General features: G+C 37.7%; 3 protein-coding genes and 1 non-coding gene across 5 annotated transcripts; 2 read left to right on the top strand and 2 right to left on the bottom strand.

Annotated features, from left to right (window-relative positions):
- The first annotated feature begins 12,537 nt into the window (after positions 1-12,537).
- LOC107801290 (uncharacterized) lies at positions 12,538-16,080 on the top strand. Its single transcript, XM_016624596.2, has 3 exons — positions 12,538-14,609; positions 14,840-14,930; positions 15,701-16,080. The coding sequence occupies exons 1-3, from the start codon at positions 12,657-12,659 to the stop codon at positions 15,889-15,891; spliced, it is 2,235 nt and encodes a 744-aa protein (XP_016480082.1). The 5' UTR covers positions 12,538-12,656; the 3' UTR covers positions 15,892-16,080.
- A 1,822-nt stretch (positions 16,081-17,902) lies between these two features.
- LOC107801291 (CBS domain-containing protein CBSX5) lies at positions 17,903-20,006 on the bottom strand. The gene is made up of 2 exons (XM_016624598.2): positions 19,532-20,006; positions 17,903-18,888 (listed from the first exon to the last, which is right to left on the bottom strand). Exons 1-2 carry the CDS (start codon positions 19,882-19,884, stop codon positions 18,027-18,029), a joined length of 1,215 nt encoding a protein of 404 aa, XP_016480084.2. The 5' UTR covers positions 19,885-20,006; the 3' UTR covers positions 17,903-18,026.
- Positions 20,007-35,919: 15,913 nt separating this feature from the next.
- TRNAQ-UUG (transfer RNA glutamine (anticodon UUG)) lies at positions 35,920-35,991 on the bottom strand. Its single transcript has one exon. It is a non-coding gene; the product is annotated as a tRNA-Gln (tRNA).
- A 16,538-nt stretch (positions 35,992-52,529) lies between these two features.
- LOC107764823 (splicing factor U2af large subunit B) lies at positions 52,530-67,036 on the top strand. 2 transcript variants are annotated; one of them, XM_075234862.1, is made up of 18 exons: positions 52,530-52,719; positions 53,887-54,044; positions 55,047-55,163; positions 55,529-55,590; positions 56,234-56,313; positions 56,434-56,487; positions 56,566-56,625; positions 57,313-57,373; positions 57,457-57,569; positions 60,325-60,440; positions 62,093-62,191; positions 62,279-62,354; positions 63,610-63,698; positions 64,513-64,576; positions 65,058-65,156; positions 65,269-65,350; positions 66,021-66,088; positions 66,721-67,036. In XM_075234862.1, the coding sequence occupies exons 1-18, from the start codon at positions 52,636-52,638 to the stop codon at positions 66,856-66,858; spliced, it is 1,620 nt and encodes a 539-aa protein (XP_075090963.1). In that variant the 5' UTR covers positions 52,530-52,635; the 3' UTR covers positions 66,859-67,036. The 2 variants fall into 2 exon arrangements, with proteins under 2 accessions (XP_075090963.1, XP_075090962.1); XM_075234861.1 differs by having other exon boundaries at positions 64,510-64,576.
- The last annotated feature ends 5,053 nt before the right edge of the window (positions 67,037-72,089 follow it).

The raw sequence follows: 72,089 nt of genomic DNA, 5'->3' as shown, positions 1-72,089 counted from the left end.
ATCCTTCTACGCGAATGCGACCTTAGCCACGCGTTTGTGAAACACATCTTCGCACACCTACGCGATCGTGTTCCTAACTCTATGATCGCATAGAACAAACTCACCTCTGCCCCAAATAAGCTTACGCGATCGCGAATGAATCCCTGCGATTGCGTACAAGGAAACCGGAACCTGCTGAAACCAGAACTTCAGCTATCAAGCCAAGTCCAAAAATGACCCGTTAACCACCTGAAACTCACCCGAGGCCCCCGGGACCTCAACCAAACATACCAACACATCCCAAAATATCATACGAACTTAGTCGAGCCTTCGAATCACTCAAAACAATATCAAAATACCAATTACACCCGGATTCAAGCCTAAAGAACTTCTAAACTTTCAAATTCCACAAACGACACTGAAACCTACCAAACCACGTCCAATTAACCTTAAATTTTGCACACAAGTCATATTCAACATTACAGACATATTCTAACTTCCGAAATAGGAATCCGACACCGATATCAAAAGGTCAACCCCCCGGTCAAACTTTCCAAAATTAGACTTTCGCCATTTCAAGCCTAAATTAGCTACAGACCTCAAATTCACAGTCCGGACATGCTCCTAAGTCCAAAATCACCCAACGGAGCTAATGGAGCCAACATAACTCCATTCTGGAGTCGTCTTCACACACTTTTGACTACGATCAAAATTCTAAGACTTAGGCTTCTGAACCTGCCTATCTAAGCTTCCGACCTGCCTATCTAAGATCGCCACCGGCTCCTCAACATAAGATAAATCCTTGTCCAACTGGACTGAGCTAAAATCCAATACGTGAGATGGGTCGCCGTGATACTTTAGGAGCATAGAAATATGAAATACTGGATGAAATCCTGCTAGACTGGGAGGCAAGGCAAGCTCATAAGCAACCTCCCCAACACGTCGTAATACCTCAAATGGACCGATAAACCTCGGGCTTAGCTTTTCCTTCTTTCCGAACCTCATAACACCCTTCATGGGTGACACCCGGAGCAATACCCGCTCCCCAACCATAAATGCAACATCGCAAACCTTTCGATCTGCATAACTCTCCTGCCTGGACTGGGCTGTGCGTAGTCTATTCTGAATTACCCTAACCTTCTCCAGAGCATCCTGAACCAAGTATGTGCCCAATAATCTAGCCTCGCCCGGCTCGAACCAACCCACTGGAGACCTACACCGCCTACCATACAGAGCCTCATACGGTGCCATCTGGATGCTCGACTGGTAACTGTTGTTGTAAGCAAATTCCGCTAGAGGCAAGAACTGATCCTACGAACCCCCAAACTCCATCACACACGCATGGAGCATATCCTCTAATATCTGAATAGTGCGCTCGGACTGTCTGTCCGTCCGTCTGAGGGTGAAATGTTTTGCTCAACTCCACTCGAGTACCCAACTCATGTTGTACGGCTTTCCAGAACCGTGATATAAATTGTGTACCCCGGTCAGAGATGATAGATACCGGTACGCCATAAAGCCTGACGATCTCGCGGATATACACTCGAGCCAGCTGCTCGGAAGAATAGGTAGTCATCACAGAAATGAAATGAGCTGACTTGGTCAGTCGGTCCACAATCACCCAAACTGCATCAAACTTTCGCTGAGTCCGTGGAAGCCCAGAAACGAAATCCATAGTGATCCACTCCCATTTCCACTCCGGAATCTCTAACTTCTAAAGTAACCCACCTGGTTACCGATGCTCATACTTCACCTGCTGGCAATTTAGGCACCGAGCTACATACTCCACTATGTCCTTCTTCATTATCCTCCACCAGTAATGTTGTCTCAAGTCCTGATACATCTTCGCGGCACCCAGATGAATAGAATACCGCAAACTGTGAGCCTCCTAGAGAATCAAATCACGCAAACCATCTACATTGGGCATACATAGCCTGCCCTGCATCCTCAATGCACCATCATCCCCAATAGTGACCTCCTTAGCATCACCGTGTTGGACCGTGTCCTTAAGGACAAGCAAATGGGGGTCCTCATACTGACGCTCCCTGATATGATCATAAAGAGAAGACCGAGAGACCACACAAGCCAATACTCGACTCGGCTCAGAAACATCCAATCTAACAAATTGACTAGCTAAGGCCTGAACATCCAATGCCAATGGCCTCTCTACTACTGGAAGATATGCTAAGCTCCCCAAACTCTCCGCCCGGCGACTCAAGGCATCGGCTACCACATTGGCCTTCCCGGGATGGTACAAAATGGTGATATCATAGTCCTTAAGAAGCTCCAACAACCTCCGTTGACGCAAGTTAAGATCCTTCTATTTAAACAGATGATGCAAACTCCGATGATCCGTGTAAATCTCATAATGGACACCATACAAATAGTGCCGCTAATTTTTCAAGGCATGAACAATAGCTGCTAACTCAAGATCGTGGACATGATAGTTCTTCTCATGCGGCTTCAACTGGCGTGAAGCATAAGCAATCACTCTACCCTCCTGCATCAGAACACACCCAATTTCGATCCGTGAGGCATCACAATACGCTGTGTAAAAACCAAAAGCTGATGGTAGAACTAGAACTAGAGTCGTGGTCAAAGCAGCCTTGAGCTTATGAAATCTCTCCTCGCACTCCTCCGACCACCTGAAAGAAGCACCCTTCTGGGTCAATCTGGTCAAGGGCGATGCAATAGATGAAAAAACCTCCACAAAACAACGGTAATAGCCCGCCAAACCAAGAAAGCTCCTAATCTCCGTGGCAGAGGACGGTCTTGGCCAACTCTGCACCGCCTCTATCTTCTTTGGATCCACCTGAATAACCTCGCTGGACACTACGTGTACCAAGAACGCCACTAAACTGAGCCAAAACTCACACTTGGAGAACTTTGCATAAAGCTTCTCCCCTTTCAATCGTTGTAATACAATCCTCAGATGATGGGCATGCTCCTCCTGGCTACGAGAGTACACCAGGATATCATCAATGAATGCAATGACGAACGAGTCCAAATACGGCTGAAACACATTGTTCATCAGATACATGAACGCTGCTAGGGCGTTGGTCAGCCCAAAAGACATCACAAGGAACTCATAATGGACATATCGGGTCCTGAAAGTTGTCTTAAGAATATCTTGGAGAACACCATCGCTCCCTGAAGCTGGTCAAACAAATCATCAATACGCGGTAAAGGATACTTGTTCTTGACTGTGACTTTGTTCAACTGTCTGTAATCAATGCATATTCTTATAGTACCATCCTTCTTTTTCACAAATAGAACTAGTGCACCCCAAGGTGATACGCTAGGCTGAATAAACCCCTTATCAAGGAGTTCCTGAAGCTGCTCCTTCAACTCAGCCGGTGCCATACGGTATGGTGGAATAGAAATAGGCCGAGTGCCCGGCACCAAATCAATACCGAAATCAATATCCCTATCAGGTGGCATGCCCGGCAGGTCTACAGGAAACACATCTGGAAAATCTCGCACCACCGGAACAGAATCAATAACAAGGGCCTCTACACTAACATCCCTCACAAAGGCCAGATAAGATAGACAACCTTTCTCAACCATTCGTTGAGCTTTCAAGTATGAAATCACTCTACTGGGAACATAGTCTATAGAGCCGCTCCACTCAACCCTCGGCAATCCCGGCATCGCCAACGTCACGGTCTTAGCGTGACAATCTAGAACAGCATGACATGGATACAACCAATCCATACCCAAAATCACGTTAAAATCGACCATACTGAGCAGCAAAAGATCCACTCTGGTCTCCAGACCCCCAATGGTCACCACACATGACTGATATACGTGGTCCACAATAATAGTATCACCCACAGGAGTGGATACATGAACAGATGAAACTAGAGACTCACGGGGCATATCTAGATAATGAGCGAAATACGAGGACACATATGAATAAGTGGAACCAGGGTCAAATAATACAGAGGCATCTCTATGGCAAACTGAGACAATACTTGTAATCACAGAATCCGAAGCAATGGTATCTGGTCTGGCAGGAAGAGCATAGAAACGGGCCTGGCCGCCTCCTGATCGGCCTCCTCCTCTCGAGCGACCCCTAGCTGACTGGGCTCTACCCCGGGCTGGCTAAGCAGGTGGTGGAGGGGCTGGTGCTGATGACATAGACTGGCTCCTCTACGGAGCTGGACCTCCCACTATACGGGGGCACTCTCTCCTCATGTGACCAAACTCCCTACACTCATAACAACTCCCTAGTGCTGGTGCAGGGGGCTGAAGGGAGCCCCGAGCACCAGGATAACTGGTAGAAGGACCTGGCATAGGCGAACCCTGACCCGATGAAGCACGGGACGAGCTCTACATTGGGAGGGCACCGAGAGATGAACGACCATGTTGATAACTGTGAGAACCATGGCCAGATGATGCATCATAGTGATCTGGATGAGCCGTCTGAGCATGTCTGAAAAGACGACCTCTACCATGCTGGAACTGACCCCCAGAAGGAGCACCGCTAAATCCTCCCTGTCCACGAGGCCTCTTGGTCTCCCTCTCAACCCTCTCCTGACTATGAACCATCTCAATCTGACGAGCAATGTTGACAACCTCATCAAAAGTAGCACCAGACACTCTCTCTCTGGTCATAAGCAATCACAACTGATAAGTGAGGCCATCTATAAACCTCCTGATCCTCTACCTATCTATGGGAACCAACCAGATAGCATGACGGGCCAACTCCGAGAATCGTATCTCATACTGTGTCATAGACATATCACCTTGACGAAGCTGCTCAAACTGTCTGCGCAGCTCCTCTCTGCGAGACTGAGGCACGAACTTCTCCAGAAAGATAACAGAGAATTGCTGCCAGGTAAGGGGCACTGCGCCGACCGGCCTACGCCTTTCGTAAGCCTCCCACCAACTGAATGCAGCCCCGGAAAAATGAAAGGTAGTGAACGAGACCCCACTGGTCTCCAGAATACCTGTCGTACGGAGTATCCTCTAATACATGTCCAAGAAACCCTGTGCATCCTCTCCCTCTGCACCACTGAAAGATGGAGGCTAGAGTCTCCCAAACCTCTCAAAGCTACGTTGCTCATCCTCAGGCATAACAGGAACCACAAAGTCCTGAGAAGCTGCAACCGACTGGGTTGGGGGTGCCCCCGGTGTCTGGAATCCCTGTACCACCCGCTCTGGTATGCTGGCAGCGGGAGTCTAGCACCTCCCCCGGCCTGAGAAGTGGATGTTGCGGCCGGAACAGAGACCGCCTGAGCAAGATTGGTACAGGCGGTGAGAATCTGAGCTAAGGCCTCCTGAAGGCCTGGAATCACAATAGGCACAGGTGGTGCCTGAGCTGGTGCATCAACAACTGGAATCTGGTCCTGATCTGGAGCAACTGGTGGATCTGCAGGTACTGCCCCAGCTGATGTACGGGCTACACCTCTGCCCCTACCGCGGCCCTGGCTGGTGGTACTGGTGGTTGTCCATCATGCCCGGTAGTATGAGTCCTCACCATCTGTGAGAGAATGAAACAACAAGTGTTTAGTTACTAGAATAAACAGATTCGCACGACAAGAATTCAAGAATGTGGAGTTTCCTAAGGGTTCTGCAGCCTCTCGAAGATAAGTACAGACGTCTCTGTACCGATCCGCAAGACTCTACTAAACCTGCTCATGACTCGTGAGACCTATGTAACCTAGGCTCTGATACCAACTTGTCACGACCCAAAACCTAACCCGTCGTGATGGCGCCTATCGTAATACTAGTCAAGCCGACCTTTCCAAAATACTTTCAAAATTTAACAGAAATGAATTAAGACATTTAAAATAACCGGAGTCTTTCATAGAAACGGGGTTAAACCCCAAATAAAATATAAGTACGGAAAAATAGCCCGACATCGGGGTGTCACTGAGTCATGAGCATCTAACAACCAATCTAGAAACAGAGTCTACTACAGTCTGTGCCAAATGCCAATACAAGAGAGAAAAGATAATACGAAAGGAGAAACAAGGACTGCGGACGCCGACATCTACCTCATAAGTCTCTGATAATCAGCTCTCGCACGAACTCAGCGACCGTCAGAATCGCATACACCTGGATCTGCACATGAAGTGCAGGGTGTAGCATGAATACAACCAACTCAGCAAGTAACAGAATTAAATAAGGAACTGAGAAGCAGTGACGAACTATAGTAATATATATCATTTCAAAAGTTTTCAGTAAAGAGAGAACATGCTTTCAAATACGGTGGTATAAGTCAAATTAGTTCGAGCTCAAGTAAAACAGATATGAATCTTTCAGAAATTTCACAACAACATCAGATAGCAACTGAGTGCAACAATAAATAAAAGCAAGTACAGCCTCTCAAGGCAGCAGTCACTCAACTCATCTCAACAGCTCATACCCTCGGCTCTCAGCCCTCAATACACACTCTCGATAGGTACTTGCGCTCACTGGGGGTGTACAGACTCCAGAGGGGCTCCTTCAACCCAAGCTCTATATTATTGCGACGCGAAACCCGATCCAATATTGTTGCTGTGTGCAACCCGATCCAATATTATTGCGACATGCAACCCGATCCAATATTATTGCGGCATGCAACCCGATCCAAATATATATATAGCCCGAAGGCTTGTTGCGGCGTGCAACCCGATCCATACACCTCGCAGCTCGGCACTCAGGCCCTATGTCAGTCACTAACCTCTCCAGCCCCTCGGGCTCACCGAATATCATAATAACCAACCCAAAGAGAAAATACAACAAGTATCAACAAGAAATGAGAGGACCGGCCGGACGGGTCGTTACAATAGAAGTAAGAAAGAGTATGAAAAAGTACTAACCGTTGTTCTTCGGATTGCGCCCCACTGGCTCCATAGAGAAGATAAGAGAGGATCGAGCCCTGCAAAAAGATTTGTGAGAGCGGGAACTAATTGTACCATTTGAAACAAGGGGAAAAAGAGAGGGAATTTTGCATGGTTCTATAATTTTCAATCTAATATCGAAATTACCCCTAATGTGGAGTTGAAAACCTTGGAAGATGGTGGCCAATATTGTCTTTTTAATATTTTTCTTTTCTCTATTTTATCTTTTCTATTTCCTTTTAATTGTTTAAATAAAAGAAATTTTGGGAAATAGAACTAATTTAATAATAAAACATACTTAAACATAATTGAACAAATTCAAATAAAGTTATTAAAATAATCCATTTGATATTCAAATTGCTAAATATCCTTGATTAGATAAAATGTAACACATTTGTATAATTACTAACATTATTTGTTGAAATTCAAAACCCTAATATTATGAAATAAAAAAATTTTATGTCCATATATTTTGCAATTTACTTTTTCCTTTCACACATATAGACCGGTACATTTGTAAGTTGACACAGGTTATTACCAAGCCATCTCAACTGACCTCTCATTTTATTCTCAATATGTGTTACTTACATCTCTAGCGAATATGATAATTTTTTATCTTATTTAATCTTCTATAACCGCACATCCATATTAGCATTTGTATATCTACAACACTCGTCTTGTGGATATGTTAAACGTTAGCGGTCCAACGCTCTCGACCATATAACACTCTTTACCATATAACATTGTCATTCTTATAATTGTTATGTAAACTTACCGTTCACTTTGATAGCCATCCTTCCATCACATAACATTCAATAGCATTTATTCTATTTTAACATCTAATTATAATTATGAGTAACATCATCGTTTACATTCATTCTCTTGAAATAACGAGCCTAGATATCTAAATTATTTGAATTTTGGTACCGCAACTCTTTCTGGTCTTACCTCAAATTCGCTCTACTCATACCGACTAAACTTGAAGTGTATACATTTATTCTTACTTCTGCGTATCCTAAAACCCTTGCTATCTAAAATACTAGTGTTAGGACCCGCGCGATGCGCAAATAATTTGACAGAATATTAATCATATAAAATTATGATTTAATATATCATATTATTTTAATAGATATTAGTTATTATTTTATTATTTAATATAATGTATAGAAATATAACAAAATCTATACAAAATCAAAGGATACACATCATATAGTAATCAAATAAATTATTTGTTCCTTATTTATTCTTTATTAAATTAGCAAGTACTTAGTACTATACATTTACTGATGTGACTTTTTATTAACTTATCAATTGGCTTAATATTTTGATACTACTTTTTTTTAATAGAACATAGATATATATTTTCTTACTCTAAAAATATTTTTATTTTTAAAAACTTATATACTGTTCAAAATTCTTAAATTATCTAAATTTATCAATAATTTTTTGGAGTGTTATTTATTTATTTTTTATTTTTTAATTAATTCAAAATATAAATATCATAAAATTATCTTTATCCTGCTCTTTTCATAAATTCTTTTCTACTGCAATATTTGATTAGTTTTCTCATTTTGTAGTTTCCTAAAAATTTAAATAATGTAATATTCTTTTCTACTGCAATATTTGATTAGTTTTCTTATTTTGTAGTTTTCTAAAAATTTAAATAATGTAATATTCTTTTTTTACTAAACTATAATTTTGAATTCATCAAAAGTATAAAGGGAAAAGCCTTTTATTATTTATATATATTTATCTTATGCATAATATCATAATAATATCTTTATATTTTTGTATTTTTCATTATGAAATTATGAGTTATATTCATTAACTAAAATTTTCCACATGAGAATTTCAATTAGTATATACATTTTTACGCTATCACTTGAAATTCCTTTTTTTAGTATTCTTCCTTTATAACGTTTTATTTATTATAATTTTAGTTATGTGTATATGTATGAGTTTTGTCATTATAATTCTAATTATAAGTCTTATATATTTTTTATTTTCCCACATTTATATTTTGTTTCCTTTCCCCCCTTGCTTATCTAATTGTATTATCTATTGCTTAATATTATTAAATTGCCATATATTTTTAATAAATTACTAATTTAATACAATACAATAAATATAATTTTATATTACTCTTGAAATTTAACTTGACTTTATCTTGTATGACTTTTTCATTATTATTTTGATAATTAAGTTTATCAATGATATTTTCGAGTATTATTTATTTACTTAATTTTGTCAAATAACGTGGATAGACACATTATATATATTCTCCTTTTTATACATTAATTTTTGCTCTACAATATTTCATTTAGTGTTTATCTATAACACGAATATTATTGTATTATTTTTTTAAATAGATGGTATTGAATTAGTTCAAATGTTAAATAGAGAAGTTCTTTTAATATATGTCATAAATCTACTAATAATTGTAATAATTATATTTATATTATTTTCAATAAGAAATTAAATTGGATTCTTCTTCCTGATTGATTAAATATGAAAGTTTAATTTTTATATTAAGATTACTATATAAGAAGTTAAATTATATCTTTGTCTATTTTATTTATTTATTGAAATTATTGTTTATGTTTTTGTCTTTAGTTTTATCTTATCCATATAGCATATAGCATGACCATATGAATTATTATTCAAAAAACCTTCTCGATCTCCAAAAAACAAATTAGCCTTATCATTTAATATATCTACATTGAAGCTATAGATTTATATATTTTTTTCCTTTTTTAATAGTTTTTCAAAAAATATATAGATATTTATTTATTTTAAATTTAAATTCAAAAAGAGTAATTAATTGTTAACCAACTTAACTAATTTTGTCCTAAAATTTGACAATTGTTAAATTTTTATTGTGATACTTGGCATCATCACAGTGATTTGCTTCTCCTATTCTATATAGATAGTCTTTTTCAAAGTTCAGATTTTTGGTTGAGACCTTAAATTGTGGAGGTTATAACTGCCACAAATTTTATTAAATTGCATTATTTTACGAACCTTCACAATATGCTGCAATTTGTGAAGGTTATAAAAAACCTCTACAATAAGACCGCCACAAAAAAAATTATACAGCGGCAATTAAAAGAAATGCCATAGAATGATCTTATGGTAGGGTTTCTTATGATCCCCACAAATAAACCTCCACAATTAGGCTTATTTCTTGTAGTGTATGCTCATTTTCATTTCTAATTATCTCTTTCCATAAGCCCATATGTATATTCCACATTTGTGAATATGAAGATGATGTGTGCAACTGTGACTTTGCTTCATTCTCTTGTCTTTTAGCCTCTTTCCTTATTTTTCATAATTTCTTCTTCCTACAAGATTTGTTAGAAAATATGCGAGGATGGGATATCATTATTCATATTTTATTTTAAAAAATTTATTTTTTACATATGAAATTACATGAATGATTTATATCCATCACTCGGATAGGTTTTAAAGTGGCGATGCAGAGCACAGATAGGTTCCAAGTGGACATGCAAAGCACAATTAAGTTTCAAATGGCCGTATAGAACACGGTTCGAAGCAGCCATGTAGAGAATGGATAGTAGCCATTCTCAAGTTGCCATGTAGAGCACAAGTAGGTTTTAATAGACCGTGCAGAGCACGGGTAGGTTTCAAGAGGCCGTGTTTTATACGGGTATGTTCCAAGTGGCCATTCAGAACACGGCTAGATTCTAGGTGGCTGTGCAAAGCACGAGTAGATACCAAGTGATCGCGTAGAACACAACTAAGTTCCAAGTATCGTGCAGAACACAGATAGATTTCAAGTGACCGTGCAGAGCATGGTAGGTTCCAAGTCGCCATGCAGAGCCAGGGTAGGTTCCTTTTTTACCAGATGCTTTTGTGAAATCAATCTGGCTCATACAATTGTTGCGCTCGAAAGTTATTCATGCATAATTTCCCACCTTGTTGAGTCATTCATATTTCGATCCATCCTATTCTTTTCTTTTTTTTTCTTTCTTAAAGAGGGATTATTGTGTTATTGAAATCCATGCAGTTGACGAGGGTACTTTGGCAACATAGAATGATCTAAATGAAGGTTCCTCAAGTACGATATGCACTAAAAGATTTCACACTTTGACCTTGACTGACTTGTCACCATTTTATATTTTTGAAAAAAAAGAATTCAATAGGCTAACTTACTCTCGAAAAACGTCCTCTGTATCACGTTAAGAGAAGAGACATAACATAAATGAATTACAGCTTAAAGTTACATTATCAGATTTTGCATTGGTTATTGCTTCAAAGACGATTATATTAGGACCCAAACTGCTCAAAGTTATGATCTATTAGCCCTATATCGTATCGTAAAAATAACACGGCTAGTCAGTTTTCGGAGTGGTAATTCAAAAATAGCCAGCGTTTGCTAAGTCATTAAAAAATAGCCAATATTTTGCTGCAATATGGACCGGTCCAACATAATATACTGGAGATTGGTGCACATGTGTATGAACTTCCAACATATTATGCTGGAACTCCAACACACGAAAAGTTCCAGCATAATATACTGGAGATTGGAGCACATGTGTATGAACTTCCAGTATATTATGTTGGACCGGTATATTATACTGGAACTCAAGTATATTATGCTGGAATATTTTTCGGATTTTGAATAGTATTTTCGTTCAGATTTATCTTTACATGAAAAGTGGCTAAATTTCGATTACTTTTGAAAATATGATTATTTTTCAATTACTACTTGTAAATCTGGCTATTTTTTAAATTTCTGCCTATCGTATCTTATACGAGAGTCAACAACTATTGGACATGGGCTTGACTAGTTGGGCCTTACGAAACTTCACCACTTACACAAAGCATGTGTATCTTGGGCTCTCTCATTGGCCCGCCAGTAGGTATTATTGTAGTGTTTTTTTTTTTGGATGTTACGTTTTTCGAGCCATATGTGAAAACGAACCGATTTGAAACTAACTGGTTTGAAATTCTAGTCTATTTAAGTTACCGATTCTAAATTAATAATTTTTTATATATTTATCGCTTTCTTATGACAAATAATCAAAGGTATTGTGTTTGGCAAAACTCGTATTCTACCTCCTCCCCTAACACCAGCAACAACATGAATACTCGTTACATGTGAAAAGATTCTAGAGTGGAATTTGAAGTTATTATTGGAGACATTATTCGTTTTAAGGATTTGGTTATTGAAGTAGACACAACGAAGAAAAAATTATCTATTCTCGATGTTTAAGCTGAATATAGAGAGATTTGAGCTATCTTTCGACTGTTCTTTTATCAATATGGTGCTGGACTACTAGTCATAACTCATACCTACCTAGGAAGCAAATTTAGAGTAAACCAAGAATGTAATTAAGATGTAAAAGAACATAAAGAAAGTGTGTTGTAAAAAGTTTGAGTCGAACATTGCATGATTTTTATTTTAAGTTAATAAATGGAGAAACTATTGGATATTTTAAATTTTATAAAAATAGATTAAACTTAATTCAAATAATATATTTCTAATGTTAATAATCACATAGTACATATATCACGAATCAGAGGAATAAATTAGTACTATTGATTAGGGATAACATTACTATTTAAAAGAGCATTGTTTAAGAATTAAGAGATCGGGTTTTGATAGATAAAACCAATGATGATAATAAATAAATTCTGGAAAACAAAAGATTATTTTGTAGACAACAATACCCTTATCCGCCATTTTATTCCCCAAAATGCCTGTCTGTCCCAGAAACAGGCTGATGCTACCAAACTCTCAGTTCAGGACCTTCAGCTTTCAGCTGAGGAAACCACAGAGATCGGATTCTTTTCATCCAAATCTCCAATAATATCAATGCTAAAATGAATACCCTTTTTTCAAAAAGATTCAATCTTCAAAATTTCCCTCAAATTTCACCTCAAAATTTTCTCTATCACTTTCCACCACTTCCCAAGAAAACCCCACATCACATTCATCCATTTCCAAGAAAATTTACTGCCAAGACTCTAACTTTGTGCTCTGTTACAGCTTCTGAGTCATTATCTTGTGGTGGTTGGGATGACCCAAGATTAATTAGTGACCCAATTAACCCTGGTGAGTCTAATCAGCTTCACAATTTTCTTAATTCCCTGGGAATTAATGATAAAAAATATGTCTTTGTTTACCTTTTGGGGTTTGTTTGTGCTCTAGCAATTTCAAGGGTGAAAGTTTCCTCAATTATAGTAATTCCAGGTTGTGTTATTGTATTTGCACTTGGGTTTTCAATGGGGTTTGTTAATGGGGGTAAAATGAGCTTAGATAATAATAAGAAATTGCCTCAAGATCAGATTCTTAGAGGTTTTGCTGAGAAATTCAGGAATTTGGTGAATTTTCTTAATGGTTTTGATGTGGAAATTGGTAATTTGAAGAAGGGTGTTAGGAAAGGTATTGAGTTTAATCAAATTACTGTGGATGATTTGCAAGGTTTTGAGAAGATTCTGGAATCTATGAAATTTTCTGCTCTTAATGTTAGAAAGGTTACAGAAGGTTGTATTGAAAGTTTGTCTATTGAGAGTCAAGAGATGGAAAGAAATTTTAGTCAAAAGTCAAGTAAGAAGAAGAAGGAGCCAGGTAAAAATGGCTTTGACTTCTCTCGGATTGCAGCGGGTTTGTTTCAAATGAAGCCGGATTTGAAGTCCAGTAAAATGAAAGATTATGGTGAGATTGAATTGATGGACACAAAGATGAATGACTCCAAGCAAGGGAATATCTTGACTTCTGCTACTAAAGAAAGACATTCAAGTTCACCGTTTGATATGAATCTAGACGGCATTAGTGGCACTTCACGGCACAGTTCTGATAATGACGCGATTAGGCAAGACAAAGTGGGTGGGACATTTGGGAAGGCTGGTAAAACAAATGTAATTTCTGATGAGGATGTTAATTTTTCCGAGATGGATAGTAACACAGTTAATTCAGTTTTCAATAGAGAAGAATATAGTTATCAGACAAGCAGAGTACAATTTATGAGGAACCATCGGGTATCTCATAGAACGAGTCATCCTAGTGAATTTGAATCTTGGGCATCTGATGATGGTTTAGTTGATTCTATGGATTTTAACGTCAATATGGAGCAAACTAAAACTGAAGTGTCATCTTTGCATGAACAGAACGTGGAGAATTTAGAAGGAATAAGTAGCCATTGTGGTGGAAAAGAAAATGATGAAGACACTTACAGACAATTTCTTAGTGAGGAGATGAGAAATCATGAAAAGGAACCATTTATGGATAGCGATGAGGCCTCAAATGAATGTGAATTTGGTTCCTCTCCATCTTCAGTAGGTTCCATTGATTTGCAATTTAATAAGTACCTTACTGAGGCTAATTTTCTAGTAAAAGAAGTGAAGGAATGTTTGAGGAGGCAAGCCAGTGACAGGCATGCGGAGGATGCGCTTTACAAGTCTGCCATATTACTCTCAAAAGCTATAGACATCCGACCCATGAGTTTATTGGCTGTGGGACAGTTGGGAAATACTTACCTTCTTCATGGAGAACTAAAGTTAAGGATCAGTAAAGATTTGAGAGCTTTACTAACTGATACTGTATCAGTATATAAACAGACTAAAATACGTGATGGGCTAGATGATATGGTTCCTAGGAAAGACAAACTTACATCTTATCTTGTAAATGTCTGTGAAGAGTGTGAAGAATTACTTATTAAGGCAGGAAGACAGTATAGGTTGGCCTTGTCGATTGATGGGAATGACGTGAGAGCCTTGTATAATTGGGGCATTGCTCTCTCTTTGCGTGCACAGTTGATTGCAGACATTGGACCTGTAAGCATCTTCCTTGAGATTACTAGGTTTACTTTAAGAAAATTTCGTTGTTCTGGTGGTTTGAACCCAAATATTGTGAAAAAAGGTTAAATCTCATATTTTGGACTAAGTTTAAATTAATAGCATTGCTTAGAGGCTTAGTGCTCTTTTTCCAAAGCAATCACATTGTTTGGGAACTTTTGCTACTGCTTTCATAGTCACAGACTCACAGTTCTTCTGGAAAATTTCAGGGTGCTGCACGTGATGCTGACAAGGTTTTCTTGGCTGCAATTGATAAGTTTGACGCTATGATGTCTAGAGGCACTGTATATGCACCCGATGGTATGAGAAACAGCTATTCTGTTATACTATATTTTGATGGCTTTTATGTGTACTTTTTTGATAAGTTGATCGTTTTTTGAGTGTACTAATCCATGGTCTTCTTTCTTTCTGTCTGTCTTTTTTCTTTTAAATTTAATAAGAAAAGTAGGAAAAAATATTCACCGTCACTGTTGAGAATTCTGGACTTATAATCGTTCCAACTTCCAACCATGACCATTTTTTAACTCTTCTCTTCTTCTTCCTCTCTTTCGCTGTGGAACTTAACATGCTTACAAGTAATGAAATCTATCAAAAATAAAGGAGCTTTCACTCCCCCTTCTTTCTTCTGAAGTTCCAAAATGTGTTGACTATTAACTAAAATAAGAAAGCAGGTGTATCTCAGGGCCAGCTGATTACACCATTTGACGGATATCCTGGATAAACTTATGCACACTCTTTTTTAATCTTTTCTTACAGTCTCTTTCTACTTTCTTCTTTGCTAAGCTTGAAATGGTAAAACATATGTGATATATTTGGTGAACTTGGAGTTGTAGATAACAAATGAACTAGAAAGAGCGCGTGGCAAAACAAATACCATCCCCCTCCCCACATTTGAGCTGTTAATAGTTGTTTTCATGAAGTATTGAGCTGGTCATTATATAGCTAGGCTTTAATGTACGAGTAGCATCAGCATCATTAGTGTTGTGTTATTTCCCAAGAGAAGGAGAATAGAAGAGTTCAGTTTTGGATTACTTGACATGCGGGCTTAAAACAATTTTTTCTTTGTACAGCTCTTTTCAGATGGGCCACAGCATTGCAGCACAGATCTCGCCTACGGCCTAGAACTAGTAGAGAGAAGGTGAAGTTATTGCAGCAGGCTCAAAGGTTATATCAAGACGCCCTTCATATGGACTCCGATAACCTTCAAGCACGAGAGGCCTTGTCATCCTGCATATCTGAGCTCAAGTACTGGTATAGATAGTCATATCATGAATGTTAGTTATCCTTCTTTTTCACCATTTTGATAATATTAATTCCTTGCATAAGACAAGCTTACAGATTTGGCATTACCGTGTGGTCGAGATAATGAGGAGTGAGCTATTTCTTTTCCTCAAGCCTTGCTAAATAACAAAGTTCTTACTCATCTATCAAAAGATTGACAATATCAGAAGGAAACTCTTCTTGATTAGCAAACCAGTCAATTCCTACCTGCTATACTTGGTCAATTCTATTTTAAGTCCTTTTAATTTACTCCAATTATATATCTAAAATTGGAAAAGGCAACTCTATCAATTAGGCTTGTAAAGTCTGCTAAAGCTTTTAATTTTTCATATATCTGCCCATGATAACTACTAGCTTCATTTTAAGGTGTATTCTACATATTTAGTAGTGCTATTAGCAGTTTTATTTAAACGTTTTTATGGCTATTTTTTCGAATTGTGCATAATTCTTTTCGCTTTTCCTTTATCTCATTGATCATCACTAACATCACTAGTGATATCACTAGAGGTTGATAACTAAATGCAACTACTTGCTAAATTGGAAAACCAAAACTAACTTATGTTTACATATCGTCAAGGATTCGAATCAAACTGGGAAACTTGTAGTAGTATTTTGTTTTGGATTGTCTGAGAGAAAAGGAATTTCCTTTGAGTAAAGCCAGCACACACCCACACACAAAGACAGAGCCCTGAAAACATGTTTTTTGGTCTTGGCTTCACTTCTTGATGTTAGTTATAAAAGCTGGCATTTCATCATCAAGCTGGCTTAAGCACTTGGATGTCTTATTGTCCAAAACAAAATGTAACTGAAATTGGAATTATTTGGTGACTTGACATCATTCAGAATGTGCTGAAGGTGGTGATTGTTCGTCCTTGTCTATTGTTGGAAAGGAGTTTGCTTTTGTATTTCGTTTTGCTTATATTGTTAATTTTGCCCGATTCATTCATAACTTGAGAAAGTAAGATTTTTATTGAAATACAATTAAACCACTTTATATAGTAGTTAGCAAATGCTTTGAAATTTGCTTTGCAGGTTGAGACTTTTCACTTAGATTTTCTCTTACAATCGAATGATCGTAATGTGTTCAATTTGAATTTTTATCTGTTAACATCTGTATTCATTTCTTCGTGAGAAACTTAATAAATTGTTATCAATTATGTAAACAACCTGCTGTCTTTTTGTTCCTCCTAAATCATCTTACTCGGATATAACGAATAATAAAACAATTCATATATTTACATTTCGTGTTAATCTCCAAATTTCTTCTTTATTATTCTCACGCACGTTATTGATTTAGACTTCTGGTAGGAGCCGACGATCATTTAGTGAATTGTGTATTACTAAGTTTAACCTTATTAAACTAACCACCTATCCAAACTATGCTTGCTCACATTCAGTATAGCTTAAGAAAATAATTCTACATTTGATGGTTTTAGCATTACAAAATTGTAGTGCAGAACATTCTTCTTGACATCCATTTATTTTGAAAATTTTGGCTGTTTAGCACTAAGGAATTGTTGTGACATAAAATTTAGTAAAAACTTACCGTTTACACTAAGCCGACAAAAATATGGATTCTTTTCTTAATCATGATTAACTAATACATGTTTTCACTTTATTTAATCAGTTAACTATGGTATGTTCAATTAGTACGATGTAAATACCGGGTGCGGGGTAAGTATTTACCCATAAAATTCCTCTTGCTGGACTTGATTATGATCAAATTAGCTGTGTAATTCAACAGCACTATATTCCAGAAAAATACCTTGTTTCCCTTGCCAGAAAGTAGGTATTCAGACAAAGGCAATTCTTTAGTCTCTCGATTCTTGAAATATGATTATTTCTGTCAAAAATATGTACGACTTTCTGGATAATTGATTGAAAAACTTCAGTCCACACAAAACTCAGATATTTTTTCTTTTATATGAGCAAAATATCATAGACTGACACTGATAGATTTTTCCCAAAAAGGAAAAAAGAGACAAATGATAGCAGTTCAAACAAAATATTTTCAATCACCACCAATAAGCCTTCTGTTCATTAAAGCAAAATTTATGCAAAACATAGTCCCATTTAAAAGAAATTTAACACAACTGATATGGCAATATGTTGTTGTTATTGCTTTGATGTATTCTCCCTTCCTGGTTTACGCCTCGCATTAGCAATACTCCTGAAAACTTCCAGAATTCCTTTAAATGTTACAACTCCAATCAAATTATTATCCGCATCCATGACCCAAATGGAATTAGCACGATGTGCAAGAGCTTGAATCATTACAGCCACCAACGAACTCCATGGATAACAAGTAATCGCCTCGGACCTTCTAGCTGAAGAAAATCGTCCCAGCACAGTATTTCTGCTCGAGCCTGATTCATCGTCTGATGAACAACTCGAAGCAGAAGATGATGATGAAGACAGTGAAAACTCTTCATCTATTAGTTCCACCATTGCCTCGAGTTTCTTATCTTGAAGCCTCGTCTTGACCAACTCGACCAAATCCTCTGCAGGACCACCATAGTCAATGTATGCCATAAGATCACCAGCTGAAAGAGTCGCGATTGCAGCTGCAACAGTTTCATCACAATAGGCCAGAGTGAAAGGGGAGATTTCACCAATCAACCGGTTGCCTTCATCAACAACTGCAACTGAACTTTGCTCAATATGCGCGAGAGTAATGGCATCCAAGGAAGAGATTGCAGGATCGTGGTAGCGAACAGTCATGATGTCGTGATTTATGATGTTGAGTGAATCGATCGAGAATGTGGGCATAGGAGAGAAGACTCCAATGGAGTTGAGAAGGAACCGGACAATGTCTTCCTGTGTTAGCCAGCAGTATTCAACTCCGTTATGATTTGTGGGAAGCAGTGAGGACGCTTTACTCAAAAGCCTTTTCCTCGAAGGCGTGCTCCTGTAGTTTTGAATCGGTATAACCAGGTTCTGGGCGCCTTCAAGAATGTAATCTATTGCTTCCAGCAAGCTGAAACCAAATAAGAAAGACACATGAGAAGTCTGCCAATAATATCAATCAATCAATTAACTATGTCTCCATCTCAAACCAGTCAGGACCCTATGTTGCTCGGATCCTAAAAATGTATGAGCTCCACACATATATCAAAAATACGTAGAATAAATATCTAGCAAAGCATCAATTGTATCTAGCAACTAGGATCCGAGCAACATAGTTGGGGACTTGGGGCCAAAAATACGTAGAATAAATATCTAGCAAAGCATCAATTGTATGAGCTCCACACATATATCAAAAGCCTCAAAAGATGGTTAGTAATGTGCCAAAGGTTATTCACATAAACAGAAAACTAAATCAGAAAAGGGCAAAAAGAGAATTAAACAAATCATCACCATTTGATGCTGAAAAAGTAGAGATACATTATGCCCGAAAAGACAAGTCAACTGATTAAAAAATTGGATCTTGACTCTCGAGTTACAAAAAGGTTCCTTTTTGTTTCAGCATATTCTTTAGCAGTACCCACACATATATTATCTTTTAATAATAATTCATTCTACATTTCCGCTTTCCTCAAATGTCATTAATTATACGTTTCAAGAATCTAAGAATTCATATCAATTAGCCAATTAATTAAAAAAATAAAAAAATCACAAACCTTGAATTGGGATCCAAATGCCTAACAATGGAATCCCCTTTAGGCAAAATCTGAGCCACAGGAGTCTCAAGAGCCTTAGAAGGATTAACCAAATTGTCTTCTTTAGAAAGAAAGCAAATCACATCTACCATAGAGATCTTCCCTACACAGCGGCACACAGAATCAGCCCCAGCGTCACCTTCTTCTAGAACCTTCTTGGGATGGTCACAGCTCCAAACGCTTACATGGGTCTCGCCGGATTTTTTCAACGCCGTTAACGCCTCCGATACGGTGGCTTTTGCCGGAATAGGCTTTAATGCCGGCTTACCAAGGCACAGGTCTGATACCTCCCGATTCAGAAAACTTACTGCCATACAAATGCGGGATTTTTCAGGAGTGCTGAAAATAGAGAAGGAGACGTTGGCCGGAGAGTTTTCCGGAAAATAGCAATGGAAGACTTGGTGGTGGTGGGTGAATGAATATTAGACTGAAGATAGAAGGGAGGATTGAGGTATTTATAGGTGGTGAATACTGGCAATAGCCGGTCAGAGGTTACCTATTCTCCACTCGTTTATTTTATATTATTTTTATTTTTATTTTTATTTTCTTTTTACTTTTTAGCAGCCAGGAGGTCAGTATATCACGAGAAGAAGGTTCTAGGGATATTGAAACTGAATAGTAGTAACATATTTGATTTTGTATAATTTATCACACAAGTATATGACTCGTCTATAAAAAATCAATAAAAAATAACATAAGATATTATATAATATCAAGAAATCTTTGAAGCGTTATATTTTCTCTTTCTTTTTCTCGAAAAACTAAAATATGGATCGCATTTGCACATCAAACTGACCTTGAAAATAGATTTGTGGTTTGATCTGGAACTAGTTGGTATTAAAGTTAAAACTATAAAATAATTAATTTGTTTGGTAGTAAATATAATAAAGTTCGACCCAAATCGAACTAACAACATGTTTGGCCAAACCGTAAAAATCAGTTTATTTTGAGAAGTATTTTTTTTTATATGTGTTTTTCTCAAAAATACTTTTGGTGAGAAACGGTTTGTGTTGGGCTAATTAATTTGAAAAACACTTCTGAGCAGCAATTAGTGTTTGGCCAAACTTTTAAAAACTATTTCTAAGTATATTTTTCTCAAAAGTACTTTTCAAAATAGTGCTTTTTGAGAGAAGCCATTTTTTCTACTTCTTCAAAACTGTTTATGCTTCTAATTAAAAGTACTTTTTTTAAAAAAAAACTTGGTCAAACACTTCAATTTTGAACAAAAAATATTTATTTTTTAAAAAAAAATAACTTTGAAAAAACTTGACCAAACAGGCTATAGACCAATCACATGTGTACTACATATTATACGTTTCATATAGGGAAATTGTCCAAAAAGTTGATGAAATAGTCATAGAATGATATATAATTTCGTCATTTGGAAATATATTTTTTATGTAAGGATTATTTATAAAATTGTCACCATCTTTTATAGTATGGAGTAATTACTCTAGAAAAATAGTTTGAGGTAGATATCTTTCATATCAAGATAATGGGCCCGGGTGGATCCAAGTGATTTATGGGTCTGATTTAATGTTTAGCTTTTTTTCATGGACAGCTCTGTCTTTGAATTGAAATCACATTAATTTAGATGTTAATTTTGGTATATAGCATAACGTAAGATGCATCTAATGGGTAGGCCGAACACTGAACTGTGACCAAATTGGTCAAAAAGCAATTAAAGGGCAGAAACTGAAACTTAATTCAATTAATTGGAGGATATTTATTGTCCGTGCCAATCTCCCTACCACTGACACTTGTCAAACCAGCAATGCAATTACTATTAGAAAAGAAAAGGCCAAAGTATTATCGTAATGGTAGGTACGAGTGATAAATTGTAATGAACCCAATTTCTCAATACAACCACAGTTTGTATATTATAATCACTAAACTAATTATAGTTGAAATAAGAAATAATAACGGAATTAAAGAAACAATAGAAGAGTAAGCAGAAGGGAATGAGAAGAGATACAGAAATAGAAAAGGGTGTGCGTACGCATGGTTTTTTTCATAAGCAGTGTCACAATTTGAAGAAATGAACAAATAAATAACTTATTGTAGTTGTAAGCGATGTCATTTACTAAATTTATTCCTAATATTTTTATTTTTTTATATATAACTAGTAAAAAAAATCGGCTAAGTGATGTCTCGTGACACCGCATAGGACAAAGGATATAAGCCCCTAGGGGTAAGAAGACAGACTCAAGAGGAAGGGGAAGGAACTTCACAATACAATGTCATACCTTCCTTTACTAACCTAATGCTATTTAAGCATTTTCTAACCCGGGTCCCACACATAACTTGCCAAATTTCTCAATAGGTCCTCCAAGATGTTATTTTCATTCATAACATAAATGCTGCTCGTTAATGTTGTAATTAGGTTTGTTTGAGTTAAATAAGACTTTCTTCACAAGTTTACGTTGTTGTTAGTTCAACTCAGGGCGACCGATCCGAAAGACTCTACGAAACTCGCTCATGACTCATGAGACCTATGTAACCTAGGCCCTGATACCAACTTGTCATGACCCAAAATCTAACCATCGTCGTGATGGCGCCTATCGTGATACAAGGCAAGCTTGTTTCCCAAAATATTACTACCAATTTTAATTTTAAGAATTTAACAAAAATATTTCCAATATTTGAATTTTTCATAAACTAAACCAACTCTAAATATAATATAGAAAATACGGAAACGAGCCCCAAACATCGGGGTGTCACTAAGTCATGAGCGTCTAAATCTATGAACTAAGAAATAAAAATGTCTAACTGTACAGTCCAAAAGAAGAAATGATAAAAGGAGTAACAAGGTCCTGCGGACGCTAGCAGCTACCTTGCAGTCTCCAACGATAGCCGGCCTGAACTCAACGATCGCCTCGCTCTAACTCACCTGGATCTGCACATAAAGTGCAGGGTGTAGTGTGAGTACAATCAACTCAGTAGTAACAGAAATAACTAAGGAACTGAGTAGTAGTAACGAGCTAAGTAAAGCAATTCAATTATTTCTTTATCACAATTTAAAATAAACAGGTAAATTCCATCAACTCAATAAATGCTACAAAGAAATTAACAGGTAAAGTGCAGCAACAGCAAAAGCAATGAAACCTCACAGCAATGTCACTCCATCACTCAGCACTCGGCTCTCGGCACTCGCACTCGGCACTCAACACTCAATAGATAACTGCGCTCACTAGGGATGTGTACAGACTCCGGAGGGGCTCCCAAAGCCCAAGCACTAAGCACGGACAACTCACGTGCTGCACGGACAACTCACGTGCCATAATATATCAAATCCCTAGATCCGCACGGTCAACTCACGTGCTACACGGATAACTCACGCGCTATGGTGTCAATACCTGGATCCGCACGGACAACTCACGTGTTGCACGGACAACTCACGTGCCTCAATCAAATACCTCACAACAGGCCATCGGCCTCACTCAGTCATGTACCTCTCTACCCTCACCATCATCAACAAATAAGGGAAATACAGCACACATCAAGTATCACAGCATATCAGCAAAATAACAGGGACTGAGGTAAACATGTACAATAATATCTACGACTGAGTGCAAATAATGTGAGCATGAATAAAGCCTAAGCATGATCTCTAACATGAAGGCAAACAAGTTCAACAACAAATAAACACATAACCACATATAATAGCCATTAGGCCTCACAGCCTCACGGGATGGACCAAGTCGCAATCCCTCGCGGTGCACACCCACACGCCTATCACCTAGCATGGGTATCACTTCTAAACAATCACGTGATGTTAAATCTCCGGGTTTATACCCTCAAAGCCAGAGTTAAACTGTTACTTACCTTAACAGCGTAAAATCCTACTCTGGGATGCCCTCGTCTCTGGACTCGGTCTCTAAAACCTCTGAATCTAACCAAAATCAGAATACTACTATCAACATAGGCTAAAGAATCGAATTCCACAATAAAAACTACATAAATAGGCCAAAAAACCGAAATCGGCCAAAACCCGACCCCCGGACCCACGTCTCGAAACCAATCAAAAATGGAAGAATAACAAACCTCGTCCTCACCTGAGTCTAACCATATAAAATTCGTCAAAATCGGACTCCGTTTGGTCCCTCAAATCCTCACTTAAAATTCTCCAAAACTCAAACCCTAACTCCTTCAATTTCACCCTAAACCCCTACTAATTTCATGGCTAATCGGTGGAAAAATATCATAAATGCGTATAAATAAACCCAAGCATCTTACCTCGCTGATGTCTCGTGATTCTCTCTTGAAAAACATTGCCCTAGATCAAAACCTCGTTCAACAATGGAGGGAAAAGGGCAAAATTTCGCGAAGTGAGATATATATAGGTTCTGCCCAGGGGTTCCGCACCTGCGACCCCATATGCGCATCTACGCTTCCGCATCTGCGGATAATTTCTGCTTCTGCAAATTTTCATTAACTCTCCAGGCTTCGCTTCTGTGGTCACCTTACCGCACTTGCGGTCATCGCAGATGCGGAGACCAAGCCGCACCTGCGGTTCCTCTGCGCACCTGCGCCTCAAGCCCGCACCTGCGAAGCTCGCACCTGTGCATCCTGTGTAGCCCAGCACTGCGCACTCCTGTGGAGTCCCCTTGCGTACCAGCGACCTTGCACCTGCGACTACTCCTTCAGCAGGTGCGGAAATAGCAGTAGCAGCAGCTTCAGCTGCATTTTCCAACTTTGACAAATCCGTTAACGACCCGGAATCACCCCGAGGCCCTCGAAACCTCAACCAAAAATACCAACAAGTCATATACCACTACCCGAACTTATTCAAACCTTCGGATCGCCCAAAACAACACCAAAACACCAATTCAACCTCTGATTCAAGCCTAAGAACTTCTAAACTTCCAAAATTCGCCAACGACGCCGAAACCTAACAAACCACGTCCGAATGACCTCAAATTTTGCACACACGTCACAAATGACACTAAGAACCTATTCCAACTTCCAGAATTCCATTCCGACCCCGATACCTAATTTTCCACTGCCGACCAAAATCGCCAAATTTCTAACTTTAACCAATTCAAGCCTAATTCTACCACGGACCTCCAAATTACATTCCGGACATACTCCTAAATCTAAAATCACTCAACGAAGCTAACCGAATCATAAAAATCCAAGTACGAACTCGTTTACTCATAAGTCAACTTTCAGTTGACTTTTCTAACTTAGCTTTCTAACTAAGAGACTAAGTGTCTCAGTTTACTCAAAAATTACTCTGAACCCAAACCTACCAACTCGATACAACTCAACACAGCTGAAAAACACATAAATAAGCATAAATGGGGAAAACAGGGCTACAACTCTCGGAACGACAGGCCAGGTCGTTACATCCTAAATCTACAAACATTCGTCCTCGAACGAGTCTAATAGAAGAACATACCTGAAATCACATCATCTGAAGCAATAGCGTCTGGCCTGGCTGGGAGGGAATAGAAACGGGCATAACCACCCCGTGATCTGCCTCCCCCTCTCGACCGCCCCTAGCTGGCTAAACTCCACCCCTAGCTGGATGGGCGGGTGGTGGAGGAACTGGTACTAGTGTCGTCGGCCCAGTACTCTGTTGTGGAGTCCCACCCAACAGCCTAGGGGAATATCTCGCAATGTGACCAAAATCCCCGCACTCGAAACAACCCCTCCTCTGACGAAACTGCTGCTCCTGATGCCCAAAAGAATTATCCGATGATACCTGAGCGTGCGGGGCATAATGAGAACCCTGCGCTGGAAATGCAATGAATGATGACTGACTCTGCTGAAACTGACCTCCCTAAGGAGCACAACTGAAACCACCCTGACCACGAGGTCTCTTAGCCTCCCTCTCAGCCCTCTCCTGACCTCGAACCATCTTAATCTGTTGAGAAATGTAGACAACCTCATCAAAGGTAGCCCCAGATACTCTCTCCCTGGTCATAAGCAATCGAAGCTGAAAACTGAGGCCATCTATAAACCTCCTGATCCTCTCTCGGTCTGTGGGAACCAACCAGACCGCATGACGAGCTAACTCGGAGAACCGCATCTCATACTGTGTAACAGACATCTCACCCTGGCAAAGCTGCTCATACTGCCTGCGCAGCTCCTCTCTGCGGGACTCAGGTACAAACTTCTCCAGAAAGAGAACGGAGAACTGCTACCGAGTAAAGGGCGCTGCGCCAACAGGCCTACGCCTCCCGTAAGTCTCCCACCATCTGAGTGCAGCCCTAGAAAACTGAAAGGTAGTGAATGAGACCCCACAAGTCTCTAGAATACCAGCAGTATGGAGTATCCTCTTACACCTGTCCAAGAAGTCCTGAGTGTCCTCTCTCTCTGTGCCACTGAAAGGTGGCGGCTGGAGTCTCCCAAACCTCTCCAACCTACGCTGATCATCCTCAGGCATAGCAGGAACCACATAATCCTGTGCAACTGTAACCGGCTAAGCTGGTGGTGCCTCCGGTGTCTGAAGTCCACGAACAACCTGCTCGGGTGTGCGAGCGACGGGAGTCTGAGTGCTTGAGAAGTGGTTGCGGCCGTCGACATAGAGACCGCCTGAGCAAGGCCAGTACACGCTGTCATAATCTGAGCTAGGGCCTCCTGAAGGCTTGGAATCACAATAGGCACAGGTGGTGCCTGAGCTGGTCCCGCCGGAACCTCTACCTCCGGGACCTAGTTCTAAGCGGGGACAACTGGGGGATCTGTAGGTGCTGCCCCAGCTGCTGCACTGGCAGTGACTCTGCCCCTACCATGGCCTCTACCGCGGCCTCTCGCGGCCCGAACCGGTGGTTGTCCCTCTTGACCGGTAGCACGAGTCCTCACCATCTGTGAGAGAATGAATAACAGATGTTTAGTTACTAGAATACACAGGACGCACAACAAGAATCCAAGAATGTGAAATTTTCCTAAAGGTTCCGCAGCCTCTAGAAGATAAGTACAGACGTCTCTGTACCGATCCGAAAGACTCTACGAAACTCGCTCATGACTCATGAGACCTATGTAACCTAGGCCCTGATACCAACTTGTCATGACCCAAAATCTAACCATCGTCGTGATGGCGCCTATCGTGATACAAGGCAAGCTTGTTTCCCAAAATATTACTACCAATTTTAATTTTAAGAATTTAACAAAAATATTTCCAATATTTGAATTTTTCATAAACTAAACCAACTCTAAATATAATATAAAAAATACGGAAACGAGCCCCAAATATCGGGGTGTCACTAAGTCATGAGCATCTAAATCTATGAACTAAGAAATAAAACTGTCTAACTGTCAATACAGTCCAAAAGAAGAAATGATAAAAGGAGTAACAAGGTCCTGCGGACGCTAGCAGCTACCTTGCAGTCTCCAACGATAGCCGGCCTGAACTTAACGATCGCCGTGCTCTAACTCACCTGGATCTGCACATAAAGTGCAGGGTGTAGTGTGAGTACAACCGACTTAGTAGTAACAGAAATAACTAAGGAACTGAGTAGTAGTAACGAGCTAAGTAAAACAATTCAATTATTTCTTTATCACAATTTAAAATAAACAGAAATAAACAGGTAAATTCCATCAACTCAATAAATGCTACAAAGAAATTAACAGGTAAAGTGCAGCAACAACAAAAGCAATGAAACCTCACAGCAATGCCACTCCATCACTTAGCACTCGTCTCTCGGCACTCGCATTCAGCACTCAATACTCAATAGGTACATGCGCTCACTAGGGGTGTGTACAAACTCCGGAGAGGCTCCCAAAGCCCAAGCGCTAAGCACGGACAACTCACGTGCTGCACAGATAACTTATGTGCCATAATATCACATCCCTGGATCCGCAGAGTCAACTCACGTGCTACGCGGACAACTTACGTCTTATGGTATAGATACATGGATTCGCACGGACAACTCACGTGCAGTACGGACAACTCACGTGCCTCAATCAAATACCTCACAACAGGCCATCGGCCTCACTTAGTCATGTACCTCTCTAACCTCACCATCATCAACAAATAAGGGAAACACAGCCCACATCAAGTATCACAGCATATCAGTAAAATAATAGGGATTGAGATAAACATGTACAATAATATCTATGACAGAGTGCAAATAATGTGAGCATGAATAAAGCCTAAGCATGATCTCTAACATGAAGGCAAACAAGTTCAACAACAAATAAACACATAACCACAAATAATAGCCATTAGGCCTCACAGCCTCACGGGACGGACCAAGTCTCAATACCTCGCGGTGCACACCCACACGCCTGTCACCTAGCATGGGTATCACTTCTAAACAATCACATGATGTCAAATCTCCGGGTTTATACCCTCAAAGCTAAAGTTAAAATTGTTACTTACCTTAACAGCATAAAATCCTACTTTGGATGCCCTCGTCTCTGGACTCGGTCTCCAAAAGCTCTGAATCTAACTAAAATCAGAATACTACTATCAACATAGGCTAAAGAATCGAATTCCACAATAAAAACTACATAAATAGGCCAAAAATTCGAAATCGGCCAAAACTTGACCCCCGGGCCCACATCTCAAAACTAGTCAAAAATGGCAGAATAACAAACCTCGTCCTCACCCGAGTCTAACCATATAAAATTCGTCATAATCGGACTCTGTTTGGTCCCTCAAATCCTCACTTAAAACTCTCTAAAACTTAAACCCTAACTCCCTCAATTTCACCCTAAATCCCTACTAATTTCATGACTAATCGGTGAAAAAATATCATAAACGCGTGTACATAAACCCAAGCGACTTACCTCACTGATGTCTCGTGATTCTCCCTTGAAAAACACTGCCCTAACTCAAAAACCCGTTCAACAATGGAGGAAAAAGGGCAAAAATTCGCGAAGTGTGATATATATAGGTTCTGCCCTGGGGTTCCGCACCTGCGACCCCATATGCGCATATGCGCTTCCGCATCTGCGGATAATTTCCGCTTCTGCGAATTTTTATTAACTCGCCAGGCTTCGCTTCTGCAGTCACCTTACCGCACATGCGGTCATCGCAGATGCGGAGACCAAGTCGCACTTGCGGTTCCTCTATGCACCTGTGCCTCAAGCCCGCACCTGCGAAGCTCGCACCTGCGCATCCTGCGTAGCCCAGCACTGCCCGCTCTTGCGGACTCCCCTTGCTCACCACTGACCTCGCACCTGCGACTCCTCCTTCCGCAGGTGCGGAATTAGCAGTAGCAGCAGCTTCAGTTGCATTTTCCAACTTTGACAAATCTGTTAACCACCCGGAATCACCCTGAGGCCCTTGGGACCTCAAACAAAAATACCAACAAGTCATATACCACTACCCGAACTTAGTCGAACCTTCAGAATGTCCAAAACAACACCAAAACACCAATTCAATCTCGGATTCAAGCCTAAGAACTTCTAAACTTCCAAAATTCGCCAACGACGTCGAAATCTATCAAACCACGTCCGAATGACCTCAAATTTTGCACACACGTCACAAATGATACTACAAACCTACTCCAATTTCCGAAATTCCATTCCGACCCCGATACCTAATTTTCCACTGCCGACCAAAATCGCCAAATTTATAACTTTCGTCAATTCAAGCCTAATTCTACCACGGACCTCCAAATTACATTCCGGACACACTCCTAAATCTAAAATCACTCAACGAAGCTAACCGAATCATAAAAATCCAAGTCATGATTAAAGTCTTACGACAAGCATACTAGAGCAAAAAATTTAATTTGATATCAAGTTATCCGTTCTTGGATCAGGTTCTATCATTTTATATTTTTATTATTGTCTCATCTAAAATTTAATATTTGCTATTTAGTGTATTTTTAGATTATTTATTAGAAGATAAGCATGTCAAATAGAAAGTGTGAATCTGGTTATGAAAAACTCAAGAAAAGAAGAAGAATTCAAAATCTAATACAATCTCAAAAAGGTGCTCTTGATAAAATTTTATTGAATAATAAAAATCTTGAATCAGAAAATTTGGGAGAGTGTTCTCTAGATGAGCAAGTTAGTAATTCGGTTGAGTTAGATAATTCTAAAATTAATAATATTCAAGTAGAAAAAGAACAAGTAAGTGACAAGTCGAAAATAGATCCTCAAAAAAATCAAGAGCTTATGAATGAAATAGATAATTCAACTCCTATAAATATATATGATCCTAGTCAATGGACTAATATAGATACAAAGTTGAGAGATCTATTAGTAGAAAAGGGACCGATTAGAATAATTGACACAAATTTTTCGAATGATAATTTTTCAAGATATTTTTCTACAACACATTATATTCAAAAATTGGCGAATGGTGAAAGACATGATAGAAGATGGTTAGTTTATTCTAAAGACTTAGATAAAGTATTTTATTTTTGTTGTAAGTTATTTAGTTCGAGTTCCGGAACTTGTAGTAGTAAACTAGCTAGTGAAGGTAGTAATGAATGGAGAAATATTAGTACTAAGCTCAAAACTCATGAAACAACAAATGAACATACTATTAACATGGCTGCATGGATTGATTTAGAAATAAGACTGCAAAAAGATAAAACAATCGATAAAGATATTCAAGAACAAATCAATAGAGATAGAGAGCATTAGAAAAATGTATTGTCAAGAATTATTGCCGTGATCAAAACTCTTGGAAAAAATAATTTAGCATTTAGAGGAAAGAATGAAAATATATATCAAGAGAATAATGGAAATTTTTTAAGTTTAATTGAAATGATTGCAGAATTTGACCCCGTCATGCAGGAACATATTTGACGAATTAAGCATGATGAAATTCATAGTCATTACCTTGGGCATAGAATACAAAATGAATTGATAAACTTTTTGACAAGTGAAATTAAGAATAAAATTATAGAAAAAATTATATAAGCAAAATATTTCTCGATCATACTTGATTGTACTCCAGATACAAGTCATCAAGAACAAATGTCTTTTATACTGCGGAGTGTGGATATTTCAGCAACTCCAATAAAGATTAATGAATATTTTTTAAAAATTTTAAGAGTAGATGATACAAGCGGAAAAGGTTTTTTTGAAGTTATTATAGATGAAATAAAAAATATTGGACTTGATATTGATAATTTAAGAAGGCAAGGATATGATAATGGGTCCAATATGAAGGGAAAACATCAAGGAGTGCAAAAAAGACTTCTTGATGTAAATCCTAGATCATTTTACACACCATGTGGTTGTCATAATCTAAATTTGTTACTTTGTGATATGGCTAATTCTTGTACAAAAATTATATTATTTTTTGGAGCGGTACAACGTATATATTAACTATTTTCATCTTCTACTAAGCGATGGAAAGTATTAAAGGATAGTGTACCAAGTCTAACTCTTAAATCATTGTCACAAATTCGTTGAGAAAGTCGTATTGAAAGTATTAAAGCAATAAGATTTCAAACTCCACAAATAAAAGATGCTTTATTAAAATTAGTAGAAATTAGTGATGATCCAAAAATTAAAAGTGAAGCTAATTGCTTAGTAAAATATGAACTCGAAAATTTTGAATTTTTATTGGGTATGACTATTTGGTATGATATATTATTTGTTGTTAATTCAGTTAGCAAAAGTATGCAGTCAAAAGACATGCATATTGATGTTGCCATGGATCAATTAAAAGGTTTGATTTCTTTTTTAAAAAATATAGAGAATAAGGATTTGTAACTGCTATGATTTCTGTCAAGAAAATTGCATTTGAAATGAATATCGAACCCGAATTTCGTAAGAAACGTGTAATATCTAGGAAAAAAAAATTTGATGAGAATGTTGATAATAAAATCTCAAAGTCTCTTGAAGAGTCCTTTAGAGTTGATTACTTTTTATACATAGTAGACAAGGCTATTTTTTTACTTCAAAATAGATTTGAATAATTTGAAGCATATGAAAATATTTTTTATTTTCTATCTAGTGGTAAAAAAGATGTTGTGAGTTCGAGTCACCTCAAGAGCAAAGTGTGGAGTTCTTGGAGAGAGGGAGCCGAGGGTCTATCGAAAACAGCCTCTCTACCCAGGGTAGAGGTAAGGTCTGCGTACAAACTAGCCTCCCCTAGACCCCACTAGTGGGATTATACTAGATTGTTATTGTTGTTGTTGTTGTTGTTGTTGTATCTAGTGGTAAAAAACTAAGATCACTAAATGATGGAAATTTAAAAACACATTGCCTTAATCTTGATTTTTTCTTAAAACATAATAATCAATCCGATATCGATGGTTTAGATTTATTTTCTGAGTTGAAAGTATTAAGGAAAATAGTACAAGTAGAAGATAATAGTTTAATCGTTATACTCAATCAAATAAGGAGACTTGATTCTTTTCCAAATGTCTATATTGCTTTTAAAATAATATTAACAATTCCTGTTACCGTTACTTCAACTAAAAGAAGCTTTTCAAAATTAAAATTGATAAAATCTTACCTAAGATCAACAATGTCTCAAGAGAGATTAAATGGGTTAGCTATATTGTCAATTGAGAAAGGCTTATTAGGAGAAATTGATTATAAGAAAATGATTAGTAATTTTGCATCTAAAAAAACTAGAAAAATTGACTTCAAATAATTAAAAAAAATTAAAATATTAAGGCCCCTCATTAAAGTTTGGCTTTAGGCCCCAAAATACGTCGGACCGCCACTGGTTCAACTATGTGATAATTCGACTCGTATTGTTAATTTGTTATTATTATTCATAAAATAGTGAGCTAATAAGTATTAGAAAAGGAGGTTTAGGTGAATCGTTTAGTTGTAATACACCGTGTAAATAATATACTAAATATAAACCTTTTGTATATATGGGTTTTTAAAATCCCTTGATGTAAAAAGGGTCCGCTGGCTAAATATGCCACTCTCCGAAGAAAACAAATTCGTTGAATGAGGGAAACTTTAAACGTAATGCTAAAGAAGGTTCAAAAATTATTTTAAATTATACGATCAAAATTTAATTTCTTCTATTTTTTATATTCCTTGTTCAAATTTATGGTTTCGACAATTGCGGCACCTTACCTACTAATGCTTTAGTTGGGTCATATATATTTTCGGTTATCATGCATTATAAAGAAAAAGAAAAGGGAAAATAAAAGTGGCATCTAGACTTTAAGAAAATTGGAGAAATGTTTTAGAAGTATTAGAAGTATTTTCCAAAAATTGTTTGGAAGTAACTTCTTTAGAAATTTGATTTAACACTTAAAGATTTCGTAAAATCCCAATCTGTTCGGAGTTTTTAGTGTTGCTTGAGTTATCGTAATTACAAAAACATAGAAAACTTCAATTATTAGAATTTTCTTCAAATATTGAAGCAAATGGGTCTAAATAGACCAAAACAGATACTCGTAAAATTTATATAATCGACCCAACTAATTTAAGATTGAGACGATTTTTATTGTTCTTGTCATTCTATTTCTCAATAATATTATCTCAGAAATGAATTACGTGGAATAAGAAGAGGTAGAAGCAAAGATTTGGCTTTAATTTGTTACCACAAATCCACTTTCATATAAATTCTTACCTGTGTAAAGCCTTTCAAAATTATGGAGCGGTATTTATTACAAATATTTGTAAAGCCTTTCCTAAGTTTTCTATTGTCAAACACTTGTTTCTAATCGTACGTGCTACGGTCAAGTACTAACAATGTCATCAAGCTGTACCAAAAGACATTATAATAATTTGTCAAACACTTTGCCTCATTCTATAAAATTGATTATATTTTTAATTAGGGATGATTCAGAAGTACCTTTTCATGTATTCAACCAACAATTATTGACTTCCTGAAACATTGTAGAAAAATTTTACCCTGGATTGCCAATCAATGCCTTTTCTTAAATTAATAGCAGGACGACAAGAAGACCACTAAAGTCTACAGTAATATCAGCCCGAACATGACTTTTTAATTTTAACCTTTAGAAGGTCAATGCCAGACGCTCATGTTTCTCTACTACTATACTACAAAGTTCAGAAGGGTATTCTAAAAGAAATATTTTATTTTCAAATATTTTGATAGATTTTGATTTGCGTGTTTTTGGCAGGATTTGAACTTTATGAGTTCGAGATTATAATCCTTTTAAGTTACTGAGTTCTAAATTAATAATTTGTATATATTCATTGGATTTCTTAATACAAATACAATATTTGAACAAAAACTGTTGGGTTCTACCGAACCCCCAAACAATACCGTGGGGCTGCGCCCCTGACTCGCTTCCTTTATCTTAACTAAAGTTTAATTTATTTTTTCTATCCAAAACTCCTAGGCGAGCTAATGATAAGATTGATTTTTTGTTAGACGTTCAAGGAGAAGGAGAAGATTGCCCAATGGTGCTTTTACTAAAGCATGATCACCTATGGCCAATACCTTCTCGCATTTTGTGCAAAAAACCTGTTACGATTTATTATCGGTACACAAGTTGCAACTATTAAAAGGACAAAAGCAAAAAAGCTCTACTCAACCGATAAAATAGATACACTTCATTTCCTATCAAGAGGTTGTGAGTTCGAGTCATCCAAGATGAGGAGTTCTTGGAGAGAGGGTACCGAGGGTCTATCAGAAACAGTCTCTCTACCTCAAGATAAGGACAAGGTCTGCGTACACACTACCCTCCCCAAACCCCACTAGTAGAATTATACTGGGTTATTGTTGTTGTTTTATTTGGGTGGGGGATTATTTCTTACATTGGTCGGGAACTTCTAATTGTATTAGATATTACACAAGTTTTGCATAATGTAAAAGTGTCACTGACTATTCCTTTGATAATGATATGATCCAAAAACCCTATTTTGTCGCAATTTAAACCTGTGACCTGTACCTAACTTTGCTGAGATAAAAGAGGGAAGCATAAGACAAATTGATAAAAGAGCTCATTCCAGCCACATAATTGGACAGACGACTAACTTTCACTAGATTCTTTTATAGCTACTAAGAATATAGCATTAAAGGACAAATTGCAGCAATACTAGTAAACGTTTGAATTATTCTTTTCTCCTTTCTTACCTGGTATTCGTTATTCACTTTGAGGTCGACCTGACTAATTCGAATTTGTGTTGCGAATAGCTCATTAAAAGGAAACCGTTCTTTATCAGAAACCTTTTCATTCTCTAGCTCAAACTCGAAATCTCTGATTAAAGATGAAAGAATCTTATTTATCCCACCATAACCTTTGGTGATTAAGTCAAATTATCATACTTATATTTCAAAAGGAGAACACTAGTACTTTATATTCCAAATGTGTGGAGCAAAGAATTTTACGAAGAGAACTCCCAAGGAATGGGAACTTTGTCCATTTCGATAGCAATACAAAGTAGCAAGCTGGCCTTTCAATGACATGCTACTGTGGAATCTTAAATTTCATTTTTAGTGGGTGAAAATAAATTCGTTGGGGATTCAACTTGTGGAACTATCTCAAGGACAAGTCAATCCATATGCTGATAGAAATTGAACCAAGGATAATTGAGAATATGCTGCACACGATGATATTTTTCCTTAGGGCTTGGTGGACTTTAGACTAAGTAACAATACAGCCAGCATTTTATTGAAAGCAACTTCATATATATATATATATATATATATATATATATATATATATATATATATATATATATATATATATATATATATATATATATATATATATATGTAGCCCATGGCCGACAAGGGCGGGTCGAGTAGGACCGGTAAGCTGACAAGTTTCTGAAAAGGGGTTACACATGTTACCTTAGGCGAATCCCACGTATGAACGGGATAGAAAAGTGAAAAACTTTATAAGGCACAATACAAATTCACATGATACGCGCTTTTGGGCTCGATAATGAAATAACCCAAGGGAAAAAATCTGTGAGGTTTGTTGAGCCAAAAATTCATGTCATAGACTTGGATCGTGACAAAGATGGCTATCTGACTATTGGGCATTAGAGCGAGTTTTTCATTTATAAAGTAAGGTCATTTATTACTTTTTTTTTGTTGGCTTTGTCATTCGTGTGCCCTGTTAGAATTTAAGCCAGTCAAAAACTATAAAGGAACTAATTGGAAGAATGAGCCTTGACAAACAAATTCTTCCCTCCACCTAAAGTAAACACAAACAAGGCTCTTTTCAAACTTTCACCTCTAGCATTTTTTTTATTCGATTTTTTGAAGAAAATAAGGAGATGATTGAGAGTACAACCATGGTTGCTAATTGCAGTTTCTCGATTAAGAAGATTATCTGATCTAATATTCTCTTTGTTTTAAATTTAAAATTAATTAGAAAGCTATCAACGAAGTTAAGATGCTCTAGAAACGTCCATGGAATCAAAGGATTACAAAGTTCATTGTAATTAGATCAAAATAAAAATATAACAGAAAATAGAAAAAGGTGCCATAAATTTTAGGTAGGTAGAAGTATTTACCTTAAAATAGGGTTAAAAACTATAGGTCCTACCGGGAGTCGAACCCAGGTCGCTGGATTCAAAGTCCAGAGTGCTAACCACTACACCATAGAACCAAGACGCTTTGGATGACATCGCTCTTTTAAAATAAAAATTATAATGAAAGTGTGTCATGATAATATCGTAAAGGCATTTGGTACCATTCCGTTATTGTTTTATATGACTACAAATTTCATGAATTTGAATTTCATTTTAAAATTAAACAGTGATTAATGTTTTTGTATGTCCAATTAGTTTTTACTTTAATATTTTCTTCCACAACTACAAAATATAATATAAAGGTTAAATTTTAAAAAAAAAGTTAAACTCTACATCCAATCAAATGTTGACTTCATTTTCTGTCTCTTAAACGATTCTCAATGGATGATGGACATGTTAACTAAGGTGTACAAAATTTTGTACCTTACCACTATAACAATAATCATCATTATTTTCTCTTAAACAACGATAGAAGACTATTTTATTCCGCAAATATAATTTGCATTTTCCAAACGCACTTATAAGAGTATGCACTAGTGGTGTATAAAGTGAATATAGAATCATGAAGTCTAACTTTTAAATCCCAACAAAAATAAAATTGCTAGTAGGTGATTTCTATTCATAGCATTGATAGACAAAACTACTGGATACAACGATGAAAAATAATAATATCATTTGGATTTTTGGTTCTTTACAAATTTATTTTTAGTTTTATGATCCTGTCTTTTTTTTTACATATAAAAGATTTACTTTTACATGTAAGAAAACTGTCTTTTACACATAAGAAATCTAAAAAGGTCATTTTCTTAAATTTAAAATTATAAAGGGGCATGATACACAAATAGCCCCTATGAAATTAACGGTAGTCTGCAAGTTAGCCGCGGTTCTAAAACTCAGTAGTTTCAAAACAAGGCGGTGCCTGCTGCTTACTAGCGGGGCTACTTGATGTTTAAAATTTTAAGAACTAAAACCTGTTAAAGAAGTGATTATTCAAATAAGTGGACGTGATTACTCAAACATATCTTAATGCTAATCATCTAGTCTCCACGGCCACATCATTGCCTAAATCTATGGTTGGAGTTAAATTATCTTATCACTTGTCCTACTTCGAAAAGACAAATTTACCTCACCAATAACAAAAAGACAAAAGATAAAAACACAAATACAAAAAAAAGTAGAGGACTTTGAATTTGACTTGAATATAATGTTTGACAAATTTATTATATTTTACTTTAAATTATCACGAGGGATTTTTTTTCTTTTGGGAATTCTAAAATCGTTGGTTATGTTTCTTAAACTAGTTGGTACATATAACCTAATTTATAATGTTTATCATATAAAAGGAACACAAATGTCACGGAATAATCAAAACACAATTAAGGATCTTATAGTACACATATTATGATCACTGATTAAACATTATTTTTAATAATCATTGATGGACACCTAGGTGGGAATATTGTATTGACTATTGATGAGCAAGGGATGATTTACAGTAGAGATGTAAGGCGTGAACCTAACAATAATAATTATTATTATTAGAAAAATATATACTTTTTATCGCTCTAAAAAATAATAGCCAATCAAATGTATATATTTTGTATATATGTATATTATATACATATAATATAAATATTTTATACGTTTTTTGGCTAGCAAATACAATTAATTTTGGCATGCCGACCAATTTTGTATATTACCGTTACAATTATAATTATAATAAAAACATAGAAGATTTAATAGAATTTAAAAATCTTATAAACAAATGCACTAAGTTAAGAGATTTTTTGCTCAAATTCCATTAAACTATAAGGATACCGTTTGTGTTTATTTTATAATCGCATTATCTTAACTTATTAAAGCAAATAAATGCAAGCACTTCTATCTCCAGCCTAAAAAAGGGATTACTTCTTTGAATGATAGCTACGTGCGTATTATCCTATTTCATGAAAATTACGTATTTGATCCAAAATTCTTCAAAAGATAAAAAGTGCTCATCGGAAAATAAAAAAGAAAGAAAGAGACAATAAAGTGCTTCAAGCAGCATAATTATTTTATTGTATTGTTTTCTTCTATAAAAGTTGGAACTCGATGAGTTGTTGGGCTGGAATAGTGGCCCACGCTGACGGAGATGGATCTAAGAAATGAAACCCATGTGCACAAATGCCCAAAACCGAAGAATTATCGGGTTATCCACGTAATGGATGACGTATGCCATATGGGTAATAGAATATGTCCGTATCTTTCTCGAAGGGACATAGTAAAAACTACTCCCTCAAGTCCACTATAATTAAATTTTTTTTAGCTATTTTTACATATATAAGGTCCAGAAAATGAGAGTAACATAAATGAAAATATTCAGATGGATGTGCGTACACACTAGGATGGATAAGATTAGGAATTAGGATATTCGGGAGAGTGTGAGCGTGGCTTCCTTGGACGACAAGATGCGGGAAGCGAGGCTTAAATGGTTTGGGCACGTGCGAAGGAGGAGCCTAGATGCCCCGATTAGGAGGTGTGAGCGGTTGGCTCTGCCAGGTACGAGAAGAGGTAGAGGGCGGCCTAAAAAGTATTGGGGTAAGGTGATCAGGTAGGACATGTTGGGTCTTCAGATTTCCCAGGACATGAATCTTGATAGGATGGTGTGGAGGTCGAGCATTATGGTTGTAGGTTAGGGGATAGCCGAGCGTTTTTCCTCGTTGTGCCGGCTAGACTGATAGTGTTTTGTCTAGGACTGCTAGCGATTTTTGTTGGTGTTTCACATTTTTTTTGCCTTTCCATTTGCTTGTTATCTTTTACGAAGCTGATACTGTTTTTCTAGTTTCTGTTGTTGTTACAAATTTATTGTCTCTGAGTCGAGGGTCTCCCGGAAACAGCCTCTCTATCCCTCAGGAATAGGGGTAAGGTCTATGTACACTCTACCCTCTGAGACCCCACTAGTGGGATTCTACAGGGTTGTTACTGTTGTTGTTGTCACATATATTAAGGAATCGATCTTTTAACATTAATTAATAATAAAATTGATCATATTAACCTTAATTTATTCATTGAAAATACAAGTACACTAAATACTTGTAGGCTCTTTACCGTAAGAGTAATTTTGGAAAGAAAAAAAAAATTAATATCTTAAAAATCAAATATTATGGAACACAAAAAAAAAATTAATTAAAATGAATCGAAAAAAATAATTATGTTCCTCGTGCTCCGTTATAGTAAGAACCCCAAATCTAGAGCCGGTATCAAAACAACTATGGAAGTCACAATTGGCAACATTAACCCGTCCCAATTTTTTGTTGATCATTTGATATTCGAAATTCGCCAATGCAATTAATTCGGGAGATTCATGCCTCTGGTAAAATATAAAAAGCCCATGACCCCGTGTGACTTCCGCGTTCGGTCTATCGGATTTGACACAAAAGGATTTTGGGAATCTGGAAGGAGTATGGTGGTTGGAGGCGCTGCCGGATAAGACCAAAAAATAATGTTGAAAATTTTGTCAATAATTGCTAGGAGCATAAGTAGATAAAAATAATTGCTTTATAGGTAACACGTCATCGTTCATAGATTCGTACATTTCGATTGTACGACAAGGATGGTTGTTACAACAGAAGCCATGCACGTATAACTCATGTCATTTATGGCGGTGTGTTATAAATTATATCAATAGTCAATACCAATTATTTTATTATTATTCTATTTGGGGTTTGATAGCTCTCTGCTTCTACTTGGATCTTCTCCAATAAAATTCTTTAAATTTAAAGCTAAATGTCTTTAAATATTATGAAGTAAAACAGGAAATTATCCAAAAAATGATTAAGTTTAGTAAATGGATGGAATGAGACAATAAGAGTTACGTGTTTACCCGTAAAACGGTACAATTGAATTTATTTATGATTTATAGATAAGTGAATTAATTTGATCCAAGAGATAATGAAATAAAAATACTTAGCCTTAGAATGTAGATGGAACGACAGAGCTGATGAGTCCAGGAACAGGGTTTCTGGACGCAATAATGATGAGATCAAAAACGAGAAATAAAATTGTATTAAAATGTTGTATATAATGTAGTGTAAGTTAGCCAGAAAATTCGTGTCCTTTACAATGATAAACCGAGCTCTCTATTTATAGTTATGTCTAGGGAAGGAAGTCCTAGGATCATGCCCTTCTTTAATGTCAATTGTGAGGGTCATTGATGAAGATATAACGTTAGACATAAATGCCAAATTTCTTGTAACGGGTCATCATCCTTAATGCTGCAAAACATTATGTATTAAATGTTACCGGGCGCAAAACATTTAATACTCCTTTTATGATCGTTATTCCTTCCGGTGACAAGCAGAATAGCTATGTTCGGTGGACATCCCCATCTTGTGTTCCACGTGTCCTTCTTTTAAGCGGCCACGTGTCACGCTCGTATTTTTCCCTATACAGATAGTCCCCCTGCTTTCCGGTGACACAATCTTGAGTTATCGGGAAGTTGGTAGAAAATACCTTTTTTGGCGGGAATTACTGTAATTCCCTTTGAAGTTTTCTGATAGTTGATTATACGCACGTCTCTCCGCATTTAATTCTCTGAACACGCGTCATCTCACGATTCAGCACAACTTTTGCCGATTAACGAGGTAATCATGGCCATGAATTTAGCCGCCAAAATTTTACTTATACGCATCATCATCCTCTTATGTACTTCATAATTTCTCAAACTTCAAACTCGCATCTCTATTCCCTAACCTTTCTCTGATCTTCTTCGAACCAGACATTTTTCTTCCTTTTATTCCAATGGCTTCCTCTTCAGAACGTGCTAGCTCTTTAAATGGCAAGAACAAAATCGAGGATTTCGTTCCTCCAACAGTGGGTTCCATCATCCCAAGAAGGCTTAGTACTTCGAAGGATTTTAAAGATAAATTTCCTACTGCTAACCCTCGCACATGGGCTATTAGTAGGTACCTTTCTTCTATTCGTCCTTCCAGTATTTCTGCTGTGAATTAGGAGGACTGCCGATGCCCTGAGTTAGATATTATTGCTCCTGATTTATCGAAGCGAGTGACCCTTCCCAAGGAAGGTTTTACATATTTTTTCACGTATCCCTTTACTTTGGGTGCTTTTCTTTGAACGGAAAGCTCGATCCCTTGATTGCGGAATTTTGCCTTCGCTACCAAGTGTGCTTGGCACATGTGAGCCCTTTAGTATAGAGGACGGTTGCATGCCTTTGACGCCTGTGTCAGGAAATTGGGGAAGAGCTATCATTAGCTCGTATGATGAACCTTTTTCCACCAAGATTTTTCGGGGAGGTATGATAAATCTCTGTAAACGTGGCTACCATGCTTTGTTAACTAGCATGGATGATGACACCGACCGTGGGTGGATGGAACGGTTTGTTGCAGTTGCCACCAGTGACATTATTCCAACAACGTCTTCATCCTTCCCGGTTGCTTGGAATCGTTCTCGTAAGTTCCCTTTAATACACTTTCTCTTACTAAATATTCTTTCATGCATATATTGATCCTTCAACCTTCATATGTTACAACGACTCGATGGACCCCACCGGTGGTACAAGGCTTGGACCAGTGGGTTCAGAATATCTTGAACATCACAACGCCTGAAATTCATTTGTGGAAAGAGTTGTCCCTTAAATACAGGTGGAAGGCCAAAAATTATGGTAACTTTATTTTACCTTGTTTCCATTTTTTTTATGAAGAACTTGGTTGAACCCTTCTGACTTGTTCATGAAATTAGGTCTACCTGCGGGCTCAGTTGATGTCCCTGAGGAAGATGTTTTGGCTGAGCGTGCTGATGCGGGGAGGCTGCTTCAGGAGACACTTACTCGAACAGGCATCTCCGGGCCTGCTTCGGGCGTAAACGTTTCTTCACGGAGTCCCCGGCCAGAAAACAAGCAACCAAGAAAAGATGTTCCTCTGCGGCCGGGGAAAATAATAAAAGGGCAAAGATTGATGCCCCCAAGTCATCTCCGGTGGCGATGATGATTGGTCCTCCTTCCAGGCCGGTCATAGACACTGTGATGATTAATGATGATGGAAAAGCTAGTGATGATGGAGCTTCTTTACATAGAAGGATACGATCCTCATCATCTCAACATGGTGCTCGACCTGTTGAGACAATTGCACCAACTGACGATGACGTCTCAGCACTTTGGGGAGAATCTAATTTAGTTGAATATGCTAACTCCCGCTTCCGGGCCCCAATTGTTGTAACCGGTACCGCGGGTTTGAGTACCGGGTCCGTGCCGTCTTTGGTTGGAGAGCACCCAACATCCAACACTACATTTGATGCAGCTGCTTCTCACTCTTCAACTCCATCAACTTCATCTCCACGTTCACCACTACCAGCAACTGCTACATCATTTCCATCTTCATCTACTCTTCCAACAGTGGTTGCTACATCATCTCCATCGGTCGCACCTGACCATGAAGAAAGTATCCCTCATCCACATTCCCTAGTTCATGGGAATTTGGGGGGAAATTATGCTGCCCTTTCTGAAGATCCACAAAGGAGGAGGAACATTACTCTTTCGGTCTTAATTGGGTGCAACCTGCTATCCCGGCTGGTGGAGCTTGCTAATTGCCTGAAGCCTTTGGCTTCAGAAAAAGACTACGAAAAGATTCAGACACTCTCAGGGGGAGTGTTTGTTGAACAATGCTATGCACAATGCTGCAGCGGTACGTTCCTTTCTTCTTCTGTTATTTCTTCTACTTTTGAACAAATGTACTCTAAGTTTTACCCCATCTTGTTTTGTAGGCCAACTTTCCTACTTCTGAGGGCCTTTAAAGGCTGATTCGTGAGAAGGAAAAACTTACTTCTGAACGGGATCAGCTTTTGGCGGAACGGGACCAGACTGTTCTCCGCCTCTCGGAACTAGAAACCAATGATACCGATGCCGTTGTTTTGGAGGCCCATTTGCAGCAGAGCGAGCAAGAAGTGGTAACCCTTAGCCAAGAAATTGGCCCGCTGAGGGTTAGATTTGATGAAGCCAAAGCTAAATGGGCAGAAGTCCAGAATGTCGTTTTTGCTATAACCGATCGTGAGGCTGCCTCCGATGAAAGAGTGATTAATTTAGAAGCAACATTAAACTCCAAAAGTGAAGAGTTTGTTGCTGTGGTGGCGAAACATGCCCAGCTAGAAGAGAAGTACAGGAAAACTATCGAGCATAATAGACTCTTTAGTTCAACTGTCCGTGAGCTCGATGTCAGTCTCAAAACTACTAGGTTCGCCCGGGAAAACCTTAACGGCGAAGTTACTCAACTCAAAGAAGAACTCAAGCGCCGAGCGACTTTCCTTATTGTTGAAAAAACTTATTCCATGTATAGCATGAGGAGAAAAACCTTGGAAGAGGCCAAGACTTGTATCATCGACATTGATGCCGAAATTGCTAAGGCCTGAGAGCTTGAGTTGGCTACAAAAAATGGACTCCCGGCGTAGTCTGACGCCCTAAGTTCTTCTGATTCTGGTTCCGAGTTTTCGAAAACTGAAGAAGGATCGGAAGGCGATGATGCCGAAGACCAAGCTGGGGAAAATATTGAGCCATCGGTGGGACCATCTATGAATCCCGGGGATGCAGATACTTCTCATCCTCCTGATTTCGGAGACATTGTAGTTTAGCTTTTAGTTTCTTTTTCTATTTTGTACCTTTATCATTTTTTCGCGTCCTTGTAAATAAAAATATATTTTTTGCTCAAGTATCGTTGGAGTCTTACTCTCGTTTGAATATTCATGCAAGTCTTTAACTTTCGTACTTGCTTAAGTATTTTGCGCATGTTGTTCGCACTTTATTATGTATAATCTCGGATTCTTTTTCTTCGAAGCATTTTGGTTCCAAGTATTATCCCTTTTTCATGAGGGTTTCCAAAGGTATTTGCACAAGTTTGCTTTTTGCGTCTTTTTCATATGTGGCTTCGAATGTATTTTTCCCCAATCACATTCTAGATTTCGGCATTGATTCTTCCAGAACCAACCCTTTAACAAGAGGGTTTTTATAAGAGAGGGCCCTCTTATGTTTACGGTGCTCTTGAAGAGGACGTCTCTTATTCATTACGGTACTAACATTTGAAGTACTTGTTTAACTTTCAAATGGCAAAATTAACTCATTGTTCAGACAAGAAACAAGATAAAAACAAAATGATTTCTTTTAATTTAATTCCTTCTATTTTCAAAAGTACATAAGCATTTTACTATGCAGAAAAGAAATTTCCATGAATTGTGGCTATCTTGTACAACTTGTTTCTACGGGGCTGGCTATGCAGTCCTCGATCCCGATGATGTATTCTATTCCCGGATTTTCGTTCCCCGGTTGATGTGGCATTCAGTGTTGCCGTATTCTAATATCATTCCCCCCATGTAAAAATGCAAAGAATGTGAATTGGAACACTAGAAGTCTTATATCTTCAAAGATTCCACCAATAAATTGCTAGGTAATCCTTCACTCAATAACATATCTTGTTTCCCCTTGGGAACCCATGCTATCGAGCGAAAGAATACCTAACAGTCCTCTAGTGGTTTGTGCTCGTGAACGATCGGGTAACCTCTGTTCGATAGCAAACTTAACTTCCCAGTGGGAATTTGCTATCGAACCAATGATTACTTAATCGCCCTCGAGTAAAGCCTTTGTCATCGGAGATCTTATTGCTAATGACTTCGTAGTATGCTTTCTGTCGCTGCCTTATTAAAAACCTTGCTAGAAAAACCAAATTGGGATAAAAACTGAACGAAGGAAAAAAGAGTGCAGCACATACTTTCCGTTTGATTGTTGTTTGTCAGCAATAATATCTTTTGAGGTGAGCCACGTTCCAGTTGTTGGGCAACTTGTCTCCGTTCGGGTTCTCCAACTCGTATGATCATTTCCTAGTGATAGCTGATACCCGGTAAGGGCCTTCCCATGTTGGGCCTAACTTGCTCGTGTTGAGTTCTCAGGTATTTTGAGTTACCTTCCTCAAGACCAAATCTTCTACTTTGAAATAACGGAGGTTGGCTCTTCGATTATAATATCGCTCCATTCTCTGCTTTTGAGTCGCCATTCTGATATGTGCCAAGTACTTGCGTTCCTCTAGCAGCTCCAAGTTGATTAGCATTACTTCATTGTTCGATTCTTCATTCGCCTGGAAATACCTTAAGGTTGGTTCGCCTACTTCCACCGATATCAAAGCTTCTGCGCCGTACACAAGGGGAAAAGGGGTTTCTCCCGTGCTTGACTTAGCCATTGTTCGGTAGGCCCATAGAACCCCAGGTAATTCTTCGGGCCAATTGCCATTTGCTGCTTCCAACCTTTTTTAAAATCATGTATAATCACTTTGTTTGTTGATTCTACTTGACCATTCGCGCTCGAGTGATAAGGTGAAGAGGTAATCCTCTTTATCTTCAAATCTTCAAGGAACTTTGTAACTTTTGCACCGATAAACTGTGGCCCATTGTCGCATGCAATCTCTTTTGGTATTCCAAACCTGCAAATTATGTTTTCCCACAGGAAGCCGACCATTTTGCGTTCTCCGATTTCTAATAAGGACCTGCTTCTATCCGTTTAGAAATATAGTCAGTCAAAATTAAAAGAAACCTTACCTTTCCAGGAGCCGGTGATAGTGGTCCGGCGATGTCCATCCCCTATTTCATGAACGACCACGGGAATAGAACCGAATGTAGGGGTTCTTCCAGTTGATGTACTAGTGGTGCATATCGTTGGCACTTGTCACATTTTCGTATGAAGTCTTTGGCATCTTGTTCCATACGGGGCCAGTAATATCCTGCCCGAACTAATTTCAGCACCAAAGAATCTGCACCTGAATGGTTGCCGCATATCCCTTCGTGAACTACTCTCATGACATAATTAGCTTCTGATGCTCCTAAGCACCGGGCCATCGGGCCTTGAAAGGATTTTCTGTACAATTGGCCTTTCTTGAAGCTATAACGTACAACTTTGGCGCGTAACGCTTTTGATGCTTTGGGATCTTCGGGCAACTTTCCTTGCTCGACATAATCGATTATTTTGTTTCTCCAGTCCTAGACCAAACTAGTCGAATTCACCTCATTGTATCTATGTCCAAGACTGAGTTCATCAGTTGTACTACCGTTCTTGATTCCGATCCCTGACTTCTGTTGATGAGCCCAAATTTGCCAATGTATCTGCTTCCGCGTTATCTTCCCTCGGGATATGAGTAATTGACAACTCTCAAAATCATGCCAATAAAGCCTGAACTTTTACCACGTATTGCTGCATACGTTCTTCTTTGGTGTCACAAATCTCGTAGACTTAATTCACCACCAACTACAAATCACATTTGATTTCGATGATTTCGGAGTCAGGCCCTCATGCCAATTCGAGCTTTGCAGTCAAAGCTTCATATTATGCTTCATTGTTAGTTAAAGGAATCGTTCTGATGGCTTGCCTTAAGGTTTTCCCCGAAGGCATGATCAAGACTATTACAAGCTCGGACCCTTTTACGTTTGAAGCTTCGTCCGTAAATAAGGTCCAAACTCCCGATGTCGATTCTAATACCATTATTACCTACTTGGCCGCCAGAGGCAATAGTCCCGGACTGAAATCGACCACGAAGTCAGCTAAGACTTGCAACTTAATTGTAGTCCTCAGTTTATATTCTATGTCAAACTCGCTCATTTCGACAGTCCATTTGGCCAATCTACCCGAGAGCTAGGGTTTATGGAGGATATTCCTTAGAGGAAAAGTAGTCACCACAACTATCGGGTGGCATTGGAGGTAGGGCCTCAGTTTCCAAGCGGCGACTACGAGCGCTAAGGCCAGCTTTTCTAGATATGGGTAGCGAGTTTCTGCTCCCGTTAAAATTTTACTAACATAATAAATGGGAGATTGCATACCTTCGTCCTCCCGGACTAAAATTGCACTTATTGCAACTTCTGAAACCGCGAGGTAGACTAGCAACATTTCACCTTCTTTTGATTTTGAGAGCAACAGAGGGATTGGCAAATATTTCTTCAAATCCTTTAAGGCTTGATGACACTCCGGTGTCCATTTGAAATTGTTTTTCTTTTTGAGTAGTGCGAAGAAGCGATGACATTTTTTCGATGAACGGGAAATGAACCTTCTCAAAGCTGTCAATCTCCCTGTAAGCCTTTGGACTTCTTTTACGTTAGACAATAGGTCCGGGATGTCCTCTATGGCCTTGATCTTGTCGGGATTTACCTCAATTCCCCTTTGTAAGACTAGGAATCCTAGGAACTTACTCGAACTAACCCCGAACGCACACTTCTTGGAGTTAAATTTCATACTGTTCTCTCTTAGGATGTCGAGTGTTTCTTGCAAATGCTTCAGGTGGTCACTTGCATTCAAATACTTAACGAGCATATCGTTTATATATACTTCCATAGTCTTTCCTATTTGTTTTTCGAACATCTTATTTACAAGCCGTTGATAAGTGGCTCCGGCGTTCTTTAACCCGAAGGGCATCACATTGTAACAATATATGCCAAAATTCATTATAAATGAAGTCTTTTCCCGATCTTATGGGTTCATCTTGATTTGATTGTACCCATAATAAGCATCGAGAAAACTCATTAACTCGTTCCTGGCCGTGGCATCAATCATTTGATCGATATTTGGCAATGGGAATAAGTCTTTCAGGCACGCCTTATTAAGATTCTTATAATCTACGCACATGAAATTTATTATTTTTCTTAGGAACTACTACTACATTGGCTAGCCAATCCGGATATCTTACCTCTCGGCTTGAACCAATCTTAAGTAAATGGGTTACCTCTTCTTTGACTAATTTGTTCCTTGCTTCGGCAATAGGGCGCTTCTTCTGCCTTACCGGAGGTATGTTGGGATCCAAGCTTAACTTGTGCACGGCTATCTCTGTCGGTATTCCTGTCATATTCTCGTGCGACCATGCAAAACAATCGCCGTTAATTTTAAGGAATTCGAGAATAGCAGACCTGAGCTCCGGGTGCAGTCCTGTTCCTAAATAGAATTTCCTTTCTGAACAACATAACTTGCGCCAGTTTTTCTGCCGTGGACTTCTTCGCGTCCGTCTCTTCTGGTACTTGAAAATACCTTGGTACCTGGTATTATCCGACTCTTCTGTCCCCGGGCTAACTTCATCTGGTTAGGGGGCAGATGCCAGTTCCGGTAATTGCTATGTCGCACGTTCCTTTCCTTTGCTACTGGAGACCGAAATTGCATTCATCTCCCTTGCTGTCGGTTGATCACCCTTTATCTGTTTGATTTCCTCGGGTGTCGGAAACTTTAAAAATTGGTGATATGTTGAAGGCACAACTTTCATCTCATTCAGCCATGGTCTTCACGAGATGATGTTATACCCCATGTCTCCATCTACCACTTCGAAGAGAGTTGTCTTCATTACTCTCTCAGCGTTTGTGAGCATCAAAATTTCTCCCCAGGTTGTCACACTTACGAGGTTGAATCCGGCGAGGAGTTTCGTTACCGGGATAATGCTTTCAGTGAGTTTAGCTTGCTCCAATACTCTCCATAGTACCATATTAGCTAAACTTCCTGGATCCACTAAAACACATTTAATTTTAAAATCTAACACATTTAATAAAATTACCAGTGCGTCATTGTACGGTAGTAGTAATCCATCTGCATCTTCGTCCGTAAACGTGATATCGTCTTCCCGGAGCCTTTTACTATGAGTTATCGATACTTTTGTATTCTTTGCTGCTGAAAAGGTGACCCCATTAATCTCATTTCCTCCGAAGATCATGTTGATCGTTTGGCGTGAGGGTTTTTTACCTGTTTTCGAGGTTTCCGCGTTGCCCCTGTTCTGACCATAATTGTTTTTAGCTCGGTCACTCAAGAATTCTCTGAGGTGATCATTCTTTAACAGTGTTGTCACTTCTTCCCGGAGATGTCGGCAGCCCCCAGTCCGATGGCCGTTAGTGCCATGGTATTCACACCATAAATTGGGATCCCTCTGGCTGGGATTAGATTTCATAGGTCTTGGGAATCATGCCTCTTTGATATTTCTCATAGATGATACCAATTCCACCACACTAACGTTGAAGTTATACTCCGACAACTTTGGGTAAGAAGAATCTCGTGACCCTGAGATTTCTCTATCCTGTAGCGATCTGTTGTTCCAGCCACGATCGGTCCTTCTATTAATGGTGAACTTGTCTGCTATCCAAAAGCTCCTGCCACGACCTTCTGTCCGCTCGTAGGGCAAAAATCGGCCCCTCAAAGTCCGTCTATCCACGTCAATATCATATTTCATTTTCCTCTATTCTTCTCTCGTCCTTTGGCCGATGATGGGAAACCAACCTGATCATCTTAGATCCTTATTTTCGACTCGTACCAGTTGCGGACATCCGCCCAAGTCGTCGCTTGAAACTCGAGCATACTTTTTTTCAATTTTCGGGAAGCGTCCAAACTTCTCGGATTTAAACCTTTGGTAAATGCTTGAGCTGCCCATTTATCCGGGACTGTCGGTAGTAACATCCTTTCCTTCTGGAACCGGTAATGAACTCTCGTAATAACTCGAATTCTCCTTGCGCGATCCTGAGTATGTCGGCCTTCCGGGCTTGTACCTTTCTGGCACCGGCGTAAGCCTTGATGAAAGAATCTGCGAGCATCTCAAAGGAATCTATGAAATGCTTGGGCAATAATGAATACCATGTTAAAGCTCTTCTCGTGAGAGTCTCACCAAATCATTTCCTTTCACTGATGTTGTGTAAGTGGTAATGTGCTCCTATGGATCTGAAGTTCCGTCATACTTTGGCATTTCGGGCATTTTGAACCGCTACGGGATTAATTCCGGGGCTGTGCTCGGTTTATACGGTAATTGAATATACTTCTTCGAGTTTGGACCTTTTAGTACTGGTGGTGCCCCCGGGATTTGATCCATGCGGGCGTTTACTTCAATCATGAACTGCAAAAGTTCATCCTTAAACGGATTGTTCTCGTTGTTGAGTACTCCCCCCAACCCCGTCAGAGCCAACTTCGCCCCTAGGAGTGTTATTATTAACTCTATGCGTCGTCTGGTTCGCGGGAACATCAGGAGGAACTGGATCTCGCCTATTTGCATTATTTGAGGCACCCGATAACGCCTGCTTTAGTTCTATCATAACCTGATCCTGCCGCGTGAGGTGGCCTAGAATGATTGCATGTTGCTCTTGCAGGACCCTTACTGCATCCACTACATGCTCCTCATCAGCATCATCAATAGTTGCCTCTCGAACCTGTCGAGGGTACCGCTTGTCATGTAGCGGTGTGGCATCGTTCCCCTCACTGCGAGTGTCATTGATTGAATCCTCAAAATGAGGTTGTTCCCCTTGAATTTCGGGGTTGCGTGTGCCATTAATAGTGTTATCTGCCATTTGTTGCGATTGTTTGTTAGGACAAAGTAATCACGCCAAACTACTTATCCGTAAAATGGTACAGTTGTATTTGTTCGTAATTTCTAGACAAGTAAATTAATTTAATCCAAAAGATAATGAAATAACTGATGAAATATAAAATACTTAGCCTTAGAATATAGATGGAATGACAGAGCTGATGAGTCTGAGAACAGTGTGTCCGGGCGCGACAATGATGAGATCAAAGCGAGAAAATAAAATTGTATTAAAATGCTGTATAGAATGTAGTGTAAGCTAGCCAAAAAATTTGTGTCCTTTACAATGATAACTAAGTTATCTATTTATAGCTATGTATAGGGAAGGAAGTCTTGGGATCATGCCCTTCTTTAATGTCAATTATGAGGGCCATTGATGAAGATGTAACATTAGACATAAATGCCAAATTTTTTGTAACGGGCCATCATCCTTAATGCTGCAAAATATTATGTATTAAATGTTATCAGGTGCAAATAATTTAATACTCCTTTTATGATAGTTATTCTTTCCGGTCACAAGCGGAATAGCTATGTTCGGTGGCCATCCCCATCATGTATTCCACGTGTCCTTCCTTTAAGCGATCACGTGTCACGCTCGTATTTTTCCCTATACATTACGTGCTTTGACATTAATTTTAGGAATTTCTCGAATTACAGACGAATATGCTACATAATTATTGTTTACTATATATATATATATATATATATATATATTACTTGATTATTTTTAATTTAAATAGTTAGATGAACGACTAATTAAGTTAGTTTTTGGCAGTTATCCCGGGAACCTCGAGGGAAATTCAGCCCACTAAGTGGAGTATATTTAGCTCATGAACCTTGAGAGGAATCAGCCCGCAAGATGGAGTACCATTTATACCATAACTTCATTCGCTATATGCTCCTCATCAGCATCATCAGGAGTTGCCTCCCGAACCTGTCTAGGGTACCGTCTGTCATGTACCGATGTGGTGTCGTTCCCCTCATTGCGAGTGTCATTGAATGAATCCTCGAAATGAGGTTGTTCCCCTTGAATTTCGGGATTGCGTGTGCCGTTAATAGTGTTATCTGCCATTTTTGGTGATTTTTTGCTAGGACAAAGTAATCAAAACACGTTAGCAAAAAAGATAAGGATCAATTTAATCGCACGACTGTCTAGGCCCCACGGTGGGCGCCAAACTATTTACCCGTAAAATAGTACAGTTGAATTTGTTCGTGGTTTATAGACAAGTGAATTAATTTGATCCAAAAGATAATAAAATAACTGATGAAATAGAAAATACTTAGCGTTAGAATGTAGATGGAACGACATAGTTGATGAATCCGGGAACATGGTTTCCGAGCGCAACAATGATGAGATCAAAAGCGAGGAAATAAAATTGTATTAAAATGCTCTATAGAATGTAGTGTAAGTTAGCCAGAAAATTCGTGTCTTTTACAATGATAACTGAGCTCTCTATTTATAGCTATGTCTAGGGAAGGAAGTATTAGGATCATGCCCTTCTTTAATGTCAATAATGAGGACCATTGATGAAGATGTAACGTTAGACATAAATGCCAAATTCCTTGTAACAGGTCATCATCCTTAATGCTGCAAAATATTCTGTATTAAATGTTACCGGGCGCAAAGCATTTAATACTCCTTTTATGATCGTTATTCCTTCCGGTGACAAGCGAAATAGCTATGTTCGGTGGCCATCCCCATATTGTGTTCCACGCGTCCTTCCTTTTAATCGGCCACGTGTCACGCTTGTATTTTTCCCTATACATTACGTGCCTTGACATTAATTTTAGGAAGTTCTAGAATTAGAGGTGAATACAGCAACAACAACCACCACCCAATATAATCCCACAAGTGGGGTTTGGGGAGGGTAGTATGTACGCAGCCTTACCCCTATCCTGGAAGGGCAAATAGACTGTTTTCGATAGAAACTCGGCTAAAAAAGGTGAAAGAAGCTCTGATAGCAAGTAATAGCAAGACAATAATTAAAAAACTAAATCGAAAATAGCAACAGAGAATATGAAAGAGGTATCGATAAATAAATCAAATATACTACATAATTATTGTTTACTATTTTCTATATATATATATATATATATATATATATATATATATATTATCGGCTATTATTTTTAGAAGCGGCTAAGGTTAACGGCTAATTAAGTTAGTTTTTGGCAGTTATCCCGGGAACCTCGAGGGAAATTCAGCCCACAAAGTGGAGTACATTTAGCCCATGAACCTTGAGAGGAATCGGCCCACTAGATGGAGTACATTTATACCCGAAGTTCAAAATCAGAATCGTAGCAATTGTAACTTCTCTTTAATTCTCTTCTCCAACAAAATCAAAGAACTAGGGATAGGGTTTGGTGATCAAAGATTCAAAACTAACGATTATGCCTCGTTATGAGAGCAAAAATGATGATCGCAGAAGATCGTCTCCGTATTCTTACAAAGATCGAAAGTCGCATCATCACGAGGTTCATTTTTTCTCTTAATTTTTGCTGGCCATAGGATTAATCGGTTCAAATTGCTCTAAATTAGCTCGACTAATTTGATTCAAGCTTTTTTAAATTAAGAAACTGTACTAATTTATTTAACGAAGTGACATCGGATGTATAAACAAATTTCTAATGTACTGTAATTTAGGTTGTGAGCTGAAGCAATTTAATCAGAGATAAAAGGATTGAAATTTTTAATTGCAAGGAGCAATTAGTTGAATAAAACTTGAAGCTCCACGAGGCCATTTTAAGGTATTTTGGAGATAATCTTAGAGAAACAACAAATGAAATAAATTTGAATTTGTAACCAAATTAGTAGGATGAGAAACAGTTCGTGTGAACAGGACTACTGTAATTACTTTGTCGCACTGGCTGAATTTTTACCTCATGGTTGTGGCTAAAGGGAAAATGCAATCCCAAGTTGTTTGAAATTATCATTTTAAGAACTTTCAAGAATGAAAAAGCAAAAAGGTATGAGCCCATTAGTTTTATGCTTTCCTGTTTCTAGCGAAAGTAGAAAGTAGCACTGAAGGGTGTGGCCTTGAAGTTGGAATGAACCATGGGAGACCAAAGTTGACTAAAAAAGTTTGGTTATTTCCTGTCAATCTGTCTATGCCTTGGTGTAAAGAGTTACCCGGTATATGTGCTGGTGGGAAGTAGGAGGTACTCGATGGATTAGTTGAGGTGGCGTAACTTGACCCGGGGGCTACAGTTTAAGATAATTAAAAAAAAGAGAGGTAAAAATCTTAATCCCTGTGCATGTAACAGTTCCATACTGGTTCTCTAGTATGGCAATTAAAGTACTTGGCTAAACATATGTTGGAACCATTTAGAATGCTGTTGGATATCACTCAAGTATTATGAAGCTTGAAATGGCATAGTTCAGAAGTTCAACGGAATAATGATGTTTAATCACTGAAAAATGCTTGTTATATTCATATAATTTGATTGAATTTCAAGCCCTCACACAGAAAGTAAGCTGTCTTTTTTCTTGTTCATCCCCTAGGGGGGAAGCTTTTGATTGCCAAAATTTGATCAGTAAAACCATTTTAGTCTATATGTGATCCCGTGAACTCTTTAAGCATATATTTCGCTGCTTGTTGCTTTGGGCTAATTTCAGAATATTGTCTAATTGAACTTTTGCAGAGCCAATCTAATGGATCTCGGCACGATAGATTGAGGGATAAATATTCCAGAGATCAAGACCGTCATCGTGGGGAATACAAGGATAAAAGCAGTAGGGGCTACAGAAGAAATGATGACAATGATGATTACAGCCATTCCAGGAATCATAAATTTGACAGGTCATTTTAGAAAGAATGTTTGTACGCATAAGCTTTGAGATCTTTCCATTCGCTTACTGGTTCTTTTTTGGGAATAAAGTCTGTTCATTTGAGTTGTTATGTCATACTTCCGTCATTCCATCATGGTGCATTCCGTCATGGTGCAAGCAATGGGAAGAATTAAATAGTTAGAGGTATTAGCTAAGTCAAAGGATCTGTTGTTTTTGGAAACAAACAATTAATCTTGATAGTGCTTCTGGAATCAGTTGGTTTCAGGAAAATCAAGGCAATCCAATTGGCTCTCAGTTGGAAGTCCTTGTACAGTTGTAATGTTGGCATTAGACAAGATAATTCTTTATTTGGTTTCACCACTAAAAAAAATAAATAGTTTGGTTCTTTTTTTTTTTTTAAAAAACTTTTGATAAGTAAAAAGTTCATCAATGAGCAAAACTATCAGTAAGGAAGTTATGGACGCTACAATAGGATGTATTAATTTCAAAATCTTTCAACTTTTTAACAAGCTAATGGAATCTATACAATGCCCTCTTCACATGCATATTATAAATTCACTGAAAAGCTAAAGAGTTACGAACTAAGCATCTACTTTCAAGACATAAACAGCTGTAGCTCTGCCTTTGAAACATCTTTGATTCCTTCTTTTCATACCACCAGACACACAGAAGCTGGAATGGCTCTCTACAATCCGCTCCAACACCCAACGAGTTCTTTGACAGTCTTTGGCATCACATACTTTACCCCCAAAATGTGCTTAAAACAATTCCACAACTGGACAGCTAGGGTAAAGTGCCAAAAGAAAGAAAAAGGAAGATGCTTACTGATCTGATCTCTCTTTGTACTAAAGGATTAAAGAGAAACGCAAAGCCAAATTGTACCTGTAACTTTTTGCTTGATGATGAATCATATATATGGCTTGCATGACTGTTGTTTACGAATTAAAAGTAGTATCTTGGATAGATCGTTATTTTGTTATTTGGTCATTTCTTCACTATTGTGATTTTATAGGCGCCAACATCGTGAAGGTAGAGAAAAGGGTGAGACACGTAGATCCCGTTCAAGGTCAAAGGATCGTTCTTATGGGAAAGCTAGATCAAGATCAAATTCTCCTTTACCTCCAAAGAGGTTCCCTTATAATTTTTGTTAATAATATGAATTTCCACCGATTCCACGTTAATAACTCCTTAATATATTGTACTTATTGTTTGATATTTTTTTAAAATCAAATTACTGCAAGATTTCAATTAGTCTCATTATCATGTGGTTTTACTTTAAATTTTTGCAAATTTTTGTTTATCTTTGGATGATTCATATGTCTTTCTCAATGCTCTATTTCATTTTCCACGAGGGGTTCTTTTGTTCTCGTTCTTTAAAAACATGAATATATTTTACTCAAAATCATAGAGAAAAGTCTTGATTCACTCTTTTGTTCTCTTCAAGGCATCCATAAAATTGAAGAGTGCCATAATCTATGTTTTCCTTTTTGACAGCAAGCGGACAAGTGGCTTTGATATGGCTCCATCAGTAGCAACAGCTTTTTCTAGCGGGGAAGGTTAGCATTTAGAACTTAAACTGCACAGATAATTATAGCTCTCTCTTACCTAAAATGATGTCAGTCTACATTTAGAGATTTATGGTTATGTTCAATATGATAAGCTTTAATTTGTTTTCGTGCTGATAATTTCTACTTGGAACTGAGAATCATTGTTGTGTTGTTTGCTGTTGTGTTGGTTCTTTGTTTGTGATTTTGTTACATATGGCTAAGAAGGCAATATTGGACTTTATGTCCCACCATGCTACTCATGGGCGTGAGGGCTGTAGATTTAATTCAAGGAGGAATCAGTGCTTCGGTTAGCTGGAACTTTTCCATCATCAACAGCAACTGTTGTAATTTGGTAGGCTCGCAATTGTTATCCAGGAACCTGCAGTGGTGGAATATAATTCTTGTTTTATTGTCTGAATGGTATACAATATATAGGTAAGGGATAGGTGCTTTTCCTTTTATGCTCTCTGGTGAATAACTACTACCATGATCCCTTTGACTCAAAAGCTAAAATGTTTTCTAAAAAATGTTTTATGTAATCTGTTGAATTCAGCATTTAAATCTGTTGTCTGTCGGCTGCATAATTTGTCAGATTTTACATTTTGATTTTCATCACTTTCGCTTCTCTTTTTACTTATTCCTTGTTATGTAGAGCAAATTCTGGGTTCTTCCAATGCCCCTCAATCAATTCCTGGAATGTTAAAAAATGTATATCCAACTGATACAATTCAGGTACCACTAATTTAATTTGTAGGATTTATTTTTTGTTTGTATTTATTTTTTGCTTACTTAGATGTAAGTTTTCCCTATAGATCCATTTAGTTATTTCTCTGACTAAGGCGTGTTCAACAGATTAATCAGTTGGGTTCTTTCCCTTTCTTGCCAGTTCAAGCCATGAGTCAGCAAGTAAATATGTTTTGCTGAAGCTCCATCCTCTTCTGTATTTACAACAAGTATTTCACCTTTTCCCTATTTTGCTCATAGGCTACAAGACATGCACGACGCGTCTATGTTGGTGGCCTCCCACCACTGGCTAATGAACAGGTAAGGCAAATATTGGTTTAATGGTCCATTTCCGTCATCTTTCATCCACATTGTACCTAGGGTCCTGGCTTCTCTTTGAAATATGGTTGTCATGACTTAATGGCGGATGCTATACTTTACCTTCTTTCTTTTTTAGATTTCAAGCTTGCACACTGTACAGACTGAATTATATAACATCGGTTTTAAGATTGAATATGGCTTTATGATAAAAGGGCTGCTAATTTGGAATTGAGTTGTAGCTGACTGATTTATTGAGGGCATAGCCTGTGTGAATGCATCCATTAATGTTGTCTTCTTTCTTTATGAAAGATCCCCCCCCGACAAAAAAATAAAAAATAACAAACCCAATAGTTTCCCACAAGTGGGGTCTGGGGAGGGTAAGATGTACGCAACCTTACCCCTACTCCTGGAAGGGCATAGAGGTTGTTTCCGATAGACCCTCGGCTAGAATTCCGCCTTTAAACAAACTGACATTCTAACTCAATTATAAGACTATAACGAGGCCAAATATGTCCCTGTCCTGTACTCGTAAGAGTGAGTTGAAATAGAGAGCTTCACGCCTCAAATATGGTGTCCCATGTAAGAAATTTATTTTATGGTAATATCTTATTTTAGGACTTTTGTCGTATCGAGTTTTGCTTCACTTCAGATTTCTTATTTTTTCTTCTTTTGCTGCATCTGAAATAGACAATCTCGGCATTTTTTAGTCATGTTATGAGTGCAGTTGGTGGAAATTCTGCTGGTCCAGGTGCGTTCAAATTTCAAACGTAATACTTTTATACATTTCCACTGTCACACCCCTTGTTAGTATAACCTATTCCTGAATTTCAGGCGATGCAGTTGTCAATGTGTACATTAATCATGAAAAGAAGTTTGCATTTGTGGAGATGAGAACAGTTGAAGAAGCCAGTAATGCAATGGCATTAGATGGAGTTGTTTTTGAGGCATGTATAACTATAGCCTTTTCTTTCTCTATGGAGTGTTAATTTTGGGGATTCATGTATTCTAATCTCTCTTTTGGCTCAATGAGAAGTGTCTTAAAGTTCTACTCCTTTTATATATTTTTAATTTGGGTTGAAAGAGTTAGGTGGCTGGACTGCAGGAGCGTAAAGAAAGAGCAACGAAAACCTTCAGGACTTAATTTTATTTTTATGTCTTATGGCTGGAAATATACGTAATACGTGAAAACGATTCAATTTTTATTGTTCTTCTTCTCTCTTCTTATTTTTTGTTGTGAGTGGGGGTTCTGTTATCATACATGAGATGGAAGCCTTCCTCCTGGTTCTTCATGAATAGAACCGTACCTGTGATTCTGTATAATGAGATTCTTCTATTTCCTATAGTGCTCAATAATTGAGGATCTTCATAAATCTTCTTATTGAGGGTAATCTAAGATGCTTAATGGTTTTGATAGGTGAAGAAAGTGAAATGAGAACCCAAGGGGCTTGAGATAATTTATATCTATGGTTGTAAAGATTTGTTCTAAGGTGATATCCAGAGTTGTAACAATTATAGGGGTATCAAATTACTGAGTCATACCATGAAAGTGTGGGAGAGGGTGGTTGAAGCGAGGGTGAGGATGACAGTGTCTGTATCCGACAACCAGTTCGGGTTCATGCCGGGTCGTTCGACTACAGAAGCTATACACCTTGTTAGAAGGTTGGTGGAACTATACAGAGAGAGGAAGAAGGATCTGCACATGGTGTTTATTGACCTAGAGAAAGCGTATGACAAGGTTCCTAGAGAAATTCTTTGGAGATGCCTGGAGGCAAAAGGTGTGTCGGTTCCCTACATTATGGCGATTAAGGACATGTATGATGGGGCTAAGACTCGGGTTAGGACAGTAGGAGGCGACTCTGAGCATTTTCCGGTTGTAATGGGGTTACACCAAGGTTCTGCGCTCAGTCCGTTCTTATTCGCCCTGGTGATGGACGCGTTAACACACCATATTCAAGGGGATGTGCCATGGTGCATGCTATTCGCCGATGACATAGTTCTGATTGATGAGTCGCGAGCCGGTGTTAACGAGAGGCTAGAGGTTTGGAGATAGGCTCTTGAGTCTAAGGGTTTCAAGCTGAGCAGGACGAAGACAGAATACCTGGAGTGTAAGTTCAGCGCTGAGCCAGGGGAAGAGGGCGTGGATGTGAGGCTTGATTCGCAGGTCATCCCGAGTAGAGGCAGCTTCAAGTACCTTGGTTTGGTTATCCAGGGGGGAGGGAGATCGACGAGGATGTCACACACCGTATTGGGGTAGGATGGATGAAGTGGAGGTTAGCATCTGGAGTCCTGTGTGACAAGAGAGTGCCACCGATACTCAAAGGTAAGTTTTATAAAGCGGTGGTTAGACCGGCCATGATGTATGGGGCTGAGTGTTGACCCGTTAAGAACTCACATATCCAGAAGATGAAAGTAGCAGAAATGAGGATGTTGCGGTGGATGTGCGGGCACACTAGGATAGATAAGATTAGGAATGATGATATCCGAGAGAAGGTGCATGTGGCTCCCATTGATGACAAGATGCGGGAAGCGAGGCTTAGATGGTTCGGACATGTTCAGAGGAGAAGCCCAGATACTCCGGTATGGAGGTGTGAGCAGCTGGTTGTGGATGGCACGAGAAGAGGTAGAGGGCGACCTAAAAAGTATTGGGGAGAGGTGATCAGGCAGGATATGGCGAGGCTCCAGATTTCCGAGGACATGACACTTGATAGGAAGATGTGGAGGTCGAGTATTAGGGTTGTAGGTTAGGAGGTAGTTGAGTCGTGCCTTACTTCGTACCATTGTGGGACTAGCCATGTAGGGTTTTTGTCTAAGATAGCTATTGGCAATGTTGTGGCTTACTATTTCGCTTTTCAGTGCATGTCCTATTTACTAGCTATCGCTTTTGCTTTGCATCTTTCTTCTAGATTTCATGGTGTTCCTATTTTTCTTATGATTGTTGTGGTGATACTAATATTTACTAATATTGTCTCCCTTTGCTTTGCATCTTTCTTCTGGATTTCATGGTGTTCCTATTTATCCTATGATTGTTGTTGTGATACTAATATTGTTTCCTTTTTGTCATTTTGTCATTTTGTCTTTTTATTTTTTTTGAGCCGAGGGTCTTTCGGAAACAACCTTTCTACTCTTTCGGGATAGGGGTAAGGTCTGCGTACACACTACCCTCCCCAGACCCCATTAGTGGGATTTTACTGGGTTGTTGTTGTTGTTGTTGTTGTTGTAAAGATTTGTTCTAACTTATTAACTGAAAAAATGATTCACTCTTTATTGCTTTTCCTCTTTCTTCTTATTTTTTGTTTTGTGTGTGTGGATTTCTATTATAATACATGAGATAGAAAAGCAGTCCACCTGATTCTTCATGAATAGAACCGTATCTGCCATATCCATCTATCCCTATAGTGCTCAATAATTCGGGGATCTTCATAAATGTTCTGCATGGATGTTCAGGTGAAATAGTTTAGAAGACACCTATTGGCTTTAAAGGAAGTTTATAATCTTCTTGTCGGCATTAGCTCTCCATAATAATAGTACTTGTTCCACTGAACATATCCTCTGCAGACAAATGAAAGTCAGATCTTCGAAATATTCTTCCCCACTGACAATGACATGTATAAATTAATGACATGCCTTTAGTTCTTTGTTTTGGCAGGTGAATTTTGTTGGTTTAACTATTTGTTATTCTTTATGCTTTACTGTAAACAGGGTGTTTCTGTCAGGGTTCGAAGGCCTACTGATTACAATCCTTCTTTGGCTGCTGCACTTGGTCCTGGTCATCCAAGCCCTCACCTTAACTTAACTGCTGCTGGGCTTATGCCTGGGTAAGTTGAACTCGCTGTCTATTTTCCTTTACTGTTGTTGCTGCAGAAAATGGTGCCTCTGTCCTAAATTGCTCTGGAAATTGTTAGTACTTGATTGCTATGAGAAAGGTAAGCCAATTATAAGACCTACATTGTTATGCGGGAATGAATGTTTGACAGCCAAAGTTCAACATATCCACAAGATGAGTGTTGCTGAGATGTGCTTGCTAAGATGGATGTGCGGTCATACAAGATTAGAAATGACCACATTCGGCAGAAGGTGCAATTAGCACACATCGAGAATCAAATGAGGCAAGGGCGCTTGAGATGGTTTGGTCATGTGTTGTGTCTGTGTCTACCTTCAGATGCACTAGTCTGTACATGCAAAACCATGGTGAATGAAGGTGTTGAAAGGGGACGAGGTAGCCCTAAAATCATGAAGGAAGTAGTCTCGAAACACCTAAAATCATTTGGAGTCCATGGAAACCTAGCCTAAAGGTAGAGTATAATGGAGAAAAAAGACCTATAATAGGTGATACCTATTAGCTGGGACTATGCCTTAGTCACATTAGTATGTTCACATTAGTTATTCATACCGTCGACCTCAACTTGTTTGAAAGTGAAGCATAATTATTGTTATCATTATTATTATTATTATTATTATTATTATTATTATTATTATTATTATTATTATTATTATTATTATTTATTATTATTATTATTATTATTATTATTATTATTATTATTATGGTCGGTGAAGATTCATATAGGTGACCTTAAGTTGCTTGAGTTTAGGCGTAGTAGTTGTTATTGGTTGGCATGAGACATTTCAAATATGTAATCTTGGTCTGATTTGTATTGATTGAGTTGTTCCTATCTGGGATTTTATATTTTCCCAATCAGTCAGTTACTTCACTTTAATTTCAAACTGTCATATGAATCCTCTGTGTTAGGAATCTCTAATTCTAGATTTTGTATTTTGTGTCCCGCAATTTTTTTTCAATGAACTTTAAAGATAAATTGCTATTGTAGACATCAGGAAAAGGTACGTATGTACATGGAAAGTACAAGTGTGATTTTTAAAAAAATACATGGATAAATAGACTGTATAAAAGGTGATACCTCTTTGTGGAAAATGAGACTTAACTTGAAGCATTTTCCTTGTAATTAATGAGCGTACCAGTATATTTTGGAGAGTAATTCAGTGTGTTGAACCTCTTCTTGATTGGTGAAAGCCAGGTGAATTTGGAGAATTTAGATGTTTGGACTGGTTTCATGTGCACATATCGTGAGATGCTCCTACTGGATAACCTTAATTTTTAAAAAACTGTTCCCTGTTAGTTTTTAATTTCTGTTTTCCTGTCCCTTTTTTTTTTGGGGGGGGGGGGGGTGAGAAGTCCCTTGTTGTGGGAATGTACAGATGCATGCCAAGCACGTTTACACTGAGAAAATTGGCGGTGCTTACATTCTCCTGGTGCTTACATTCTCCGCCGCCTGTCAGTGTAACAGTTACAATGCTTTGTTGCCTTCTCTTTTGGGCGGCTATTTTTGTGTATGATCTCTGCTCTAACAAATTATGATATGCTTTTTCTCCTCTTTATTTCTTTCTTAGCCTGCACAGCTGTATCCTTATTGTTCGTCTTCATGTGCATATGTTTCTCATCATTTGCCAGAGCAACTGGGGACGCGGAGGAACCTGATCGTATTTTTGTTGGTGGATTGCCATACCTCTTTACTGAAGTGCAGATAAAAGAGCTACTGGAGTCTTTTGGGTACAAAAATCTTATTAGATGGCTATTGTCACTAAGTTTCAGAATATTATGTCTGGAGCTCTGATGTATTGAATTTTTCTATTGTAGACCTTTGCGCAGATTTGAGGTGGTGAAGGATAGAGAGACAGGAAACTCTAAAGGTTATGGTTTCTGCACATATCAGGTAATTAAGCTGATATCTAAGTTTATTCTTGCCTTATACTTTTGGGATGTAGAAAATGTTCCATGACTTCCATCTCGTTCCCTTTTCAAATTCCTTTTTCGACCCGATTAATTAGCTGTTTTCCTTCTGTGGATCTTCATTTTTTTTGTTTAATAATTATCATTCCATAAATTGATATTTTACTCGTTATCCTTCAATTAATGTAATCCCATGCCCTTTACAGTTTACACTGAATGTTTGCTATATTGAAGTTTTGGCTTTATAGTTTATGTGCATTTCAGGATCCATTTTTTGTTCTTGTAGTAGCAGGAATGCATACTCTTTTCTCTCAGTTACTTGATCCTATGGTTTGAGATCGAGAGCTTGCTGATCGATGTCTTGGGTCCCCTTGCAGGCTCAAATTTGTTTTTTTGTTGTTGATACTTCAAAGCAATTGCTTAATACTGCACCAAACATTGTCGATATATGACAAGGGAGCACAGAGGACCACTAAAAATAAACCTAATACTGGATCACCTACTTTATCTAGACATACAATAAAGAAATAACCTTGAATCCTGTTTGTCTCTATATGGATTTTTCACTTCTTCCTACTTCCCTAAGTCCATTTAGCCCAAGTGAATTATCTTAAGAAACAATTTCCCACCAGCAAACTTCTCCTGCTTATCAGCTAATGCGATATACTCAGTTTCTCAATCGTCAGTATTACTTCCTCCGCAGCTGCCTCCATTTCAGTTCCACATTATGGGCTCTCATAGATACCTGTGCTGATCCTACAGCCCAACTCAGCTTCTTCACTGCAGCATATTAGCTGTTTGCAGATAATTTACCTAATCTCTCTCCATTGTTCCTATGCTGATTATTCTCCTTAACCCTCTGTCATAGTTCACTGAAGTTGTCAATCTCGTTAGTTACAAATGAAGTCCTCCCGATGTATTTAGATTTCCAAGCATAGGTAGAATTTTGTAATTCTCCTTGCCAGCAATAATTCTCCTTGCCAGCACTTCTCTCCGTCCAGCATCTTCCTATTTTGATAAGCAGGGATAAGGTTTCATCCTCATGCCAGTTAAGTGAAATGCTAACAAATATACCAAATTTGCAGATGTTTCACCGAGTCCACACTGAATTGTCCTCCTCTGTTTCTTCTACATCTCGGCTTTTCACCTCCTTTGGATGAAATCCCCATTGCTTCTTGATAATGCTGAAGAAGGTTTTACCTTATATTGGGTAGCTAACAAACTATTACTTGCTTCAGGATCCATTAGTTACAGACATTGCTTGTGCAGCGTTAAACGGCTTAAAGATGGGTGACAAGACACTGACGGTTCGACGTGCTAACTCTAGGTATGTTTTTATCCAGCGTTTATGAAATCCAGTGACTGAAGACTGGAAATTTGTGAGGCATGCAATATTTCTTTTGGAATTTTTTCTAATTCCTGTATCTCCTCTGTGTTTGTGTTTTAGTGGGATGGGTTCGTCATGACTTCTTTGTCGTACATCTAATTCTGTTTAGTATCAAAAGCATGTTCTCACCATTATGATAACAGATTAAATTTTCTAAACCGAACTCTTCTGATTGTTTACATTTGGTGTCATCATCCAGATCTACATTGTATATTAACAGATTATGTTTTCGAGGTTCATGTATAAGAGATGACCTTCCTCTGAGAAGATATGCAGAAGTACATTATGCGACCCAAGAAACGTGTGGTTTCTACCCATTTAGATAGTCTGAGAATTTTGTAATTTCGATTTTGTTAGTCCTTGGGAACAGTGTAGCTACTGATAGTTCAGAGTCAGAGTACAGAATCAGTGTAGCTACTGATTGTTCAGTAATCAGTCATGTGCTTTCAGAAACAAGTGTCTTGCATGCTTGCTTCGTTGGCTCAAAAAGTAGAATTTGTAAACTGCCTTGGGCTTGACTTATGTTCAAGCAGAAAATTTTACTTTTGAATGATGATTAACTTCCCTCCGTACATGGTCTATGCCTTCCATATGTTATTTTGTTGAAGGGGACTGGGAATTCATGGCATGTCTTTCATGTTTTGTTGCTGGAACCGCACTTGCAGTAAGGAAAGGGCTATTCTATATTTAACCACTCGATGGTAATTTTACTATGTTCTTTTATATGACTTTTTCCTATCATGTTTAACAGCAGTGGGCAGGTGAAGTCAGAACAGGAGTGTATATTAGCTCAGGCAAGGCAACATATAGCTATGCAGGTTGAATGTTATCTACAGTATTAACTTAATATTCTTAATACTCTTCTGAGCCTTGGAGCATCTGTAAAGTTGTCTCCGTGTGACCTATAGGTCACGGGGTCGAGCCGTGGAAGCAGCCATTAGGGTAGGCTATCTACACCACACCCCTTGGCGTGCGGTCCTTCCCCCGGACCCTGCGTGAATGCGAGATGCTTTGTGCACCGCGCTGCCCTTTTAGTCTAAATACTCCTCTGACCCAAATGCTTCAACCTTTTTAACTTCCCGAGTTTTGAGCTCAGTGAACTTTGACTAATATTTTGATATCAGCAAATTGAGATTTGTAGAGCTTCTGGTGAAATTTCTGAATGTCTAAATTTTAATTCGATCTAATAAATAAAACTGATCCAATCTAACTCTTAAAATTGGTCAAATAAGTGATCCGGACAGAGTGAGCATTTTTCTCGACTTTTGATCGCTTAAGGACTATGCTGCTTGCTTGCAGAAAATGGCTTTTGAAGCTGGTGGTATGACTATTCCTGGTACAGAGATAGGGCCTGTTGTGACTGCTGAAATTCCAACCAAGGTGTTATGCTTAACTGAGGTATTTACACGTCTTAGAGATAAGGATATTCGTTATATAACTTATATTTAAAGGTAATGATAAAAATATCAAAGTAATTCTGATAGGTTATCTTCCTCTGTATGTATTGAAGGTAATTACCCCTCAAGAATTGTTTGATGACGTAGAGTATGGAGAAATTTTGGAAGACATGAAAGAAGAAGGCCGAAAATTTGGTGACTACAGCTTCTCATTCATTGACATTTCTTTTGTTCTCTTTTTTTTTTTAATTTATAAGAATATGTTGTTTATGTTTCAATCTGTTTGCCGTATTCACATAGAAAATGCTTCTATTCAGAAAAGATGATTGAACAGGAGCCACTTTCAGATTGATTAATTATGGGCTATTTTAAATAACTGCAACAGTACACAGGGAGTTGCTTGCCTGTGGACTCTTCTTTTTGATACCTTGGAACAGCAAAAAAGTTATCGTATGATGGTTGATGCCTTACCTCCATATATAATTGAATAAAGAAGAAATTTTAAGATTTGAATGAAGAAGAAATTAGAAGAAAAAGATATCCATACCAGAAGAGGGCTATATTTTTGGTTGTTTTGCTCATTTGTACAGAAAGCCCAGCACTACCTTTGTGCTGTTTATGAATACAATTATTGCCACTTCAAAAAAACAAAAAAGAAGAAGAAGAGAACTTCTGTTCTATGAGAAGTTCTTGCTACTAAAACTTCTTTGAATGGATGATAAAAGATTCGTAAAAATTTGATTAATTAAAATTCCTAATGTATTGTATTTTTTTTATCTTGAGTTTTCCCTCTCATGTGTGCCCTTCAATTTGTAGGATTAAGTATTGCTGCATCATTAAAGGATTTTGTTTGTCTGAATTATAGGTGACTTGATTGATGTTGTTATACCTCGGCCAGAACCTGATCATCAAATTATCGAAGGTCATGGGAAGGTAATAATGTTGTCATTTTTGTGTCCAAGCTTTAGGAATTGACTCAATGTTATTTCGAGCATTTGTCTTTGTTTTGTGCTCTACAAATACTTTATATTGTTGTACAACTGAGCAATAAAACCTGTACAAGTTTGCTGCCATGAAAAGCAGAAAAGCCCATGGTTATTTCCTGGTTGAAAATGGGAAAGTAAGGTGTTCTGTTACTTGCAGTCGTCCCTTCTTTTCTTCTGTACTTGTTTGGTTCTAGATCTGAGATAATCATTATAGAATTTCTACGTTACTCAATTTGTGAAGGAGAAAATGATGCATACGCAAGTTGTAGGCTTTCTTTCTTCTCTCCTACAGATATTGGTAAATGAAGGTAGTGTAGACTCTGAAAATGTTGAAAGTATGTGTTTGTGTTTTTTGCTGCACGGAGAAGACTCGTTATTTAATCCACATTAAGCACACACAATGTAGCATTATCGTCGAGGATAACTCTACCGGTATGGGATATCTTGAAAGTTCACCAGATATGGGTGTGTTAGCCATGAGAGCAATTGTCGAGGATAACCAACTGCAGTGATAAGAGACTGTCGATCTTGAATTTCATTCTCATTGTTTCACATGGGTGTTTGTGTTCCAAATTGCAGGTATTTCTCGAGTACTCGGACGTTACTGGTTGTAGCAATGCAAAGGCTGCGCTTGGTGGCAGGAAATTTGGAGGAAATACAGTTATTGCTATTTATTATCCTGAAGACAAATACTATGACAAGGATTATGCCGCTTAGGTTTCTGAAAGTTTTCCATGTTGTTGGTCTTTGTATATGTTTAGTGCTTGTAATTGTCAGTTTACTGCAGTCTGGGCTGTTCGATAATGGTCAATTAGGAGAAGTTTTTCACTTTCCCGTTCAAACTACTGAAATTACTAGATTTTTAATTCTATTTAAGTTATTTACTTTATCTCCAGCACCTTGTAATGCTGCGTATTAAGGGGTAGTTAGGCAACAAAATAGATAGAATAAATTTCGTTTGGAATGGATTGACTACAAAGATGAACTTTGCGCATATGGCAATTAAAATTTTTATAATCTCAATATACCTTTCTTAGAGCTGCTAAATTTGACGTTAAGAATAAATTACTTTAAATGTGTTTACTTCCTAATGTTAAAAGTTGTCAATTGACAGTATCAGGTTCAGTAGCAAGTATAGGTGTTTACTGGACGGGTTGGACATGGAAAAAAAATAGCCCGTCTGGTTAGTGGGCTGGGATATTTCGGGTTTCGTTGGATCCGTTTGGGTTCGGGCTTATCGGCTCTGGATCGGACCAAATTAATATTTTTTTAAGTGTATTATATTTTCTTGTTCAATGTAATTGATACTTAAGTGTTTGCAAATTCTTAAATAATAAAATAAGTATTGTAAGACATAAAATTAAAGTTTAAAGTTTAAAGTTTGAAATTTGAATTTTAAAATTGAAATCAAGTGGCTACATAAAATTATTTAATATGATCAATATGTAAGGATCAAACTTCAAAGGCTTCCATTTCATATTTTTATTGCATAATAATACTTCAAATTAACTTGTCTAATAAAACTAACATATTAAGCTTAAATAAGTCTAACAAATTCAAAATAACATAAATTGTCTCAAATCAACTTAAATACGAATTTCTGTAGGACGCTCAAGACAACCCTTGATATGCCTCCTTAAACTAGTTGTGCCCTCCCACTTTCGACGAACATTAAAAATTTGACCACAGTTCTTGCACTCTATTTTGCAAACTTTTTCATTTTCTTCTACCACGTCAAAGTGTTCCCAAATATATGAGCGCACTCTAGAAGCACGGGGCATGATTTAACTTGAACCTAACAAAAACGGTAACCACACATCACTTGATAATTTTGTAGTGGCTACCGTAAATAATTGATAAAATTTGAAATATTAATTAATTGAGAATTTGGGAGCAATAAGCAATTCAATAATCAAGAGGGAATTGAGAGAGAACTAGAGTAGAAAAAGAGAGCAAGTTGTGAGAAAAATAAAAAAGAGGGGGGTATTTATAGTTTTTAAAAGGCTAAAAATATAATTTATCAATTATTAGGGGTGAATGAGCTATTTTAGTAGAGGGATAGGCCGAAATGACTAAAAGTGCAAAAAATGGCCATTGTCCAACAATCATTTTTTATTTTGATAGCTGGCAACTGTGAGAATTTAAAAAAAAAAATTATAACTTAAATTGGGCTCGGTTAAAACCCTTGAAGGGCTAGCCGGATTCCAGTGCACCGGTAATCAAAAAAGGCTCGTGAACCGGGTCGAACCGGGTTGTTAGTGGGGCGGTCCGGCCCGATTAACACATTTAGTAGCAAGTTCTATTGGCTTAAACTCATGTAACTGAACCTTGTAAATCGTTTTAGCATATTCAATCATCATATATCACATCATAGATTGGTGCATATAGATGTTCACACATGATCAATCTTTTCTTGTCACTTCTCCTCATTTTATCTTTTGTGCGCTACTTGCACCTTGTGTCACATAAGATCATTTTTAATTTTATATATTTGTGCATCCATCTAGTTCTACCATACTTATCTTGTGGTTTGCAAGTTTTAGAGGCTCAATCTTTTCTATGTAAAAAAGTAAGCTATAAGAAAGAGCAAGTGAATATGACCAAGCACATAGATTAAGCCGAACTTGCAGCTAGAGACTGATCTTTGTGTGATACCGTTGAACCAATTATTTAATACTAGTACGCGCAAAGCATGTACCCCATATCAATGAATAAATAATTTTAAAAAAATACATAAATAATAGATGAATGTTGATCCCATTTAGCTAACTCAATAAAGGAAGAAATCTATCTATATAAAAATCCTTAAATGCTTTATTCTTATTCTTAAGACTTATGTGGGAATATTTTATGAAATTTGTTGCTATTTCTGTGACCTAATACTAAAAACAAGCAAGTAATGTATAAATATTATTATCAAGATTCTTTAAAGATTTGTCAAATAAAATCTATTTAATTTTTTTTATCTCTTTAGAGATTTTGCAATGAAGAGGTTGTACCTATAGCTCAAGAAAAATTAATAATTATAGTGTACAATCTAAAAGTAACTAATAATGAGTTAATATTTTACAATAAATAACTTAGAAACATTAAAAAAACATCGAGAGTTGTCATTTATTGGAATAAATAGAAAAAATAAAATAAATTCTTTTAAAATTTATCTTCTACTATCTTATCCTTATTGTTTCAAGTTTGTATTTTTATCAATTTAACTCCAATTATTTTTTCCTTATTGTCTAATTGTTTTGAGCGCCAATCCTCTCCTTTATAAGAAAAGATTTATACAACCCTAAGGGGTCTTTTTAGTTTGAAAAAAGTTATACTGGGACTATAATGCGAAAATTATAATAAAGAGATTAAATAATAAAGAAAATATTTATTAGACATACTTTCAATTGATAAATATTAGGTTCATTGAATTAAAATTTAATATATGGAGTTTAATATAAACAACGCGTTTGATTTTTTCATATATAAACTTGGATAAAATTTTATTTTCAACTTTAACCTTAGTCTTCTTAAAGGATTTTGGAATAAGCGCTTTGGAGAAGGATATTTTGGTCATCTGATTATTTTATCCTAGGATAGCTAATTCCCAAATTATTATCCCACATTGAATGTAGAATAAAAATATAATTAAGATTGTGGTATAACTATTCTCGCAATTTCTTATACCGAAATATCTAACCAAACATAAAATCGAATAATCTCACATTTTTGTCAAATTTAAATATTTGTTATAAATATATTATATTATGGATGTTCATTTAGTACTCCGTTGTAAATAAGCTTCCTGAAGAAGCTTATCTATATGAGACTCCGTCGTAAATATGTTTATCTATTTAGTACTCTATTGGAAATAAGCCTCCTGAAGAAACTTATCCTTTCGGTACTCCGTTATGGATAAACATCACCTCCGGTAGAAGATTATCTATATCTGGTACAATGAGCTTATCCTTTCTTACTCCATTATGGATAAACATCATCCCCAGTAGAAGATTATCTATATGTGGTACAATGAGCTTATCTTTTCGATACTCCGTTATGAATAAACATCACCCCCGGTAAAAGATTATCTATATCTGGTACAATGAGCTTATCCTTTCGGTACTCCGTTATGGATAAATATTACCCCCGGTAGAAGATTATCTATATCTGGTACAGTAGCAACTTACAAGCAGCTTACACAACAACTTCCTTTCTTCTATAAGAGGAGATTTCAATTCATTATGTACATAAGTTTGAAGTTTGAATAATATATCAGTTTCTCTCTATACTTATCTTTACTTTACAGTCTTTATTTTATAACACGTTATCAATACGAGACTCTGCCATCTCGAGCAAATACTCTAAAAGTATTAGAGGTACGAACTTTCTTTTTCTAAATAATGTCAAATCTTTCTAAACTTAAATTTGTAGCCCTGGATATATCGGGCAAAAACTACATGTCTTGGGTGCTTGATGCTAAATTCATCTTAATGCGATGGGTCTGGCAGACACCATCAAGGACAAAAATCAAGCATCAAATCAAGATCGCGCCAAAGCAATGATATTCCTACGCCATCACCTTGATGAAGGTTTGAAAATGGAATATCTCACTATTAAAGATCCAGTCATACTGTGAAATAATTTGAAAGATAGATATGACCACCTGAAGATGTTCTTTCTTCTACAAGCACATTATGATTGAACTCATCTAAGGCTACACGGTTTTAAATCTATCAGTGAGTATAATTATGCTATGTTCAGAATTATTTCCCAATTGAAATTATGTAGTGTTAATATTACTGATCATGATATGTTGGAGAAATTTTTTACCACTTTTTATGCCTCGAATATGCTCCTGCAGCAGCAATATCGAGAAATAGGATTCAAAAAGTATTCTGAACTTATCTCACATCTTCTTGTAGCCGAGCAACATAATGGGATATTAATGAAAAACCATGAAAGCCAACCTACTGCTTTTTGTCCATTCCCTGAAGTGAATGAGCCGAACTTCTACCAAGCTAAGCGTGGAAGAGGTCGTGGCCCCAGTCGTGATCATAGCCATGGTCGGGGAAGAAACTCTAATCATGGTAATAATAATGCACCAAAGAACTCTCCTCCCTACCACCAGTGGAAAAGGAAGGAACAAAAGCATGAAGCGGTGCAAGCAACAAAGGCAGAAAATGTATGCTATAGATGTGGAGGAAAAGGGCATTGGTTACGTACCTGTCATACGCCAAAGCACATGGTTGAGTTTTATCAAGCCTCCCTAAAGAAGACAGAAAAATACTGAAGCAAATTTTATTTCTGAAGATAATTTAGACTTCATGCATTTGGATGTAGTTGATTACTTTGCACTCCCGAAAAGAGAAACAAGTCATGTGATCGGTGATGAATCTGTAGACATGTAATTTTTTTATAATTTTTATTGTTTGTAGTAGATAGTATGGTTATGTAATTGTTGTACATAAATAAAAAGTTATGCTTTGATAATGATGTTTACTATCATATTTATTTTATTTATGTCATTTTGAAGAATATGGATAATCCTCAAATTATGTTTGGATCAAAGACCAATCATGAAGATATTTGTGTAATTGATAGTGGAATAACTCATGCCATATTCAAAGATTAGAAATACTTTTCTTATTTGCATAAGGAAAAAGCAAATGTTTCAACAATTTCTGGTAATATAAGTTTGATTGAAGGCTCCGGAAGAGCCACTATATTTCTGTCGATGGGAACAAAACTTATTATAGACAATGCATTGTTCTCCTCCAAGTCCCGAAGAAACTTATTGGGTTTTATAGATATCCGCCGAAATGGGTATCATGTTAAGACGACAGATGAAATGAATATGGAATATCTTTGTATTACAAAGAATGTTTCTGGACAGAAGTGCATTGTAAAAAAGTTACCAACTTTATCTTCTGGCTTATACTATTCAAAGATTAGTACAGTTG

The sequence above is a fragment of the Nicotiana tabacum genome, chromosome 17, assembly GCF_000715075.1.
Source record: "Nicotiana tabacum cultivar K326 chromosome 17, ASM71507v2, whole genome shotgun sequence".
Lineage (NCBI taxonomy): Eukaryota > Viridiplantae > Streptophyta > Magnoliopsida > Solanales > Solanaceae > Nicotiana > Nicotiana tabacum.
This window is presented reverse-complemented; position numbering and strand designations above follow the sequence as displayed.

Bases quoted from the DNA above. Each gene is read 5' to 3' on its own strand.
- LOC107801290 (XM_016624596.2), top strand. From the start codon at position 12,657: ATGAATACCCTTTTTTCAAAAAGATTCAATCTTCAAAATTTCCCTCAA. The intron at 14,610-14,839 runs GTAAGCATCTTC...GGAAAATTTCAG, and splicing joins TGATTGCAGACATTGGACCT to GGTGCTGCACGTGATGCTGA. The intron at 14,931-15,700 runs GTATGAGAAACA...TTCTTTGTACAG, and splicing joins CACTGTATATGCACCCGATG to CTCTTTTCAGATGGGCCACA.
- LOC107801291 (XM_016624598.2), bottom strand. From the start codon at position 19,884: ATGGCAGTAAGTTTTCTGAATCGGGAGGTATCAGACCTGTGCCTTGGT. The intron at 18,889-19,531 runs GTTTGTGATTTT...ATTTGGTTTCAG, and splicing joins CATTTGGATCCCAATTCAAG to CTTGCTGGAAGCAATAGATT.
- LOC107764823 (XM_075234861.1), top strand. From the start codon at position 52,636: ATGCCTCGTTATGAGAGCAAAAATGATGATCGCAGAAGATCGTCTCCG. The intron at 56,314-56,433 runs GTACCACTAATT...CGTGTTCAACAG, and splicing joins ATCCAACTGATACAATTCAG to ATTAATCAGTTGGGTTCTTT. The intron at 62,355-63,609 runs GTAATTAAGCTG...TACTTGCTTCAG, and splicing joins ATGGTTTCTGCACATATCAG to GATCCATTAGTTACAGACAT.